Here is a 72,089-nt window from a genome sequence, read left to right on the forward strand (position 1 = left end):
ATACCTTTTTAAAATTTTTATGTGGTGCTGAGGATTGAACCCAGAGCCTCGCACATGCTAGGCGGAGCGCTGTACCACTGAGTTACAACCCAAACCCCTTAACTGGGTTTTTGTTAAGGTAAATTTCAATCATGCTCTTTTATCCATAGTATTTCCAAATGCTTCTAATAAGAAAAAATTTAAAGTATATCTATGTTTACACCAAAAATAATTAACATAAATTCTTTAATATTATCTAGTACCCCCGATGTATATTGCAATATCCTTAATTTTCTCAAAGCTTTTTAAAATTTTTCAATTGATTTGTTTCAGTTTAACTACAACAAAATCCACATTTTTCATTTGAATATGATTTCTAAAATCCTTTTTATTATTATTTTTTTGATAGTTCCTTTCTCCCTTGAACATTCTCTTATTGGGAGAAACAGTCATTTGCCTTATGGTTTTGGATGATTGCAATTTTATGTACCTTAATTTGCTCTTTTATCCCTCATATATTTCTTTCATACCTTCTATTTCTAAAAGTTAGATCTAGAATCTTGATGGTTTTTACTTTTTCAGGCACTAAAATTTAAGATATGTTTTTCAATCCCTATCACATCCCATCATTGCCTTATAATGTCTGATTTCCCCAATTTTATCTGGTATTGTTAAACTAAAAACTCTTCAACTTGTCTTTGATTATATTTTCTCAACATTTCTCATTTGTTTTTATTCACAGACTGCATATGTGAAGTCTTTCCTTCTCTACTCACCCGTTTACAGAGTTAGCAATTCTTTCCTCTTTTCCCATAATATCTTTAAACACAGCATTCAATCAAATGTTGTGAACTATTTTGAACCCCTCAGCTGACGCTAGTGCCCAACTTCTATATAGATGCTTCTGAAAAGACACACAAATCCTTTTAAAAAAAATAATTGGGGACCAAACTTCATCCTTAGTGAAGGATTTGTAATATAAAAGAAGAGGCCTCACACCAAAGAGTACTTCCTACTAATCTGAATTACATTTTTTTCTTTTCTTTTCTTTTCCTTTTTAACCAATTAACAATCCATTCTTTCTTATTCCTTCTATTATCTCTTTCTCCACATTTCTGTATTACACTCCAATTTGGATATTCTTTTCTATTGCTTCCTTTGGTTATTGCTCCCATTCCTCTAAATTTATTTCCAGTTGTTAAATATTCTCCCAGGTATTTATATCTTAACCTCAAAGCTGGTCTCTTTGGGCTCACCAATTGTGAAAATGTAGCCATGAATTTTCTTAGTAAAACAGTAATCACATAATTAAGTTTTACTTACAAATGATACTCCTTAGAAGATGAACAGAAAAACAAGTATTTGGGTTTTTTTTCATTATTGTTATTTCTACCACAGTCAATATTTGCACACTGTACTTGCTTATGCGATAATGAGCTATTTAAAACCAAATTCAACCTTTGTCTTAAAAAGCATCCACTACATCCAAAGCATCCACTTCAGAGCACATCATACATTCGTTTCTTGGGTAAATGACCACTTGAAAAGTGAGAGTTGCTTCCAAAAAATTGTTTCTCCTCTTCACATATTTTCTTATTATTCCTTCTAAAATATAAATATAGATACAGAATATATTAGTTGCATATTGTGTTTTGTCAGAAAGCTTATAAATTGTACTATTCTAATTCATAAAACTACATGTAGATCAACTTCCTTGGGCTCTTGTATTTGTATATAAACATTTTTTTTTTATCTTCAGAAATTCAAGCAATTCTGCTGACTCTTGGAACTAAAATACCTTTTATTTCTTTTGTGAATATTTGATTCAGGTTAAATCTGAGCCTAAATAAACTGTAGTAGCAGTTAATTTGCTAAGTTAAGCTAAGAAGACATCCATGAAATTTAGCATAGACATTGTCAAATGAGTACAATGAAAGACATTTTACTCCAAGTTTAGTTATGAAACAAAGTAGAGCCATACAGAAACAACACACAATTCAAAAAGTAATTGTTCAAGTCTGAGAAATAAAAAGCATTATTCCAGAATCAAGATATACAAAATCAAATTAAAATTGGATTGGAAACTAACAACATACCACTGAAAGGTTTTCTGAGATTTTTTTTCTAGTAATAAACATATAGTATATACTTATCTAGTATCTACAATGTATTCAACGTTGGATTAAAAAAAAATTACACATTCTTCCTGGTAGCTTTGGGATAGGTTTCTTACGTATGCATGTGTGCACATGTGCAGTTTTTGGGATTAGACCCAGGGATGTTCTACCACTAAGCTACTTTCCCTGTACTTTTTATATTTCATTTTGTGATAAGTTCTCACTAAGTTACCCAGTTGATCTTCAAATTGTAATCCTCCTCACTCAGCCTCCAAGGTCACTGGGATTATAAATATGTGCCATCACCTGGGCTTGGACAAGATTTTTGAAAGCATTTTTATGGGTAGAAATCAGATATTTTTTAGTGCCAAGCTCAGAGCCTGCAACCAAAACACATCAAGCTAAGTTTCAATAATAAATGACTCTTTAATATAGCTATTCTGAAATTATGACATTTTCACAGTAGTTTGACTCGGTAGAATATTTCATTTGAAAGCCTTTCAGATGAATCATGAATAAACATTACCATCACCAGACAATAATAAATAATTAATAGGATCTTCTCTATGGAGCTGCTTTCTGTGGAGGGCTGCAGAACCAAGTCATAAGTAAAGAAGATGGTTTCCTAATATTTGTGGAGGATTTTGTAGTTCAATAATGCTGTTTGTTGATTCATTTTATAGCCTTGAAAGATAAATTTACAATTTGATCCATGAGATCAGGTTTGCAGAAGATATGCAGATGATCATTTATTCATTATGGAATCTTCAGATTTAAACTATTATGGTTGAATATGATTCTAAAAATTCTAAAAATTCTCACTGAATCTCACACTTAAAAAATAAGGTCAGTTGTACATTTTTCAATAATAGACAATCTAAAGCTCAATCCCTCTAATCTGTAAAAATGAAGTTAAACTATGCATGTGAAAATGACTAGAAAACAATAGTATTACCTGTTATTATAACTGAATCAATTATCAAAGTATAAGCAGATATGCTAATATTCTAAAAGTCTTTACACTTAAAAATGGCCTTTAAAAAATACATGTTATTTTCCTGGTAATATGTAAAATCACCTACATAATCACAGGAACACCTCTTAATAAAAATTGGCAAAGAATAAACTCTGTTTATAGAAGAAAAGTGAAAAGCAGATTTTAAGATGAACAGAGACTCAATCTCACTAATTAGGAAGGAAGCAAAAAATACCAATGGAAGATGATTTTAAATTAAACTGGTAAAATTTTAAAAGATATGATTTTTAGAGATGATGAAGGCAATGAAAAATAGAATCCTTATTGAATATTGATAAATAGATTTAATGAAGTTAGAGGGCAATTGAACTCTGTTTAAAATTTTCTTTAATTCAATATGTAAGTTCAATAATATAGTGCTTCATAATACAAATGGGGAAAAGTCATAATATGCATATGTACCTATTTCACGAATGTACCTAATCATAGTTATTCTGCATAAAAGTGTTAATATTTGTCACTCTGCATTAATAAAAAATATTTTTACCTTACTATATAAACTTCATAATTACCATTATTGATGCTTATATTAGGAGAATTTATTATAGTAATATAACATAGTTAATTAACATTTTCCCTATTACTAGGTATTTTGATTATTTCTATTATACTAATTTAATTTCATGGTAAATATGTAGATTTCTACTTATGACTTTCTCCTTATTTGGATTATTTCTGAGTTTTTGCCCTCAAGATTTATAAATTTAAATATTTTCTAATTGTAATCAATAAAACATATTAGGGCATTAGTAATTTATGAATACAAATAAGTTTTGAAGAGTTGGGAAATTTAATAGGCAAATATGGAACTTATTTTTATCATTACTTAATATCAAGATTACTGTCATATAGTGATTTATTAACTGAGCTTCTCTTTTTACAATTTATGTCCTTTGTTCTTTTTGTTCATTTATTTGTGTGTTGATAATATTCTTTCCAATTGTCTTCTTCATATTATTCCATTTGCTACATTTTTAATAACTTATTTGTCTTTCATCCTACATTCTACAGTTTTAACTTTTACATACAAAATTTTTTATTGTTTTAATTTTTGCTTTTTTAAAATCTCATTTTATTTAAAATTAAATAAGTTGTCTTCTCTGGTTTGCTCAGGGTTATTTTTTAAACTAACACTAATACACATCATATTTATTTTTGTTTGTAGTTTCAGTTGTAGGTAAAAAATAGATTTTGTTTTCAAATTCCTAACTTCTTACCTCAATGGAACTTATTAAATAACTATTTTTTTCTATTATTATGTGGTACATGAATTATATATACTAAATGTCTCTATAAAATTTTATCTATTCTTTTCCTAGAGATCTCTTTTTCATCAGCAACACACTTTGAAAAAAAAATATTGATTTGAAAGTTTTTGTTAACTGGCATAAATTTTTTTTCTTTTATTCTTCCTTTACTGAATAGATTCTTTCACTATTTGGGTCCTCCAACTAGATGAAATTAAAAATGGATTCTCCTGTTTGCTATTTTTCTTCCATAATAGTCTATTTTATCTTATTACTTGTTTTTAAAATATAAATTAATGAACAATTTGTACATGATTGCAATATATTTTTTAAAGTTTATATTACTTATTTTTAAAAGTTTATACTAGGACAAATTCATTTCTTAGTAATTCTTCTTCAATAGTTTATGTAGTTTTTCTTATTGCAAATGGGATCTTTCAAATGACTATGGCATATCAAAACTAAATTTAAAAAACCTTGATCAATTTATTTTATTAACACTTTTAATAATTAAATAATTTCATAGTTTGCATTTTTAGGCACATTATTTTGCTTCTCAGTGTTTCTTTGATATCTTTCATTTCTGTTCTCATATTTTTTCCATATTGCCATTCACTCAAAAAATAGCAATATTTTGAGCATTTACTAATAAGCATGGAATACTATAATATTCTAGCAATGAGGAGGTAAAAATGTGTGGACTCACCTTCAAATTGATTATGTGTACATACATTTACATACCCGTGGTAACATCATGTTACAGAAAATTCTTAGGCACCAAAATATATGGTCAGATCAATGTGTACTTTTGTATAGAGAGAAGCTGAGTGGTACTGAGAAAACAGGTCTTCAAAAACAAAATGGATTGGTATAGATAGAAAATAGAGGGAGTTATTCTTGAGTATGGGGAAGGAATAACAAAGATGTGGATAAAGTATTGTTAAGGCATATTCTGAGAACAGGGAGTTGGAATGTTTCTAGAAAGAACGTTTTGCATTTGCCTTTCCCTGGCTTCTTAAACCAGCTTGACCTGCGTGTGAACCATGCCTCTGATGGCTTTTAGAATAGCCTGAGGCTGTGGGTGGTGGATCAGAGTTTATATTTTTTCACCATTGGAGCCCAACCTTTTTCCCTGGGTTCATTTATCAAGGTTATCATATCAAGGTTCATGTATCAAGGTTACATACTCTTAGCTTTGTACCCTGATTTATTTTTCAATGTAGTCTCTTTTAATTATCTTCCTGGTCTCTGGTCTTTGTCTGTTGAGCAGGGATTTGAGACTTTGCATTGGTTTTATTATTGGCTTCTGTTATCAATAACATTTTTAATAATTTATATTATGATTCATCTTTTAGGTCTTTTTGGCTTATCTGGTGTTTTTGACCCTCTCACTGTGAAGGAGGAGTTCTTACATACAATGCTGATGTTGGACAAGATAAAGTTATAGGTTTGAGTTCCAAAGAAAGGAGATGATTCTGCAATAGAAAGTCCTCAAATGGAGGATGTTAGAGTACTGAACTACATAATAACCATGAGCAAAGAAATATTTTATATAAAAATATGTTTTATGGTTCTTTTTTTAAAAAAATGAATTTATTTGAAATATGAGCCAGGACAGATTTTCATAATTAGCAAGACAAAATTCTGCAAGAATGTAAGAATATAGAGGTATTTGCCTCACTAAAAGAAATAATGGATTGCTGTACTTATTCAAAACTGAATTGCTTAAAACTTTAAAAAAAATCCTAATAATTCCCAGCTACCAAATCACACTGACTCCAGCTATTAGTACTTCAGATTTCTTTGTAGCAATCCTAAAATACAATCTTGTGGTAAAAATATATCATTTTTTTCCATTCCAGAGCAAAACCTCAAAATTAAATTCTTTAGACCTTCTGGGCCTGCAAGTTCATATATGTTTCTCATCAATGTAGGAACCTCAAATAAAAAAAGAATGACATTTTTACTGTGGTATTTTCATTCTTTCAAAATAGCATTTAATAAACCCAACTTGTTAACTTTGCAAATTCTCTGAGAGGCTTAATGTTCTGTTAGCTTTACATCTTTGTGACCAAAATTCTGACAAGAAAAACTTTCAGAAACAGTTTATTTGGAACTCATAGTTTCAGAAGTCTCAGTTCATAGATAACCAACTCTGTTGCTCTGGGCCCAAGTGAGGCAGCACATCATGGCCAAAGGGTGCAATAGAAGAAATCTTCCCCCCAGTGACCCACCTCCTCCAGCCACCCAAGATCTGCCTGTAGTCATACTTAGTTCATTCAAAACAAGATGGACTGATCATTTTACTTCTGAATATTGCTTCATTAACACAGGAGCTTTGGGGGGACACCTCATATCCAAACCATAATGCTTGTTTTAACCTAATTAATCAGCCACTTTGCAGGGCAACACTTGAGATCTCAGTCATTTTTCATAGGAGGTATTTGCATTGGGCCTCTCATTGACTCTAATGGGAGCCACTCATCATCAATTTGATGAAGTCCTTCATCCTAATTTCTGGCAAATATTTAGGCCTAGAATCATGCCAGTAAAATACACTAGGATTTTAATATTCCAAAATCCTATGAGTTATAAAAATTTGGAAGTAGGGTAAAGTCATGATAGAATTTCCATTGACTGTCTGGTGAAGTTCTACTGAATTAAGATAATCTTTTGATATAAGACTAGAAATCAGATCACTAGTCATTATTTTGTCACTATCATTTACCTCACTGATTAATTTGACAAAACTAGTAGGAAAAGGCAGTCAGGTAGAGCTACATTTTAAACTCCATTCTTATTTATATTGACTCTGTTTTTCCACCTATAATAAATCAATAAAAGTAAGTCATCGTATTTCTCTCATGTAATAGCTGTAAAAAGATATGAAAGAAAAAGCGACGCATTCTATCAATATTTTTCTATTTATTAGAACATAACTCCAAATGAAATGTGAGATAACAAATTAGCAATACTTTAGAAGGTCTTAATGTCAAAATGATTTTTTATGCACTTTGGCTGTTTTCTAGAAATGAAATGTGAGAAAACAGAATTTGAATTTAGTACCTTCTTACCATTCTAAAGACTTGCTATTCTAAAGCATATACTATAAAGGTGAAAAGCTGTTTTGCTTAAAAAAAAAAAACCCTCATATATATTAGCTGTATTATGGAGATCCCAAGGACAGAATAAAAACAATTGTGTTTAGTTTTTTTTAAATTAAATGCTGGCACTGTGTGTTAATAATCTTGAAATATAAGTTGCACTTTTAATGCCTTTTTCCTTTAAGAGTTTTACAACTGCCATAGGAAATAAGCATGTGAGTTCAGGAATGATTTATATAAACAGCTCAAAGTCAGTAAAAGGTTTTCCAGAAGTCTCTGACAGATTTCTGCTTACAGCTTGGTGGTCAAAATTTGTCTCATGGTCATGGCTAGCTATGAGGGCAACCCTGAGTAGGACTAACTTCTACTCCTCTGTCATAAGAGGAGTTGGTTGGAAATAATGATCAGATTAGTTATGCCACCATGTACATACTTAAGCTGTATGCACTATGATGAACCAGTCCTAATTTCTTCTTTTTTAATATATAAACAATTTTCACTTATTTATTTATTATAGGCATGTAGCAACATCATTTGCCATGCATTTCTGTGTGCCAAGAGATATTCTGAGCACTTTCAAATATTAATCAATTCCCCAACAATTCTATGAGGCAGGTTTCATTATGCCTATTTACAAATAAGAAAACAAAGATGCAAAGAAATAGTTACTTATTTCAAGTTCACCATCTAGTAATTGTCAGAATGGAGATACTCTAAAATCAAAGCCTTTATACTTTATAGCACTGATTAATTGTATGTTGTTGATGATGACTATGCCATTTCTCTACTCAAGTGTCTTTCTTTTTTTTATGTTGCATCATTTGAATTTCAAATGGAATTAATTATTTTTGCTTGTTGATTTTGCATTAAGACACCTTGAACCATTCACTATGCTGTAAGTGTGGATCAGTTTAGAAAGATTATTTGGTCACACTGTCTATCACATGGTATTAGTCGCCCCCAAATGTCTTATTCTCTTTATTTGCCAAAAGAGATTATTTTGCATGTTCTCTCAGTCTTTGCAGATTCAACATCAAAAGATTTCAAAATTCTTTAAAACCCCTGGTTTTTGAGGATCTGACATATTGTGCATAATCAACTCTGTATATATTTTATGATGGAAAGATATTGAGGTTGTTTGAGGGAGTCCTTGCTATAATTTTACCTAAAATCTTCAATTAAAATCTCAAAGAGAATGCTTTTAGGAAAAGGGCAAGTGAAAAGCTGGAATGTATCAGCTACAAAGGAGTTAGGGATCTTCTGACTCCTTTGTGCTAGGGAAAAAATGCAGAGTTGATAGTTATACGTGTGTTTGATTTATAGGTGGATTTGGCTTATGTAAAAATAATGATAGTAAATTGCTCTGAGAACAATCTAAAAACATTAAGAATGCATACAGTTCCCTATTGGTACAAGATCTCTTATTAGTAAAGAATGAAATAACACAGGCTCTGACAATTCTCCCTCCCAAATTAGATAAACAGGTCCTGCACATGATGTTAAGACTTGAAGGAATGCCAACTTTGGGCAATGTTTGGAATTTAACTAGCAGTCAAATACAGGTAGATGGGATTCCAGTACTGGCTCTGGTTTAACTCACCCAGGCCATGGCTTAAACATGCTACACAATGATAGGTAAGAATATTTGAGTGTTGGTTAGTATTTAATGGACACAATCAACTAAAAATTTAAACAATCATAACTGGAATTATATAGAAGTAGTATAAGATTTATACCCTACTTAATAAAATCCATGCTTGGAAATAGAATTTGTACCCTGCTGTGCTTTCCTCGGTTCATGGCCTCTTCTGGCCTCACAGCCAGCAGTATAGCATTTGTTATGGTTTAGATATGAGGTGTCTCCCACAAGTTCATGTGTGAGACAATGAGAGAAAGTTTTGAGGTGAAATAAAATGATTGGGTTATAAGATCCTTAATCTAGTCAGTGCATTCATTCATTTGAATGGAATAACTGGGTGGTAACTATGAGCAGGAGGAGGAGGTAGGTCACTCAGGTTGTGCCTTATATATAAATTATAAACAAAATATGAATATATATATTTTTATATTTGTGTGTGTGTGTGAGCAGAGCGCTTTCTGATTTCTGATTGTCATATCCTGAGTTGCTTTCCTTTGTCACATCCTTCTGCTTTGATGTTCTGCCTCACCTCGGGCCCAGAGCAATGGTATCAGCCATCTACGGATTGAGACCTCTGAAACTGTGAGTACCAAATAAACTATTCCTCCTTTAAATGGATCCTATCAGGTCTTCTGGAGACAGTGGCAGAAGAGCTAACTAGAACATTTTCAACACCTCTCTCTCCTTTTTTCTCTCTCTCTCTCTCTCTCTCTCTCTCTCTCTCTCTCTCTCTCTCTTTCCTCTCAGTTATAATCCTCATTCAGATAATCCAGGGTCTTTATTCCAAAGTCATTAATCACATCTTCAAAGTCCTTATTGCCATTCAGGGTAATATATTCACAGGGTCACTGATTAGGACATGGGCAGCTCCAGGGTGGAAGTGAGGAACATATTCTTTCTACCAGAGAAACCCACTGAACAAATGAACTCCTTGAAGATGGGATTTATATCTTCCTCACCTCTGCATCACCAAAACCTGGCACAGTCAAATGTGCCTAGAAGATACTCAGCAAATGTTCAAAAATTGCTACAGTTAAAAAATATTTATCTGGTACCTACTGGGTGACAGATGTTATTCTAGGCGATAGGACATGTGGAAGTGAGCAGAATTAACTTATTTTCATTGCATCCTAGTGTAGAAAAGCAAAGAGCACACACGCAATATACAATAATGACAGTAAGGGTTATGAGGAAAAGTAAACAATAGTAAAGAGCACAGGGAGTATCAGCTTATTATGGAAGAAGTCTTCTTAGGCAAGCTGCCATTTGATTGCAGATCGCAAAGGACTGTAAATCAAGGTTTACCAACAAAGAGCAGAAGAACATTTCAGAAAGAAGAAATGAGAAGTACAAGCATTCTGAGGTTGGAATAGGCATTTTGAGGAGGCTTTTTGTTTGTATTACTGGGGATTTTGCCTAGGGGCACTTGACCACTGAGTTATATCCCTAGGCTTTGATATTTATTTGCTGATTTTTTTTTTTTTTTTTTTTTTTTTGAGACTGGTCTTACTAAGTTTCCCAGGCTGCCCTCAGATTTGTGATCCTACTGCCTCAGCACCCTGACGTCACAAGCATGAACTGCCATACTGGACAGGATTTTGAGATTTTTAAGAAATAACAGGGATGCAAATGAGACTTCACAAAAAAGAGAGAGGGATGATACCAGATGAGACCAGATAGGCACAAGGATGACAGAGGGCCCAGGATTTCGTAGTCCACAGTAAAAAATTGGATTAGACTCCAAGAGAGATGGAAATCCATTACAGGCTTGAGATAAAGGCTGGCAAAATATGAGTTGTATCTTGTAAAATCACTCTATTGTGTTAAACACTGACAGTGACAAGATCAGGATGAAAGCAAAGAAACAAGATAGGGCTATTGCAGTAGTCCCAGGGAGATGTGTTAGAGTGACAGTAGAGGTTGTGGTGAGAATTTGTTGTAATCCCAATCTACATCTGAAGTGGAGAGAATAGTGTTGGATATTGTTTGAAGGAAAGAGAATAAGAGCGACTTTAAGGATTTGGGTTGTATTATGGTTTTGGTATGTGATGTCCCTCAAAAGCTCACGTGTGAGACAATGCAAGAACATTCAGAGATAAATTTTTTAGATCATTAAAATTGTAACCCAATAAGTGGATTAATCCACTGATATGGCTTAACGGGCTGGGTAACTGTAGATAGGTAAGGTGTGGCTGCAGGAAGACGGTCACTGGGGGGTATACCTTTGGGATTTATATTTTGTTCTTGGTGAGTGGAGCACTATCTCTCTCTCTCTCTCTCTCTCTCTCTCTCTCTCTCTCTCTCTCTCTCTCTCTCCTTCCTGATTGCCATGTCCTGAGCTGCTGCTGCTGCTTCTTCTTTTTTTTTTTTTTTTTAACCAGGCAATTCCACCATGATGTTCTGCCTCATCTTGGGCCCAGAGCTATGGAGTGAACTGAGCACAGACTGAGTCTCTGAAACCATGAGATAAAATAAACTTTTCCTTCTCTATGTTTTTCTTGTCTGGTATTTTGGTCACAGCAATGAAAGCTGAATAAAACAGGCTGAGAATTTGATGAGAGTAGTCATCACTTAACAAAACTGGATAAGATTGCTCACAGTTTTAGAAATGTTTAGAGTGAGGTGCTTATCAGATATCAAGTAGAGATGCTCTGAAGAAAGGTAGACATGGGAGACTGAAGTTAAGAAGGGAGACTGGACACAAGATAAACATTCAGAAATCTCAGCATATAGACATCATTTAGAACTCTGTAATTAGGTGAATTCCTTGGTTTTGGGGGAACAGTTTTGGAAGAGTATTTAGCTCTGGAACACTCTTGCTTTATGGAGGTCGGGAAAATGAAGAAGAGAAACAGAAAAGGAATCTGTGAGCAAGAAGGCAGTGGGCAATGAGGGAATCCAAGAGGAAATGATGTCACTGGAAGCCAAGTGAAGACATTCTTCCAAAAAGACACCATCCAATGTGCCAAATTGCTGCTGAAATGTTAGTAAGATGAGGATCTTGAAATAACCATTTGTTTTGGCATCATGGAAGTGGTTTGATTGTGTTTTGATGTGTTGGGAAAGCAAATGCCTAAAATTCTTCATGGTGACCCAAGTGGCTTTATCATGTATCCAACAGCCCTTGCTGACTCTTCATTGCATTTCTAAACTTGACTAATGCTTAAAAATTTGTACTTTGTAATTTGAGTGTGACTGGTAGGATAAACAGGAGGATTTCCTTGAAGTGAAGGCTTCTAAGGTGGTTGGTGATCTAGAGCTCCTTAATTTGCAAAATGCCAAAGAGAAATGTATTAGCTTTAAGTTGTCTGAATTCCTTACATTCAATTATTTTCTTTGCAATAGGAGACTAACAAGTCCATAAAATAGATTAATGTAACTCAGGCACATTCCATTTTCTCTGGAAAGACATAACTCATTGCAGGCAAAAGAGTTTGCACAACACCTTTGCTTTAACTTTTTATCTTGTTTCCTGATAGGGCTGACAGAGATGAAACATGAAGTGCTTCAGGTACAAGATTAGTTGTACGGATTCTTGAGTTTTTAAACTTCAGTTTCAATTTTAATTGAGGCACTTCTTTGCATTTATTGTCTTCAGACCAATTAATATGTTAGTAATTAATCTTGTTTATTACCATATTCTCCTCCTCTTAGTGAAATCAACTATGAAAACATTATTGGTATATACAATCAATATTTGCTATCTCTTGCAAAACAAGTTGGAATAAATATAAATAAAGCATATAAACGTTAAAACTCTTACTATTAATGGAGCCAAAAATTATTCTCAGATATTCTGCCAATGTCCATTGTAGTTTTCTTAAAATATAATTTCTAACTGAAAACTATTCTATACATTTCTTCTACATAATACTCATAATTTTTTAAAGTTTCTATCCCATACAAGGTCAATTTATAGATGGTATGGACAAATATCAGGGAAGCTGGTTGGAAAAGAAAAATATATTTTACAAAATCTTCATACTGAATCCACAGTCTGAATCTATGATATGAACAGAAATTGTCTTTTACATACATAGCTTCTTGTAGCCAAATGTTGAGCCTTAAAGAGGTTAGAATTCGCTCTTTATTCCTCTTGCATTGCTGTCTGCTCACTTTCCTCTTGTGAAGGATTTTTTTTTTTCTGTGCTGTAGACATATGGTTACATATTTCACTACCTTCTGTTTGAAATTCATTGGTCTTGGTTCTGAGGTTGTTTTTCTGTTGGGTCACAATGTGTGCTCTTGAATTTTAATATGATAAACAATCTGTGCTAAAAACTTCTTGGTTTGATTCCAGATTAAAATCAAACAAATAACCAGCCAACCACCCTTTACTGAGTTGAAAATAAAAGTACACAGAGAGAAAGGATTATATCAGAAACCATTGTTGTGTGGCTCCCTCCCTGAGTCATCACTAGGCATAACACCGATTTGGTACATGTGATTTCAAGAAAGAGCTTGGTAGATTCAGTATGGGAAAACATGGATACTACCAGAAAATAGTTTGCTACACTTTTTTATCATGGGTTTAAATTTGCTTTCTCACATTTATTATTTTAAGTCAATAAGCAAAGAGGTTATTGAGTATCAGTGATAGGAATACAACAGAGCCAAGTTCAAATTCTATTTTGGACATTTAGTGAAAGATTTAATGCAGTGACTCACATTCTCTGTGCCACAGTTTTCTTAAACTTATAATAGTGACAATCCTGACATTATGGGATTATAGTGATGAGGATTATACCTATGAATTTAAGGAAAAAACTAATGAAAAATATGTGCACTGATAGGTTTTAATTGTAAATTGAATAATATATGTCTTGGAAACAAATGATAAGTTTCCAGGTGTGCAATGAGTATAGAATAAAAGGAAACTTCTCATTTACAAGTGAGAAAACTTTATGATTCATATTGTAAATTGTAACAAAGAACAGCTTGAAATTTTAATTAAATTGTCTCACTAGGAATCATCTAGATACAAATTTGTAGAGGTCTAAAAATATCAAAATTAAAATTTTCACTCACTGCATAAGTTATAATATTTCCAGTATCATTTCAGAAAATTAAAAGACTATTTATCCTTCCTAGGATGAAAAAATAGCAAAAGTGGACTTCATAAGTGGATAAAGATGCTGATTTCCTATGATATCTGTTACCTGTGTGGCTGTCTATCTATCCATCTGTAGATACACATATATGTTTAGACATCTCAGTAGAATTGCAAAGTGCTTATAAGAAAACGCCAACAAAATCTCAAATTTAAATGTAGGGCATATTTGCCTTTAATCACCATCATACCTGATCTCAATATTCCTCAAAATTTGAAGTACTAATACATATTGTCAGACAGATATGTCTAATATATGAGTTAAAATGACTGATGACAAAATCCTAATGTGTAGTATCAACAAAAGGGTGAAATGATCAGGTTGCATACACTTGGGGGCTTTCCAATGATGGCATGTAAAAGAGTGCCATACTTGTCACCCTTGATTTTGTTCAAGGAGTTTGTGCAACCTGATCTACAAACAGTAATAGATCTCAGTATCTTTTGGAAGATAAAATCTTGAATCATTTAAGGACACAGCAACAAAATTAACAGTTTTCATACTTTGGTTTATTGTAAAATTTAGCAAAGTTTTCCTTGTAATCCCTGACCCCTTGCTCTGAAAATAAAAGCAAAAACATAATTATTGCTTATTCTTTTCCCCCTACTTTGTTTGTGCTACTCTAAAAGAAGGGAGGAAAATCATTTTAATAAATAAAAATAGAGATGTAACAGAGAAAAATAAATCAGTCTAGATGAGAAATATTAGGAGCAACAGAAATGTCATTAAGCAGTTTAAAAATAAGCTTCTTTTAAAAGGTTGTCTTATTTTACAAAATCACACCAAAAATATAGCAGCGGAGAAGAAGGATACATACAAGTTAATTGCACACGAGTCCCATGCAAAAAACTGGGTCATTAGCCAAAGCAGTAGTAGTCAGAATCCAATTTAGGAGGCTTGTGCAGGGCTTGTGAGTCCTCTATGATGGAGCCGTCACTGAACTGGTCAAAGTCTGAAGGGGTCTGATGGCCTGGGACATCATCAGCCAAAGTGTCCAGGTAGCTTCCCACAGAGATGCCATCTAGCCCATCACTGCCATCCTGCAGGCTGTTGTAGCTGCCGCGTAAGGAGGTGCTCTGGCTCTCCAGCAGGCTGCACAGACTGCCACTGAGACTGCTGCCTCGGCTAGTGATGGTGGCTTTCTCTTCCATCATCCACTTGATGGACTCGATGCTCTCATTGATGAGGAGCAACTGGCGCATAAGTCTGACATCTGTGGCTCTGAGGTTAACCTATGAGAAAGAGGGAGACAGGAAAGACATGCCAGTTATTCTACATACTTAACAAACTCCAAATTCATGTGGATACTGTCTGTTACAGTCTACGATTTTAAATCCACAGAATAAAATACAAGTATACTTGATCTCAGGATCTCTTTGGAAATTGCTGACCGTCGGCAGGAGTCATAATCAAAGAACTCGCTTTCTGCCAGATGCATCAGAAAAAGGGTCTATAAAATTCCCTCTGTATCCCTGACTCTAACCAAGCTACCAGAAAATAGTGTATTGAATGTCAAAATCTCTGCTGAGAGAGAGATTCTCTCTTGTTAATAGTTTATCCAAGTTTACATGGGAATGTATATCCACACTAAGGGGTAGGGAAAAGGAGAAGGTATAGAAATTAATACATCTCATCAGCATCATGGGACTTCTACTTATTGAGTTATACTGTGCTAAGCATCATTATAAAAAATTCAACGTTAATTAGCAAAAGCTAATAACACTGTACATCAGCCTTACTATTTTTATTCTTATTTTACAGATGAATAAATTGAAGTCTACAAAAAAGGGTTAAGAGTACAGGAAAGGCTACACTCCTCATGACTACATTGGCACAAGCAATAGGGACTATTACTTTTACTATTAACAAGAACCAAAATGACCTAGTATTCCCTGAATTGAAAAGGGTGCTGCTGCACAGGGTGACACAACTTACAAGATGAAGGCTACCAATATTATTGGAGATCTAAGTATTTGTTTTAGATATGTCAGGGACACTCTAATCAAAATTGGGATATAAAAATGTCCTGGGACTCCCCTAAGAGCCATCTAAGTGTGTAGTCCTTTTGCCAATTCTAAGATATTTCAGAGAAATCTGTTTCCACAGCCATAAAGCAGGATGTTTTCGTATGCCCCAGAATTTAATGAGAACCCTTTACAACATCAACTACATAGTAGCTTAGGGAAGAGAACTCTCATGATTGCCCCTGTTCCTGTTGAAACTGGATAGAAGTGGATCCTCTAAAGATCTGTGTGCCTGGTCTTGGTTGGCCACTAGAAGTTCCGCTCATATTCATTATGGTTTGAACATGGATTTTTTGTTATTTAACTTGCGGTATTAGCCCAAAAGGCTGGGCCAGGCCAATTCTCTCTTTACAATCCAAGACTAACTTAGATTTGTGGGTTTCTAGAATTATCAAAAGCACTCATTCTTGAATGACTCAAGCCAGAAGAGAAAAAGGAGTTCATTGTATTCCAAGATATGTATTCATATAAAAATATTTCCTGGTGAAGAGTTAATCCATAACTGAAGGTGAACTTTGGCTTCTATGAACATGACAAACAATCCTCAGTAGAGATATAATTTACACTCATGTCTTCAATAGATGTAAGGTTACAGGTTTTAGAGACACAAAAGTGCAAGTAGAAATTCAAGATGAAAAAAGTACACATTAAGAAAAAAATTTGCTGGGATATGAAATTGACTAATGAATTCTTCATCTTCTCTGAGAAAAGCATCAAGAATAAATTGACTAGATAGAATACAGGGAAATTTATTTCTCTCTGAAATGTTCATGAAGTGAAGGATGTGAACTTAGTAAATCTTGATGTTCCTCTGTTTTTGATGGTGTCTCAATGACCTTGCAATAACTTTATGTTGGAGAAGGAGGTTTTGGCAGTCTTTATGCTCAAATTCACTCTCATACTCCATGAGTCATTGTGACATCATTCAAGTTAGAAATATTACAAATATTTACAAATGACCAACAATGTGCCTGGGTACATTGAGAAGCGCAGAAAGATCAATATCAGTTAAACTCTTACAAAATCCTTTAGCAGACATCTGTACTTGATGCACCTTGCTGTGCCCATCATAGGCATGGTGCAATATCAATGTGACCATTTCCAAATAGCTCCCCAAATGGACCACAGCTGCATATACTCACATTTCCACCCTGTTCATGGAAGTGTTTCAGCCCAAGTTCTGCTTTGGGCATGTGCCCTGATCTTCCCCTCACTTAAAGTACCTCACTTCCATTCTTTCAAATTCTTCACGTTCTAGTTCTATTTCTTCTGTCAAGCACTCCTTGCTGACTCTAGCCTGTCCTGCTGGCCCATTTTATCTCTATAGTCTGTTTGGTTTATAACTTAAAATGAGCTTTATTTTATACAATCTTATAGTGGTAATAATTACTGTTCCTTTTAGACTTTCCCCAAAGAAAGAAGCCATGTCTTACATGAAACTCTGTATCATTATTATTATTATTAGTAGTAGTAGTAGTAGTACTGGAGATTGAACTCAGGGGTACTTTAGTACTGAACTACATCCCCGGCCCTTTTTATATTTTTCATTTTGAGACACCATCTCGCTAAGTTGCTAAGGATCTTGTTAAGTTGCTGAGGATGGCCTCAAACTTGTGATCCTATTCCTTAGCTCTAGAGTCACTGGGTTACAGGCGTGAGTCACCATGCCCAGCCTGAAACTATATCTTAAGGTCTCTTCTAAGCACTGATTGATTTTTGAGAAATAGTCAAAATTTTAGCATCTGTGAAAGTTCATCTCTTAATATAGTCACAAATATATGTTCCCAGAAACCATGTCACTGTTGGGGTTAATATGTACTTAGAATAAATTTTCTGTCAGCAATTTTTGTTTTACTTACACAGTGGCTGCATCAAATACTTTTTAAAACTTTTATCGAGCAATACGAATAAAAGGGGAGTAAGGCTATGAAGCAACAAAGCTTCCTTTGACCATGAAATGATCTATTTAAATAAGAAAATCTTTTGTATCTGAAGGCAAAACATTCACAGGCCGTTGAACTATTGTTGGGGAAAAATATGACGAAAGTAGGTCGGTTAGAACGAGTTGATCTGGCTGATAATGATTATGGATTTAACTGTGTCTAACCCTGTGTCCTCTGAGAAGAGTAAACAGCTTCCCTGTGTGGGAGCGCTGGGTGTGCTGGTTCACACGCCTGGCTGCTGGTCTGGTACTGGAGCTCCAGGCTCAGAGTGCCCTGGCTCACAGTCTGCATTCTCCAAGAACTAAGGTGTGGTTATGCTACTGATGAAAGCATGAGCAATCCACCAAAGAACTAAATCACAATGTTGCTTCTGTCTCCAGTAGCTGCCCCACCTTTCCTCAGTGTTACTCATTTCAGTCTTTAGGAAGTCTGGCCATCAATTAAGAACAGAGTAGCCTTGCCTTGGCAGCACAAATCCTGGTGATTCTTTCAGCTGGGGTCTCATGACTTTACTCTGAGAATATTGAGAGTTGGAACCCTCTTCAGGATCTGAGCTTAAATGCTACCTCCTTGGAGAACCTGTTCTCCTGATCAATCATGGTATCCAGTCCTCATGCGTATTTTTATATTTCTGTAGGTCTTTTGTTTCATTCATAATGTTTATGACTAATTAAAATCATCCTGCTTTTCATGTGTTTTTTCTCTGCCCACCCCCACAAACATGGAGGAGTTGTGGAATACTTGGTCCATCCTACTTGTAACTCTGAGCCAAGACTGAAAGAGTGCCTGACACATAGTAGGTACTCTATCAGGATCTGTCCAGGCACTAAACAACCAGCTTTGATCCAGACTGGAATAACTAATGGGAACCTGGAGTTTTGCTGTGGGTCAGTGATATGTGACTGAAGAGGAAGGAAAGTGGTAATTCAGAAAGAACATTTCAATATTGAAGTGTTCCCAGTATATGGTCTTATTTCTATTCATTTCAAATTTTAGGCATTGAGTAATTGCAGTAAGATTCCTCCTTGCTAAAATTTACAGAATACAAGATAATTTTTCTAAAAGGAAGTGGACTTCAAGGTGTGAGTCACACTCCAAACATTATTCTGTTTGCTTAGAGGTGATAACTGAGCACAGCACAGGTGTTCTGTAAACATCTGGTGAAATGAATGGAACAAAGGGAACATACAAACAGGGCACGTACTCCCCGCCAAAAAAGTATTTGGATTCCCCTCCCCATCTCTAGTCCTTACAGTTTCTGCAGAGTGGTTCTTCTTTATCCTAAGTTTCTCATGCTTTAAGATTGTGGAATAATAGCTGTTTGTATTTTAGGGAGAATGCTAAAACTTCATGTAATTTTTGGATAAGTGGTGAACTGAGTCTATGGTAGAATTTGAAATAAAAAAATCTTGAAAAATCAAATATTCCTATTAGTAAACTTTTCTAGATCTGTTTTCTTTCAAATTACCATTTTTAATACTGACAGAATGCAAAGGTTATGAATTGGCATAATGAAATCCAAGAAAGAATGTGGTCAAACTTTCAACTAATCAAGGAGCTGCTATTAAGTTCACTTCTTTTGTGGTATTGTATGAGAAATGTGGTACAAGACTCCAGTTCACCTCTGATGTGATCTACCTGTGACCTTTGGGCAAAATGACTCTGCGTAGAGAAGTTCAGTTTCCTAACACATGAGGAAAAATCATGGTTTTATTCTGAGCTCCAATGAGCCATAGGGTTCAATAAAAGGTGGATGGTAAGGCAGTTCTATGAGCAAAGACAAATTTTTCCCAATTAAGACTGAATTCAACTCAGGAGTTCTCTTATATTACTGTCTGCATTTCATACTGAGGTTGCATTTCAGCTGTCATTTGATAAAGAGGTTCTGCAGATGAGATAATCCCAGGATTTCTACCCGTTCTGACATTTGATTCTTGTTTTTTCCTGGGGCTGTTTAATTACTAAATTGTTTCAGCTACAAAAGTTATGTAGACTATAGAAGAGACAGAAAGATCAATTTTTGCTGGTCAATAGATTCAACAAAAGATGCTGCTGATAAAACACCAGAAGTTTGAGCTCTTTCTTGCATTTTATTGACCTTATCAGAAATATGTGGTAATTTTTATAATAGTATGTGCTCTTACCATTTAGGCTTCAGTAAAAGTCATGTTTGTGTTCCAAGACAAACATGCATATCATGTTTAATATGTCCATAAATTAACTGAAGTGTACACATGAGCTGTTGAGTGAATCTTCCATAGAGGGATGGTTTTCATTCTATCTTGCCATATGGGAAGCTTGGATAGCACTTTGTAATCACAACTCTCCTAAAGTCCTCCCCCACTATTTTTATCCTTTATTTATGAATGTCAACAGATAAAAGCAAGACATCTCCCAGTTATGCATTCCTACTGTAAAATTCACAATATCCACAATATAAATCTCCAATGTCCTGATAGTTATAATGTGAATTAGAAGGAAGAAAGGCTTTTTCTTTTTTTCAAGCCCATAATCAAGTTCATGAAGAAAAGAAAACAGATTAGACTTGCCTTTTAAATGTGACACTCTAACCCTAGATTCTAACTGGGAGAAACAAATCAGCATTTTTCTTTGATTTGTTTTGGGGAAAGAGTTTAATTCTGGAAATGCTTCTTTTCTAACTTGTCTAATCACTGTTACTTTATATATATTTAAAACTTAAAGCATCTGTACTGCTTGAAGAGCTCTTGTAAAAAGGAGCCTGGAATATTTTTCCAACAGCTTATCTCAGTTTATTTGCAAGTTCCCTTGCATAAACTCCTCCTATCCAAATCTGCTCCTTCTCCAAATTTACCACATTCTCAATTTGATGATCATAGAAGATTTTTGGCATACCCATTCTTAAAATTTCTGACAACTTTATTAATGGTAAAATATTAATTTATAAAGTACTCCTCTAGCTGTTTTCTCAGAGGACCCACAAGGATATTATTATCTTTTTGCAGTTCGAAAAGCCACTATAAAACATTCGTTTTTACCAAATGCTTTTTCATCTGGAATCTTCAGGAGAAAAACCTGCAGCCATATAGAAGTCAAGGCTGTTACTTCAGCATTTTCTTTCCCTTTCTCAGTTGGTTCAAAATTTACAGCAAAATTTCTTTCTAATTGGACCATGGAGGCTTCTGTTTTTATATGCATCAGCTTGTCTTCTTCCATTTGTGTTGTTTATGGGTGGAACTGAACAATAACTAAAGCAGTTCATTCATTTCCAGAAACCATATAGAAGAGTAATTTCCCGAAAGGCTGAATTGCACACATAAAAACAGTGTCATCAACACAGTTGACTGATGGATGTTGTTTTGATCACATAGAAAGCTCTATCTGATTTATTTGAAAAAGGGCATGTGATTCCTCTGAATCTTAAGCATAAATGCCTGCCAGAATGCCTGCTCATGAGACCTGTACAACTCCTCCTGGTAAGTCTTCCGGTTACTAAAGGAGCACACACAGATTTTCAGTCTTATTCCATCAGGGTCTAGATCAGTTTGATACCTACAGTCCTATGACGTTGATTCTTTTTTCCATATTGTAATAAAGGAAAAGTTATTTCCCTGAGTGCTTTTAAAATACATGTGCAAAGTTTAATTGTGACTAAGGCAACAGACTGCAAATCACCTGAACTGAGATTACTCAGAAGATTTAACAAAAACACGGACTCCCCAAGTTCACAGCAGAGAAGCTAATACACACGGAACCAGAGAAGTGTGTCTCTAGAAAATTATAATAAATATTCTGCATATTTATTTTTTCCAATTTAAAACTTAAAGTAGTATTTTTATATAGAAGACTAGGACATGGTAATGTGCTCCTCTGTGATCTGTAGCAGCCATGTTTACATTGTAAGGGAAGGATATAGAATGGTGTGCTGGTAATTAATTGTTCAATAACCAGCTCCCTAGGAAAAATATATACATGTATGCATACACACTTACATACTATCTTAGTCAGCTTTCTGTTACTGTGACAAAGTACCTGGTATAATCAACTTATACAGGGCAAAGATTTATTTTGGTTTGTGCTTTCAGAGGTTGTAATCCATGGTTGCTTGGCCTCAATCACTCTGGGCCTGTGGTAACGCAGTACCTAATAGCAGGAGAGTGTGGCAGAGAAACTGTGTTCATTTCCAGGCCACTGAGATGCAAAGAGGGAGAGGAGAGGAGTCAAGGTCTCAATATTCCCTTCAAGGGCCACCCCAATGACCTAACTTCCTATTGCTACTCTCACCTCTTAAGGGGTCCACCACACCTCAACAGAATCACAGGCTGGGGACCAAATTTTTAACACATGGTCCTCTGATGAACATTTAATTTCCGAACTAACCATATATATAAGTGTAATATAAATTGTGCCTATATAAAAGGTATATAGCATACTTTATAAAAATAATAAAACATAAAATAACTTTTTATTATAAATTTTACATAACCAATTAATTCTCAGGGTATGCTTTTGTTCATTCTTACTAAACTCTTCAGAGCATAACAACCTCTGATTGCAGTGCAAATAGGATTTCACAAATAGTGGTGGTCACAATTTAACTCTTTTTTCAATAATTTTTTAATCATTAAATCTGATATGTCATTTACTGTTAAGCTATTTCTCATGTAGTGCAAATTATATCCGTTAAACAGAAACCTGTTTTAGCCTCAGGATTCTGTCAGAACTTTATCAATTCATCAATGATATGAGAAACTTCTTTACTGAATTGGATAACAGTTTCTGACTTGCTGGAGAATATTTCATTCCCCTACAATTAGTAGATCAACAACTAGGGACATGCCACACTTTTTAAGTTTAATTTGCTTTAATATTAACATTTTCTCCATCACTTTCTTAAGCTTAGAATCAACACAATAAAACTCAAGTCCTTATTTATATCTTTTATAATTTCTGGGGTCTAAAAACTTCTATCATGGCCAATCTCAAGGTCCTGATGTGATGCTACGAAACATGGAATTGATAAGATGCTCACTAGTATTTTCACTCTTTAGATATAACAGGTACTTTACAAAACTTCAAGAAAATAATAAATAGTAAAAGTAAAATAATTAGGAACCTATTAATATTGAGTATGTACTGCTTTTGTTTTGAATGTAACATTTATTCATAGATGTGTAATAGTTCAGAAAACTCCTGAAAATGTAATAAACAGCTCACACATCTTGTGATATGTCAATTAGAGATGTTCAATTTATCCCTTAGTGTTTTTATTTTTCTGTATATAATTAGAATCAGAATATAATTTTATTTCTTCAAATGAATATAATTTGAGGTAAATGCAAAATACAGTGAAATTATTAATGTCTTTTATAAAAAATGTCAAGTACTGAATACAGATTAAATTATTTCTGCATCATTGAGACATGAAATATATTGGGAAAGTAAATAATCAAGTTACAAAATCTGAAAATCACTTAGATGAGCATTTACATTTTCATGTTGTGATAATTTTTGATGAATATATTTCTAAAATAATGGTGTACAATTCTTTATGTTTGTAAACAGAACCATGATCCAGATAGTATGGGGTACCATGGTCAATAATAAGCTTTATAATGCAGAGGTATTCAACAATGCACTTAAGGGAAATAAGGTCATAATACCCCATTTTAGATGGTGCATCTTCTCTTTCTGTAATTTTTTGATGCTGTCACTTGTTGTTTGGCATAGTTTTTAGGTCCCCTATTTCTTATTCTCCCAATTCTATTTTGAATCTGCTATTCATAGCCCAGTTGTGCTTCAGTATCCTTATATATTTTTTTCTGTTTCCTGAGTAGGGGAGAACTAAATTGCAAGGACAATAGATCTTTGCAATTATTAAAAAGTTACCAATAAGTAGGTAAAATTAAGTGAGGAAGCAAACTCTTCGACACAGCCCTGCTCTTAGAGCATGAATCTCCTCCAATCTTTGTTGTATAGACGGATCACCTAGAAATCTGGCTAAAATTTCTATTTAGTTCAATAGTTTCATCATTTTGTATTTCTAACAAGTTCCCAATAGATACTGATCAGATAAGCGGATTTTAAAAATCTCTCCACTATCCCCTCTCCTGGTCTTTGTATCCTCACACAGTTCCCTGCCATTGTGTGTAGACTGAGCCTACAGACTGTTTCCAAAGAACAGAATAGGGCAAAAGTCACAGGGTATTACTTATGAAACACATTACTAGATTGTGGCTTCTGTCTGGGGTACAACAGTGTCTGGCTTTTTCTGGCAGAAGCCATCCTCCATGCTGTGTACTGGCCCATGGTGAGATTCACATGGTAAGGAACTATGATCACTGGTCAACAACTAGCAAGGAAAAGGACCTGTCGTCTGCAACTGGGCACATAAGTGATCATGAAGTGGATCCTCTCTGAATTGGGCTTTCAGGCACCAACTAACACTTTGATGGCAGTTTTGTGAAAGAGCCTGAGCCAGGGACACAAGTTAATCTGTGCACAGACTTCAGACTCACACAGACTAGGGAATAATACATATGTGATTTTGGAGTTGCTAATTTTGAGGTTACTTATTACATATAGCATGAATAACTAATATACCAAAGCTGATATTATACAGGCCATAGTTTAAATTTTGTGAAGGCTTGGAGATTTTTCTACTGGTAGATAATTTGGAATGGTGGAACCACTGTGTCAATGGAGTTCTACTCTTCTGATACATTACTTTGCAGTTCGAAAAAAAAGTCATGAATAGAGTAAGTAGTTAAATATTTACGGACAGAAACAATGAGTGTTCAGGGAAGTCAAGGTTCATCAAAGCGGCCAGGGCATCTCCCATGGGACAACCTTTCTTCTCCCTTAGAGAAGCTGGTTACTTACACTGAAGGGAAAATGACAGATGATATGCTTGGTAATTGGTGCCACAGGTAATGCTCTCAATGGATTTCATTTACAAAACTCCTTATAATGTGAGGGTCATAAAATGTAGCAAATATACTGAGAAACTAAGTTATGCTTAGATAATAATATTCAGATACAACTTGAAGAGTTTAGAAGACACAAAGAGATGAACATACTGACAACTTTATCAAATTGTAATTTCAGAATTCCCCTTTTAATTTGAAACTGTATTCTAACTTGGCCCTCACTAGAGCCAAAATAAGAAGAGATTAGGATGGGGATAAGTGTTATATAAGTACTGAGCTGTCTCTTATGAGCCAGATATTTTTTCATATATTAATTCATTTTCTTTGGAAAGATTTATCTGTAGAATAGTTCTTTTACCTAGAAAAAACTGAAAATTTGCCATTTTATTGTACTTTTTACCCGATGACAATAATTTGTGAATATTTGAAATGCTTTACTTCATAAAGCTGAGGATCAATTTTCTCTTGTTTTTCATATGATCCCTAAACACTGACTAAATATTTTCATTTGGCAATCTTGGGTGGGACTCTTCAAATGGGAGAGTCTCTATAGCTGGGAGCAATGATCTAACTCTGACTAGCTGGGATCAGAGATCGGAAGGACAGCCAATAAAAAAATAAAAATAAACTTTTATATTTCAATTCTTAACAACACATTGACTTTCTAGTCTAATGATTTAGTCAGTCTCACCTTTTAAAAATGGCTTTGAGAATACTAATAAAAGTATCTGCCATTAGTCAAATGCTTCCTAGTAACCATGTACTTAACTTGATGCCTTAAATATTAATTTATGTAATAAATTTAATGTCATCATCACAAAAAACTATGATAAAGCTGATTATTATTTTCATTGTTATTCTAGTCTGACATGTAAAGAGCTTAGAAGTTGTTATTCCCATCTTCCCAAGGAGAAGAAAGCTGAACAAACTGGAAATTCAATAACTATTCTAAGGATAATCAGAGTATTGAGGTCACAGGACAAATCGTATGGCCCTAGAATACTAGTCAATACACAGAATCATAGTTTACTGGAAACAGAAGCCCAGAAGCAGAAGGTCAGCTAGAATCAATGTCAGTAGGAACTTTAAACTGCAATTGATGAATTGCTGGAGACTTTGTGTGGACATGAGAGTTAGAAACTCTAAGCAGGCAGTGTCAGGTAGAACTCCTCACTTGCATGAGTTTTACCTCCTGGAGCCATATCAAGTTCTTATTATCCACCCTGTTTCTGATAGAGGGAAGGAAGCTTTGAAATACACATTGACCACTCTCTTCTCTTTACCTAGGCCTGTCCTTAAGGGAAATCATTTTACCAGATCTTAACATAATGGGGGATGGTCACTAAAGCCTAGCCAACCTATGAGAAGGAAATACCCACCTAAGCTCACTGGAAGACTGGACTTACCCATGGATTATAGAGTATTTGTCCTTCCTCTATATTCTACTACCATATCAGCAAGGCTACAGGGGAGTTACAGCGAAAGAGCTTCAGGCCCCTGACCCTATTTAAAGCATATTCAAAAGAACCCAATAAAAATAGAGTAGACAGAAACAAGAATACCAGAGGAAAATTTACTCACTGACACCCACCTCCCAGCAATAGCAAACAATGAACAGAACCTAATGCCCCCACACATAAACACAAAACATCACACTAATAGCCTATCTCAGCCCCTTCTACATATTCTAAACACTATCTCAATTATATTCAAACTGTATAAAATCAAATAAGGGATGGGGGAAATCTTGAAAAAAGCCAGGAAGGAAACACCTTACAAGGAACAAGGATAAGCAATAAACTGGATGTTTCTTCAGAAACCAAGTGAGCAAGAACAGTGCAGAGTAAAATATTTAAGTCCTGAAGGAACAAAGAATCAATGAAAATTCTATATGCAAAATAATTATAACTCAAAGTAAAGGAGAAGATAAAAAAGATTCTGGTGATGGACATTGGTGGTAGCTGCACAGCAATAGGACTCTCCATAGTGCCACTGGACTGAATACTTAAAAGTGGTTAAAATAGATTTTGTTATATATATTTTTACATTATTAAAAATATTGAAGGAAAACTAAAGCTTTTCTCAGACAAACAAAAATTGAAGGAATTTGCTGCTAGCAGATCTGAAGTGCTTCAGAGAGAAGGAAAATGTATAGACCAATTTAGATTTACATAAAGAATGCAGGAGTACTAGGGGAGGAATAAATGAATATAAAATACATTATTTTTTATACTTAAATGATCAAACAGGTAACAGTTCAAGGTAACCACCACCACCACCTCCACAATTTATTTAGTGGTAGCTTATATATAAGTGAAATGGATGACAGTGATTTTATAAGGAACTCAAAGGAAGAATCAGGAATACTCTGGAAGATAGTACTGAACTACCATGAAGTGGCATGATATTTGAAAGTAGACAGATTGACTGAAAATGTATATTGAAAATTCCAGGGCAGCCACTAATTTTTTTTTTTGTATTTTAAAAAAGAAATACAATAGGTAGTCTATGCAAAGAGAAATGGAGGGGCTGGGATTGTGGCTCAGCGGTAGAGTGCTCACCTAGCATGGGCGGGACCTGGGTTCGATCCTCAGCACCACATAAAAATAAAGGCATTGTGTTGTGTCCATCTACACCTAAAAAAAATAAATATTTTTTTAAAAAAGAGAAAATGGAATCTCATAAAATGCCCATTTTAAACCACAGAATTGTAAGACAAGGAAAAAAGGGGGAAGGGGAGGAGAGGGAAAGAAAAATAAGAATGAACAAAGGAAACAATTAGAAAACAGTTACATATATGATATATATTAGTTCAACTATACCAAATGTTACATTAAATGTGAAGAGTCCAAAAACAGCAATTAACAGATGGAGACTGAAAAAACAAACAAAACCTGACTCTGTGTTGTCTACAAGAAACATACTATAGATATAAAGACACAGTGCTCTCCTTATGCAGCTGAAGGAAAAGGGCACTCAGCGAAGTAAGGTATCCTTGTTCAAGTTCTTGTAGCTTTAAAGTGGCAAAGGTAGAACTGCAGTGAAGTTAATTTAGCTACATATTCTTAGTCTCTCCACAGCCTAGAAATGGTCTTTATATTCCCAGGCTGAGAGAAACAGCCAGACTCTTCCAAACCTAACTGATAATCCCTCAGTTTAGCATAACCAGTTATCCTTTTCAATCTCGATTCTGGGCATTAGTTGTTCATAGAATCAGGAAAATATGGTTGTATAGTGGCCAAAGGACTAATTGAGGAACTGAGAAAGGCCATTAGTACTTATTGAGTACACTCAGGATATTTTTCTGGATGCTGCTAGAACACAGAGACAACATTAACTGTCGCTTCAACTCAAGAACTTTACAATATAGAAATGGAAATCATAGTACCTTATTTTTTTTTTCTTCTAGGCCTCCAACAAAAATTTAAAAAATAAATATTAGTACAATCCATTTATACCCCAAATTTCCTTGAGAATATCTATAGACTTCTAAAAGCCTAACAACATAAAATTGTTTTAAAAACATATCCCACATTTGGAAATGAAGTGAAGTTTGAATGTCTCCCCAGCAACACTGGAGCACACCCTAAGAGGCCCATCAAAGTCTTATTTGTCTGTGGGGATATGCTTTTGTGTGATCTGCTGTTTACTATTGACTTTCCTGAGACTTAGAAAGTTATAATTTGTAGATTTGTGTCTCGAAGAAAGATAAATGGCTTTGGTCTAGTGAAAACAGATTCTCAAAGTTAATTTTATTGTGTAATGACATTTGACACCTTTGTCCCTAAATTAAGAAACTGATTTCATATGTCTTTCCTGCAATAACATGTACCCTGTTCCTCTAATTCTCTTTTTAACCAGCTGTACCTCATTACTGGTTTTCTCATCAAATGAGCTCAATCAATCTTTTTTTTTCTTTTTTTTATTGTCAATTGGCCTTTATTATATTTATATATTTATATGTGGTGCTGAGAATTGAATCTAGTGCCTCACACTTGATAGGCAGGCGATCTACCACTGAGTTACAGCCCCAGCCCATGTTCTGTCTATATTTGTATAAGAGTCAGATTTGTGACTTTACACTTTGGCATATTTGCAGGTTGCTCTTAATAAGCACAGTGTGATCATATACTAGATCTGGCTCAATAGGTTCACCTAAGAAGTTTCTGGAATGAATCATGAACTGCAATAGAACTTTACCTTTCTGACTCTTTGTTTCTTTTTCTGGTTCAGTGTTCTGGTTTGTTTGTTTTGTTGTTTCAGATTACATCCTTATAGTTTCTTTTGTTTAACTCATTGGCTAGGAAATGTCCATTTTTACAACTAGATAGTAGATTGCTATGCTGGTCTCAATTATATAGTCAAAAGATTCCCCATGTATAAAACATTATGTGTAAAACAGTCAATTCCAGGGACTAGTGGGTACTGAGAATTGAGGCCAGTAAAGGTCACATAATCTTTAAATTATTTCTCATTTGGGGTGACTGTAATTAGCCATCTGGTTTCATGATGTGATTACTTGCTGATTCATATTGGATGATGGAAATCTATCCTCTGTTATGAGAGAAGTAACAAGCTTATTTTTCTGTTTCTCTATTGTTTGCCTGTGTGTTGATTTGTCTGCTCAAATCCATGAAGAAAATATTTTGTTTCCATTGAATAGGAGAATAACCCATTGAGACTGTTTTTTCTAGTGCCCTGTACCTTAGGTCACAGAATTGAAATTTTAAGTCCTGTGGTGATTGTGTGTTTAATAGAAAAAAACCTTTTACCACTCGTTAATAGGAACATGAAACATTTTTCAACTTCTAAAATATTAATTACAATATATCTTAAGTAAAAGTAAACTTTTCTTGTTATAGAGGCTAATAAAAACTTGCAAAAATTTAATATTCCCCGAATTATGAGAAAATAAACTGAACTCTTTCTGTGGAGAAATGTTCTGTCTTTCTATGGGGAAAAATTCTACCAAAATAATGATAACTCAGAAGCATTTTCATATAAGAATCAAAGTGACTATGTAGACACATATCAGTTTGATAATTTTAGTTTATACATAGTTAACTGTTATTTCCTTGTTTTGTTGATATGGAGAATAAATACATGAGATAATATTTTGAGATTTGGATTTATTTTTTAATGAGATACTAGTTAATCTTTAAAACATTTCTTAAACTGGTTTACTGATGAGATTAAACTAATCGTTCTTCCATTTAATTAAGTTAAATGTGAGTTAAGAAAATATGCAATTATATACTCTATTAAATTACAGTTCTGAATCTTTTTCATTCAACTGCAATTATGTTCTATACTATTATATATAATTATAAGATATTTATTAATTTTAGACCTTAAAGAGATAGTAAATCAAGTGAATAAATAAAAATTTATGAATACTGTATAATTCCTAAAGAAGAGAGAATATTGAAACATTCTTCACAAACTATGATAGAGATCTTTGCTTTTTATTTTAACAGATAATAGATAATAAAGTGGAAAGACTTTATTATCTATTAAAATAAAAGTTAAAGTCATTTTAGTGAACATATTCATTTTGTCATCCACAAAGTTATAAAAGCTACATTGTTGGCTCTGAGGATCTGAAGTGCTGGTGTGTGACCTGCAGTGATCACTCTCCCATTTATCTCTGAAAGATTAGTATATTTGATTGCAAATCATGGCTTATGTGAATGGTTGAGACTGGGCAGGACTAAACATTGCAAAGAATTATAACTAAAATGTAATTTTGCTAACCAAAGAGGAGAGTGTTTTTTTCTCAGTTAAAAATGTTTGTTGGTTCCAAAATGTGAGAGAAGATAATAACAAACAAGTTGAACTGATATGGAAAACTGAATAATACACAAAAACAACACAAGAACCCCTAAAAGCCAAATACCCTACTTTATTTGCTTTATATTGGAATATTTATAAGTAATGATTCTAAAAAGAAGTGCTTAATGTGTAAAATGTTGGTAAATTTTTTCAGTTTTGATGAATTAATTCAAGAGATAAATTTTAAAGGTACTTGTAAATATATTACTTTAAACATATTAATGCAAAATGAGAACTATTTTTCCCCGCTGTTCGAATGAAAAATTGTTATAATTTAATTTTGCTTTTAACAAGGAAAAGAAAGGTTATTATTCTATGTAATCTGGCCAGGTAGCAGAGATTTCTTATCTAACTCACTAAATAATTTTCTGAGCTTTGTGCTGACTTTGGCAGGTCCTTGGTTGTTTAGGGGGAGGGGGTGTAGCTATTATAACTTTTCATTGTTTTTAGGCAAATATGATAGCGTTATAGTCAAATACCTAAATGTACTCAGATAATATTTTTAACTTTGCCTTCCATAGGACTCTAAATTCATGGGAAAATTTTTTCTAATGTATTTTGCATACAAATTATCTTTGAGTTATCCTCTAAGGCCCCTGGGCAATTGCCTTAGATTAAGATTGCTAGATAGCAGCCATATAGCAATTAAGTCAATGAGTAGGTAAGCTTGTGTTCCAATAAAAATATTTACAAAACAAACAAGCTGGTTCTAGGTAGAGAGTTGTCCAGGTCCTAGCCTTGTTGGTATTAAACATGAAAAAATAAAACAGACACAACTCCCTGATGAATTGAACTCAGTGTACTTTCCCTAATGGGCTATTTATTTGACCTCTGCTGCTCTATTTCTTCCTTTAACCACCCTTTCCATTCTGATATCTATTGCAGTGAGTTAAATAAATCTTTAGCATAACCTTGTTTTATATTTGTATGTCATGCTTTTAACCTGTTTTTGTAAAACATACTTCCACAGAATCATAAAACAGAACTGCAGACAAATCTTAGAACTGACACAAATGGAGATGGGCTTAGTACAGTATAGACAAGGCAGCTGATACCAAGGACCTCAAAAATGTGACTCTGCTGTGATAAACATCTATCCCAAGGTCTTCAGCTCCTCGTTAACCTTCATTTATTCTTTCTTATATTTTATTCATTAAAAAAGTCACCCTGATTGCCTAAGACAAAGAAATACAGTGAATTTAACACTTTAAGGATGACTCAATAAGTTTTGTCTTTTCAGTGGGAACCACGGTGAATTCCATGAGGAAGGAATGAAATGACTCTTTATTTCTGATGATTTTGTGTCTCTGATTATCTGTATCTGAGAATACAAAGAAAACCAAACCAAAATGCTTCTCTTACTCAACAACCATGACAGAATACTTCTGTGACTGGATGTGTGGGATGGGACTTTCTCCATACACCAAGCAAGTACTCTGCAGTCAACATTGGCTCAGATGTCTAATTCAATTCAGTTCTGATATTATCTTCCTAAAGATAGCATCAGATCCTGCAGGTTAAAGGCTCAGTCACACAAGACTGTTCCTGGCTTCTTATGCCAATCTCCGGATTGTATTATTTGTACTTCTGAACAATAAGCTATAAATCAAGATTCTTCCTGCCCACTCTTGGATTTTGATCAATTTACTAGAGCACCTCAAAGAATTTAGGGAAACACTTCACTTATATTTACCAATTATTATAAAGAATATTGCAAAGGATACACTAAAAAGCACCTGGGAAGGGCAAGAACTTCCATACCCTCTCTGGGTGTGCCACCCTCCAGGAACCTCCACAGATCCAGCTGTTACAATACTCTTTCATCCCTATTCTTTGTGGTTTTCATGGAGGTCATTATTACATAAGGATGGCTGGCTACATCACTGACCAACTTTACCCTAACCCCTCAACCTTCCCCAAAGTTTCATACATAGATAAATTTATGTTAAAGGGAATTATTATGATTTGTTTTAAAGATAGGGTATGCGTGTAGAAAAAGAACATATAAAAACATACATATATATATATATATTTATATATTTATATGTATAAATTTTTATGTGAATTTTTTGTGAATTTTAAATGTATATCTCAAAATATATGACCATTTATGATTTATATGTAAAGAAGTTTCTATTTAGGGGTAGTAGTAGAGATTGGACTAAATTTAGAAATAGGTTTAGGGTTAGAGTTAGGGTTTGAACATATATATCCATATATGAATAAATATACAAATAAATATAAATTTATATAAATTAGCACATAAAAACTCATTAGCACATAAAAAAGCATTTACTACTTTGGAGATTCCAAGGATTTTAGGAGTCTTATGCCAATATGCCAGAAAAAGTATGTTATTTTACAACATCATACTGTGACTCAGAACACACTAGGTACTAAGTATCACGATGAGTCAGTGCCAATAATTTTCCTTAACTGTTTATATTTTATTTCTACAAATAGCTTAATGTATCTCTGGCACCTCAGAATATCATTGACTATATTTATATACCTCTATCTTGTCTTTTAGAAATTAAAGTGTTTAAACTTTCCTTTTGTATGTGGTTGTTCTGAACAATTATTATGTTTATTTTACATTAAGTTGCACTCATTGAAATAGCCATGATTACAATATTATATTCTTTTTTTCAACTTAATATTCTAGAATTTCACTCTAATGAATGCAGATAATTTTATCAGGCCATGTGAGAGATGACTCCCCTTTAAATTCAATGCAATTTGTCATGTTTATATCTATAATTGGCCATTTGCAGCAGAAATAATATGCAAATACATTTAAAACAGGAATGATAAATTTGTAATTTAATTACTACTGTGATACTTCATGACCCAACTACCCATTTATGGGATAGTTAAGTGGGAATGGTAAGGAAACCTAAACTTTGATGTTAGTTTTGTTTGTACCAGTAACTTAACCTGTGACTTTGATTAAGTTTCCTAATTTTCTCATGCTTCCATTTTTCTGTCATATGAGAATATTGGAGATAATCTTTAAAATTATTTTGAGCTCTACAATGCCTTTTGTTTCTAATTCAGCACATTAGAAGTGCATAAATAGTGTATAGTTTGCAAAAAAGAAAGTGCAGGTTCGTTCATGTGCCCCAAAGGTCATCGATGGAATGATCTCAGAATTTGATTCTGGAAGATAACTGGATTGGTAGAAAGGGTTTATACATGAGCAATGGTTTTTCTAGATAGGGAACTTTTCAAGATATAATAGACATATTGGTGACAACTGAACCCAAAACCAAGGAACAAAGAGGTGGTAAGCATGAAGTCCAAGCCAGTGACTCTATCCTACCAAATATTCCTAATTTCCAGTGTGGTACATGGGAGAGCAATACATGTATGCTGAATTAAGAAATGGATGAGAGAAGAGAAGAAACATATAGTGCACGGCAATGCAGTAGAGAGTAAGTATGGATGCATTTTGGGAAAAGAGCTCATGTGTCGTGAGATGGGTGCAGGGGGTCCATGCCAAGAAGTGTATTATAATTTCAGCTTCAAATTAAGAAAAAGAGCAAAGCCCCAGAGATGTCAAAGTTCATTTTGTGTTTATAAGTTTTCAAGTCAACCAAAGGGGCCATAGATTTAGTATGAGGTGAGAAGTGAAGGTGGAAAGGTAATTTGGAGGCATGTCATGAAAGAGCTGAATGTTGAGCAAGGACAACAACCCTGGCAAATGCTGTGACAGTTCTTTGCATGGGAAACTTCACCCCTTTATCCTAAACAGAAGCTTTTGATCAAAGCTTTAACTCATTGCTATGTTGCAGGTTACTGACAGAACTGCCCTCAAAAAAGTTCTGGGGTGTTTTATTAGCGTCATAGACTTTTTTGTGTAGTTAAAAATATACTACTACAAGAGCAAAGAATAATAGAGAAAAAATAATTTAGTCGTAGAGGGAAATTAGCTAAGGAGTAAAGCTTAGATTGACACAGACCACCTTTATTATCAAAGTCTCTTTCTGAAATGTTAAATTTTCTAGTAGGAAAAAAGAGGTGGTAAGTATGTTGTTAAATTTTCTAGTAGGGAGTTTGTTTAAATTGTATTATTTCATCTCTTTGAATGCAGAGTGAGAGATTCACACTTAGAAGAAATTGGGCTGGAAATTAAAGAAAAAAAATTTTTTTTAAAAAAAAGCTAATTTGTATATGTGAATCAAGGCTCTTTTCCATTTCTAATCAGAGGCAAAAATGAGGGCAAAATGCTTTTCAAGTATATGACACAGAAAGGCCCAGCGGGCCTGACTCCAAATTCTTATTCTGATCTCCCATTTCCTCCCCATAAACTCAGTCTTACTGTTCTTAAAATTCTCATGGTAAATATGTTCTTCCTTTTGGATTTTGAGCTTCTTTCCCTGTTTGGAGACATTCTGAAGTTTCTCTGAAGTCTGTTTATGTCCCCTCCTCCTTTTTTAAATGAACACAAAACAAGTTTGTCATCTGATTTTCAAATGCAATAGAACTCATTGATTCCAGTTTTAATTCCTAAACATACTTTATGTTTTAAATTATTTTAACATGTTCTTAAATTGAGATTTCCTCTTAAATCATAGCCTTATAGCAGTTTAATGAAATTGATCTAGGAAAAACTTTAAAAAAAATGATAGATTATTTTAGAAACATGATATCTGTTAGAAAAAAAATATAGACCAGAACTCCAATAAAAAAAATTGTGGTACAAATTCATAAGATATACCACCAGTAACTGCTAATTCACAAATCCCTATGAACAAGTTTCTTAATATACTTCACCACATTTGAAATAATATTCTGATGCTATGTTACTTCAGAGAGATGCAGCTAGACTCAATTAGTTAGAGCTCATGGAGTGTTTGTAAGTTTTTGAATGAAGGGGGCCATAGGAATTGCATTATCATTATTATAATTAAGAGACAATATTTTCTATTTATGTAACTCACAGGAAAAATACTTCTTTTTACAAAAGATGAGAATTTACATCTTTATCACTATGTAAAAATTCTAAATATTTTTAGTTGCTTTTACAACTTAGGAATCACAATTTATCTTTTGCCCAATAAAAATTAAAATAGGAGGTCAAAGTTTCTGTTTGAACTTGGCAAGAGAGACTACCATTCACATTTTGGAAATTACTAAAATGTCAAATATCCGGATGATGTTGACAGATTATTGCCCAAGTGTGGGTTATACCATTTACAGAAAGAATTTACCAAAACAATTTCTCTAAATTTAATTTAAATAAGGAGTAATTGATCACCACCTCCCCTTTTGAATCAGTACATTTGGTCTTTAAATGTGTACAGCATAATAAAATAGTATTCCAGACATCTTGGTATCCTATTTAAAAATGTTTTGATCTCTAAAAACCAAGGTTAAAATATTATTCTTCCACTAATTAGCTCTTTGATTTTTGTCAGTTGAATATGTTATTTAACATTTTCTTTACTAATATACAAAATGGTGCATATCATTTACTTGAGAGAATTGTATGAGATAATGTATGCATGTAGCATAGAAATGGGTCCTACAAGGCTGAATAAAATTTACCTATGTCTTTTACTTTTAAAATGCTATAACACAGGTTAAAGGGCACAAAGTTTAACATGAATAAGTCTAAAATCTAATGTGCTTTATGAGGACTATATATTTAAGGTTGCATGGTATGTCAAAAATTTATTAAGAAGAGATTTTGTGTACTTTTATCACACACATACAAAACTTTTTAAAGGAAATCATATGAGATGATAGATGTTAATTTCCAAGACTCTAGTAACCATTTCTTTATGTATATCAGAACATCATGGTTTTACAATTGAAATGTGTATGATAAAAAATAGAATAGCATACATTTTTAAAATGCTATATTCAAAGAGATTGGAATTTAATGCAATTAAGCAGGGCAGTTAAACTGACTGGCTTTTGTCTCCATTAAAAATCTGGTTGCTCTTTTGTTCAGAAATGTTATGTAGATATTCATGTTTTAGTGTAGAAAATTTGCCCAATACATGTTACTTAAGTAACTTTAATTTCAATTTTAAAAGAAAATGCTATTTAAATCTAAAACATCATCAATATTATATTGCTGTAAATAATTACATGTATACATAGAACATGAAGATTGATAAATTCAAAAGTGATTACTACTATTCCACACTGAAAATATAGCCTAAAGATAGAAATAAAAACTGCAGATTTCTCATGGTAAAAGCAGCCATAGTTAATGATGGAGTTAGACTACCACATTTTATGAAACATATGCACACCCAAGATTAATGACTTGCCAAAATTGTATCATCACTTACTGCTAGAAATTGGACAAATACCTCACTCAACCTTCTGGTTCTAACTCACCAATATTTCCATAATACTAAAACAATTGATGATGTTTTTATTATAGGATGATCAGTGTGGTACTAACTTTTAATATTCCTTCAACACTTGCAGTTGACAATTTAGTACTAGATAAAAATTAATATCTTTTCCAAGAAAGAAACAATGTACAATCATGACCAAGTGGTGACCTGCATGAACATTCATCCACGATTCTACCCTATTATATTTGATATCATATTCACTTTGATGTAAATTCAGCGAGTTTTATAAGCAAGGATCCCTCATGTTTTACTGATAAGAAATTGAAATCTTGAAGATGTCACAATTACCTAGAAATTATAAACTAATTCAAAAACGGTGACTGGGAATACAAATCGTTTTTGATTTCTGTTCTTATCCTCTAATATTACTTACATCTGAAAATTACTGCTGCCAAATTAAATGGTTTGCAAATAGTGGTTCTAGCACTACAAATTAGCATATATTCAATGTTAATTCATCACTTCTAGCTTTGAAGGACCACAAATGAGGATGATAAAAGCAGATGTCTGGCATATGGCAACAGATGGATCACCACATTTCTGAAAAGCTACTGGGAATAGCCTGGTCCACTTTTCTCAATTCTCATCAAGAAAGGTGCAAAGGATGGCAAAGAAAATAATGTAGGCAATGAAGATTTGATTGGGTTCTAATTTTCCCACAGTTTTTAACTGTCCTATTAAAATATGGGACTTCCAGTTTGGAAGTATGGTTCATGTCACAGTGTTTTCAATACCCAGGTAGAAAAATTCATAAACAAAAGCCAAAGCACTATAGGTAAAATTCCATAATATCACTGGCAAAATATAACTGCTGGTGGCAAGAATTATTGGAGCAGATGGTACATGATGAATTCATTAGGACATGTCTAGACACCAGGTTTCTAATACCAAGTTTTACTATTCTTGCTCATATGATGCCTTATCTGAATGCTGCATTGAAAATTTCACCTATGGAACATTTACAATTTTATATTATAATTACACATGCCTTTGATTATGAATTAGAAATAAGAATGATGCTTATGTTAAAACTTTGTCTCAATATATAAAAAACACTTCAAAGATATCTTCAGATACTATGTTGAATCACAGAACTAGAATCTAAATTCATGCTCATTTTTAAGGAATATTCCATAATCATTTGGAGGTTATATCATAAATATAATGCATAAGCTCATAAGACAAAAATGAAATCAAGAAGTATATTCATGTGTCTATCAAACAAATAGCTAAATACTATTGGATATAACTGTCATATAATTAGCAACTCATTCCTTGTTTATGTATGTTCTAAATAAGCCTCTGTTTGGTTAATTTGATTTCTCTCTTGTAAGGCAAATATACAACTTACACAAATAAAACAATTAAAGAATTTGCTGAATTCAAATAAAACCCAAAACCTTTTCATAAATTATAATTAAAAAAGTCAAAGTCAACAAAAAAAATCTCAAACTTTGGCATAAACATTCAATAGAATTTTAGACAATGTTATACTAATCAAAATCCTCCTGGATGAAGTTAAAATACTATAATCTGTATTGTACCTAGACTCCTTGGAAAATAGTAAAACAGCCTATTTTTTTCTTCCCTAGTGTATATCCTTAATTCAGGAATACAGTTTTTGCAAGCAACTAAAACTTGACATGAATATCTCCTAACATTTTGTATGTCCTGCTTTTATAAAGTGGCCAGAATGTGATTCCCATTGCTACTCATTACTAATAGCAGTAGCATCTTTCTAGGCTGACTTTGCAATTATCAGAGTTCAATTTTCAGGGAGTAGGGTAAGGAGCAGCAGGAGGTATTACACTGAATTCTGGAAAACAAGTATTGTTCTCCTAAGTAAAGCCTTCCATGGGAAGAGTTCTGGTAGTCATGCATTTCAGAGGTAGTGGAGGTTTTTGTTGTTGAGTAGTGGACTATTTTGAATTTCTTCTTATTGTTTTTGTCTTATAATCCCACATGGAAAGTTTTAACTAAAGTTGACTTTAATAGTGACAGTAAAGAACCCTAATAATAATATAGCAATAGAATAATAAATAATAAATAACCTTTAATAAAACTTTAGTGCAAGACATTAGAACAAATATCTTACTTACTTTCACCTAATCTTAATAAAACCCTTAAATCATTCTCTTCAGATGACCACTCAGAGAGAGCTGCACTTCTTGGAAGGGATGGAACTGGAATTTAGGCCTCAATGTACCCAACTCTGAAGCCTGCATGCTCAACCTGCTTGCTTGCCCCCTACAAAAACTCAGAATTCATGCACTTAAAAAACAAAAAACAAAACAAAACAAAACAAAAAAAATGAGAATAGTAGGTCTGACAAAAGAAATGTAAATCACAAATTGGAAAATAATATGGTAAAATTAGAAAAAAATTGCATTTATTCCTTAATCTAGGAATTATAATGAAAATAACCTGAAACATAGATATTCATCACAGCACAATAAAAGAAACAAGTTAAGCTTCCAATATTAAGAACATGCAGATAGTATAGAATACTTTTCAGATAACACAAATTGAATTTAGGAAAGTCACATAGGAAAAGTTTTATAATGCCATGTCAAACAGAGAAGCAGGCTGTACACAGAATAATATCTGAATTACAAATTGTAACTTCAACAATGCAAAAGAAAATTTTATAGAAAAAAAACTTGAATAAAGTAAATGTTGATGATAATGACCTCTGGGCATTACAATCATGCTCCCTCCTTTAATATTTTATGAACTTTCCCAAATATTTTAATCAGAAAAGATCTTTAATTCCAAAATAAATCAAACTATCATAAACATAGAGAATTATATAAATGTGACATTATGGATAAATGTCATTTTTTCATTTAGAATACTTCAATGGTAATAAAACTATGATTTATCAATATCATAATATGAAATCATAAAACCTGTTTAATGTGGAAATTATATCCGATAGGAAAAAAACAGACATTTTTTGAAATATTTATATCTTATACAAGATGAATGTTTTGACTCTTTCTATTCTTGTTCCAAAAATATTTTTGTCATTTTTTGTTTTACTGCATATTTTCATTCCTCAGTAATCAACAGTGTGTTTTCTTGTTTATTACTAGTTCAAAAGTGAAACATCCTTTAAGGATCCTATAATATAAAACACATGGAAATTTTTTGGTTCTCAAGAACAAAGTTATAAGGAAAAAAAATGAATAAGCATGCTATAGTAAGTAAACCAACTTTAATAAACTCCCTAAAATAAGGATGCAATTGGTCCTTATTGACTACTAAATCATCATATTTGAACTTCTTAGCTTGGCATTTAGTATTCTCTACTAACTAATTATTTTGACTTTTTAATTTTTTTTTTCATTAATTCCAACACAACTACCCTATGTATCTCAGTCATTCTTAAGGTTTCCTAGACAATCCATGCCTATGTCTATCACTACCCCAGAATTTGCTAAAACTATCTAAGTAGCTTACCCTTCTCTTTAATCACTTCTGCTGTTAATCTTATCTCTTATCACTTTCTCAAAGGGCTAACCTAGAAAATTAATGAGTCCGTTTACTATTAATGTATTCCTCCAGTACTGAGCTCTATACTGTGTTAAATCCTAGAGATAAAATAAACTGGGTATGGTTCCAGCTACCGAGGGATATAAAAAAGTAAAAACAAAATAAACAAATACATAACCAAAGTTAAATGAAAGGAAATCAGGGGTTTGATCTGAAGGATAATAAGGATATATAAAGTGTGGGAGACAGTGGGATGGGAAAGGAAGAAAAATCTAGGCAAAAGGAATAGTAGCTACAAATGATGAGAGACAGAAGTACAAAGGGCAAGTCTGAGCTGAGGCTCAGGTCGGCATGCAAAAGACTAGCTTTCTGGCATGGAGTTACTTAAATGATTAAGGATGAATTTATTGTTTACAAAATTACATTTTATGACAGATGATGGGATTGTGAGACTGGAATTTTCAATACCATGGAGGTTAAATTGCTTTAGCAGTAACCTCATGTCTTAATCTACCTGATTGATTTACAAGTACACTAAAATCCGTGTCTTCAACTTTATTTGTATTCCTTCTAGGGCTTATCAAAGGAGTGGGATATTGTTGATACTTAAAAAATATGTCTTATAATCATTTGATGCCTATTATGGAAACATTTCTAGAAGCAGAGATGGTGAACCATGTCCAGGGTAGATATTTATACAGTTAAATGGTGTGCAGCTGAGAATTTCCATCTGTCCCTGAAGCCCAACAAGAAGTGAGGATTAAGAAATATGTATATTTGCTATAGATTTGCATCATCAGTGTTTAATTGGAATGAACAAGATATTTGGCTGGGGTAAAGTTAATTTCACATGGAAGGTCATGGAGATGGCAAATAGATTCCTGTTAGACTCATTCCCAAGTGTATGAACCAAACTGACATTCTCGGCATTAAATCGCTTTGTTTGTTCTCAGAAGAGTCAGTGCACTTGAGTAGCTCCAAATTCTGTTTACAAAAGAGCACTGGGGAATTTTCATGTAGAGGATAAGTTTTTTAAGTTATTTGATCTATTGACACAAAATCAGCTCAATGATGTTTAAAAAAAATAAAAGTAATAGTACATACCTCCTTAAGAATTGGGTGAAATCCAAATAAAATCAATTTGACTGAATGCAAACAAAAATGAATCAACACTTATTGTTATGAAACAACTGAGCACACCTAGTAATGATGCCTGAACTTTTGGAATTAAAGCATAAATGGAAATCATTTCCTCTATTTATATTGGCTGCTCCATGACACCTGGAACAACCAGTTTGGGAAGTGGGAAAGCTGGCCTCATCTTTATCAACTGTGAGATCACTCGATCTCTGTGTCTCCATTTCCAGTTCAGCAACGTGAGCATTTGATTATCGCTCCTAAGAGACTTAATTAATGCTTAGTGGTTTTTAATAAAAGAGTGTTACAGACCTTAATCGTTTCAACGACTTGCTTATTAATACCAATGAAGTAAGACGGTTGAGCTATAATTATTTAAGAACAGCTAATACAGAAAGCTGCAACCATTTGTGGGTTCAGTCTTACTCTTGATTTATTGACTATCATGGCCATATTCTGAACTCATTTTATTAATTAAATAAATAAAAATGGTTTGTTTGGTCACCACCCTTCAAAGCACATTCATTTTCCATGTCTGGTTCTAGGTAAAGCTGTTATTCACTGAAGAGATTTCTTTGTACTATAACTACAAAGAATACCCTTGCCAGTAGGTTTCTCATTTTAATAGAGTACACAATAGTCATTAAATCTTCTCATATTTTTTGATCTCAGCATGTCTGAATCCACATAAAATTTTAACTTCAGTAAAGGGGAAATAGCCAATTGCTTCATTGAACAAATTTCCCAACTTTCATGAAACTATTCTCTTATAATTCTACTTATAAATGTACATTATAGCATTGTTGGAAAGGAGAACAATGAAAAAACCATGGCCACTGAGTAAACAAACAAGTCCAAAATGCCTAGTAGGAAATACAGGATATACATCCAACTCTACAACCAAAAGATATACTGTTCAGAATCAATTTGACTAATGATAAACTACATTGTACTGATATCAACAGTTAAGAGTCCTTTTTTATAGTAAGCACAGTGGTGAATAATCAAGATGTTATTTCCCTGTGGTGCATATTGGTAGATATAGCAATAATTTTATAATATCCCAGGCTGCTGAAGGATGATAATTGAAGGAAGGGGAATAAAACAGTGGAGGAAATTTCAAGATCCACTTCTAAGTTCTTAAGTTTGATCCCTATTAAGAAAACATGTAGTAGTTCTTAAGTTTGATCCCTATTAAGAAAACATGTAATTTAAGTATAAATTTAGTATCTGCAAAAAATATTCCTGATCATTTTCTAATTCATTTTGTCCCATTGGCAAAAGCACACAAAAAAGGATCATAAATCTCTTACTTATTCTGACTTTCCTTTTGCATATTTATTCCATAATTTTCAAACTAATTTTTAGAAGTGTCCAAATAAGGAATAATTGGAACAAGCACTGCATTGCAAAGCAAACACAAAGGCAAGTTCTAAAAATGAAATGGTAAACTCAAAGTTAAGAAGCAGAAATATAAAAGTTAAAAATTTTATTTCATTTCTTGTGGTTGTCAGGATCACAGTTCATGGCAAACATGAATTGTAACCAGATTAGAGAAAAATTAAGTGAGTAGTTTTTAAAAACTCTTAAAACTTCTTTAAAATCCAATATATAGATTTTATTGTTAAATATAATCACCAAGTAATTTGTTTGAATTTAAAAAATAAATTTGATATAACTATGGCAATAGTGTATAGCTTGATTCATTCATTCCCTGACCAACCGACTACTATACAGAATATTATATCAGGCAAAAGTCTGCTATTAAGCCACCTATATGGGGCTAACACTTGATTTTATCAAATATATGCTGTAAACATTGTAGTGAAATGAATGCTGTATTCACTGCATGATTATTGTAATCTATGACTTCAGAACAGAGAAAAGAAGATATAAATCCAAGTGCTTATACAATGCAAAATAATGAGTCACAGGAGAAATCTTTTTGAGATAAAAATGTCAACAAATTCTTACTTTTTTCTGTGTTGTTCTCTTTCTTTCGTCTTCATCTAATAAAGTAGATTCTCAGAATATTTGCTCTGCTTAAATATTACAAAGCAATAGTGATTCATCTAGTATTTGAATTATTTTTGCTGAATACCATGTATCAAACAAAATCGTTTAGTTATTATTTCTTACTTTCATATAAATCAGAAGCTCCAAATGAGAAGTTGACTTGATGAGGACATAATTTCTGACATTAAGCCAGGAAGAAGGTGCGAAATTGAGGACATGTGTTTCTCATTACCCCTACTATGCTTCAGGTGGACTTGTGTTATCTAACTGAATACTGGCCACAGGTGGCTGCCAAATGACCACTGGCAGTGCTCTGTTGAAAAACATTCTCAGACTAGGTCTGAACTCAGTAGGAAAAAGTGACGTAAGTCATTAGTTGTGATATTGTGTAATAATGTACGTAAAAGGGAAGAAAGACAGCATTTTTGTGTGACCCATAATTATTCTTTTGGGGGAGGCAGGGAAATGGTTACTGAGGTATCTAGAGGCAAAGTGATATCATGTCTTCAATTTTTAAGAAAGTTGAAAAATGTTTAAGAAAGCGTGTGTGTGTGTGTGTGTGTGTGTGTGTAGAAAGATAGAGGGAGAACACAAGAAAGATAAATGTAAAACCTAGAGAAATCTGGGTAAGGGTCATTTAATGATTTGGGGTCCAATTTTTGCAACATTTTGGAAAGAGTGAAATTCTTTCAACCCAAACTATTTTTAAAGTCTCTGTCACAGATTTGAAATTTCTCCAGTGCATGATGCAATTAAGAAAGACTGAGATTAAAAGCAGGAAAATCTCATGTAGAGGAGTTTCTTGGAAGGTGGTAAGACTGGTACCTTTGGGAAAGTGAGTATTTAAAAAGTTCGTGTAGAGACACACACACACACACACACAAATATATATATATAATCTCCAGAAGTAAACACATACAGATACAGCCATTAGTTAGTTTAGTTGCAACACTAGAATATTTGATAGACATTTTTAATCTTTGTAATCTGGTCCCAAATTCAAACACACACACACACACACACACACTCACACACACTCATACACACTCACACATACATACACAAAAATGGATTAATTAAATAAACTCCTACCAATTTTAGAATCTATAATGAATGAAAACTCAAGAAATAGTCTTCCTCATTTTACTCTTTCAGTTTATCCATCTGGACATTGCTTATGTGATGTTTACCAAAAGTTTGCTGACTGCTTCAAATACCTCAGATACAACTGGTCCACCTCGCACTACACTTGTAAATTCCCAACCTTAACTGAGGGCTATGAGAGGGACAGAGAATTCACACCCTCATGCTACCCAGCTACTAACTTAGACTGTAAAATTTAATGATTATTTTCAGGTAAAATCATATAGACTATGCCATGTATCAATATTTACAGTACTAGAAATCTGGTTCTTTTAAAAATTCTTTCTTTTTGCCCTGAAACCTCAAAAATCTCATCCCAGAGTAGGAAAAGAAGGTGGCAAAACTTAATGTGCACATAATTTTTGTGCACTTATGGGTGAAGGAAAACAACTACCTTTCACTTCCACACTCTGCAACACTGCTAGGAACAATGGTCCCTGAGATTGGCACTATCTGATTATAGAGTAGATCCTGTAACCAAGAGGAAATTCTCCTGCACCATTTCAAAGTAGACAGAACTGTTATTTTGTTTTTAAATTCAATCATCACAATAACAGACAGCAGAAAGATGTATGCATCTTTCTTTCATCAAGAAACTAAGTTCCAAGTGACTGGGCTTGGCTGGTGGGAGGCAAAGGAAGCTTTGGGTTCTTTGTTCTGCTCCAAAAAAGGAAATATTACTAGTGCACTCCAAACCAAAAATGGGAAGCAGAATTAAGATGGACTTTAATTCATACATTATACAAGTATTTAATTCCTAACTAGATGTCCAGGTGTTAAGCAAGTACAAGGGTTGGTTAGTCACAGCTTCTGCCCTTGAGGTGATTATACTATGGGAAGAAAAGATAGCAATATTAATAATCGAGTTGGAATACATAATCAAAAACTTGACACAAGAAGAAAGGGACAAATGAAGCCATACTTTTAGAATTCTCTCAGACTGTCACCCTGTAGAAATCTTTAGCCCCAGAGACTTATAAAAATCTGAAAAAAAAAATAATAATGTGCTTTAACAGCAAAAGGATTTTTGTCAGTGCATAGTATTTATTCAGTCACCAACTCATTAAGTTTAATGGTGTGGTTAAAATCACCAATCTATGTAATATAATTGAGCTATACTAGGTGGATCCTTGTGCATTATTTCTTAGTAATATGATTTTATCATTACATTTTAAAATGGTAAAACACCACAGTGTGGTTTCAGATTCTTGTCCATGATTTCTGTAAAATCCTCCAAAGGGGCTTTTTCTGAGGTATCATTGATTTCTAGTCATTTATTGATCTTGGTTAAGTTCTAATTTTCTCTCTAAAACCCTATTTGAACATTTATTTAATATTTTCTATTTAATTATTTCTGACACGAAACATAAGGCATTCATAAATTCCTATGAAGAGACTGTAGAATGGTTTGTAAATATCTGAGCTGACTTTTCAACTTCTTTCTTTGCCTTCAAATGGTGGACCTTCCATTACTTGTTTTAACCAGTATGCCAGAATAACTAAAATCCAGAACTATTGATTGATTTTTAAACAATTTACAGAAAGAATGGAGGTGCTACTTCTGTGGAGGGATGTTCTATACCAAATTTATTAACTCAGGTATAGTATATGCTGCAAAATAATATATACATATCAATAATCTATTCAGAGTCATAGCATTCTAAGTTGTGATTTGAAGCAAAGTGTATTCTATGTAATAAAAATAAAAGATAGCAAGTATCTGTTGAACATAGAAAAATAGTTGAATCAAGAGTTTCTAACAGTCTCAATTTACAAACTCTATATAAGTACATATTTATAATTCTATGGTTGTAATTATAACTGAAGGTCCAAACTATCATTGCATGTGTTTATAAGAATTCATAAAGAATTATTTAGTAGTCATCTGTAGGGAACAGAAATTGAAAAAGGGGATGTAGGAAGCTCACTTTCCACTTAAGATCCTTCTATACTGTTTATGTTTTAGCAAAAGTGTGTATCATTTTAATAATAATTTAAAAATTTTATGAAGTTAAGAAAAAAAACCTAGAAACACAGTTAACTTTGCACTTATAAAAAGCTAATATCAGCTATTTACGTTTAAATTCTCAGCCAGGGAATTCCAGGTGGTTCTCTCAATTGAGCAACTTTGAAAACTCAACTTTATTACCTGGAGGGGCCAACTTCCCCTCAGTTTTGTTCTTAAGTTTGCTTTGGTTGGCAAAGAACAAGTTGACATAGACAAGTTTAGGTATATATCTTTTGCCCAAAACATCACAAAAAAAGTTAACATAATAGTTTTCCCTGGTAATCCCTAAGTCATACCAGATGTATCTCAACTGTTTTGTTGGATATTGGTGTGAAAACTTTGTTCATGAGTTTACTGAGGTGGGCATTAATACAGCAACAATTTCATTCTGCTCACCAATTATATGGAAAATGAGAAGACTTAATTCTATCTCACTTCAGTTGTCCTAACTTACAATACCCAAAGAAAAAAAATATAGAATTTTAAGTACAATGACATATTAATCACTATTAATTCATATAAAAGCAAGCTATATTATCCAGTGTTTATTTCAAATGTATATGTCAAGTATTTCTTGAAAACTAAAAATTAAAAGCAATGTGCAGTTGACAGTAAAGGGTATATGCTAATGAGTGTAATGTTTCCCTAGATCTGAAAAATGACAGAATCGATTATCCTCTGAAAATCTAAAATCAATTCATCAACGATCAAGAATGAAATCACCCTTTAAAGATGGTTCAATATGACCAAGTCCTGATTGATGGAATTAACCTTTTGAAGGAAAAACATGTAGAATATTATTTGTTTCTCCAGTTGTAGAATCAACTTTCTGATGATTTCTGACATCTAGGAATATAATTTGTCTTATTATCATGTGCCTCCCAAAGTCTGAACAAGCTAAAATCCTGTTGAACCATGAAGACTAAAGGGACACTATATTCCTGGGTGACCATTCTGTCCTCTTAATGTGATAGATATTACCTTGTGCCATGTTAGCATTTGTTTCAATTTTTAGAGTTTTTATAAGTACTCTTTTTATCAGTAGAAAACCTAATAAGATTATATTAAAATACTACATGATTGAAAAAATGTACATTCCAATTTGAAAGTTATTTTCCCCCTCTGTGGATGAAAGAATGAAGTATTCTGTTTAAGATTTTTATGACTTCTATGGAAAACAATCTACTTTATAATATAAACATTAAATGTTTGGATAATCTCTTATTATAAAAGTGAAATAATTACATTTTCAGGTTTTATAAGAGACATGACAGAATATGATAAAAACTGAATAGCCAAACACTTCTTAAGCTCTACCAAGAATCATTTTATGATACTTCACACCACTAGTGCTTATTTCATAAATAGGCAAGAAATGATAATGAAATGACATAATACATGCAAATTATTTAGAATACAACTCTCCTACTGTAGTCATCAAAAATATAAATAGTATAATAATATCAAGTAAGGAAGATAAAATAGAAACACACCGACATCATTTAAGTGCATTTGTTGGGGGGGGATACAAAAAAAAATCTGAGAGGATTCACATCAAACTGTCAGCAGCAGTTTCCTTTGGAATACAGAGTAAGATGGGAAGCATAATATCAGGTGAATGGGGGCTTGTTCTGCTTTTTAACCATACAGTCTGTATTTCTGTAAGTTTTACCATGAGAAATCACATATTTTTAAAGAAGGAAATAAACTTTTTTAAAATAATGCCAAGAGATCTGGTGTTGTAACTAGGTATGGAATGAAATTATTGTAAAAATGTTCCTTCAGAATAGATGGATACACTACATGGTATGTGAATATAGTGTAATTTGGAAACAATTTGGATCCAGTATGTAACCAGACCCATGATAGTCTTTGTTTGAATGAAGGCTGAGAGTCAGTCATGGATCCTTCATTTATGCTGATTTATCAAGTTACTTAACCTGTTTGAATCATAGTGTCCTTATGGGTAAAATGAATATTAGAAATTGCTATAAAAATAAACATCCCAGCACAGTTTAGCCCCCTTTTTAAAAGAAAAAAAAAAAATCCTTAGGTTCTATTTTGACGTCTAAGACTGGGACTTTTGAAATGCATGTCTGAAAATATAATCTTCTTTTTCCTTGTGAATTCTATAAATGGAGTTTACTTTGAGCACAGTTTGAATCAATGTGTTTCACCCATACATCTAGAAAGGCACAACAGAGTGCTGGTCAACGAGTATCATCTCTACCAGTGGAAAGCTCCTGGAACTCCTAAGTCATGAGCACTATTGAGCTCCAATTTTGAGCTCTGAGCATGGGATTGATCAGGGCAGGAAATTCTTCATTAGTGGCTCTTGTGAAATATTTATGGAAATTTTAGTGATAGTGGTAAAAGGGAAAGGGAATGATTGCTGGGAACCAACTAGCTTTTGTCATCTAAATCCTGAGAGTTCACAGTCAGGGACTTTATTTATACTCGTCCCTCCTGGGAGGGCTTATACTAAGTGACATACATTATAACATGTTAATTGTTTTGCAACTCTAGAAAAACAGCAGATACATACATTTGATTCTGAGTGTCAATGTGAGTGCCAAGATATTCTAAAACAGATAGAAAGCTGAAAAGTGATAAGACAGTATGCGCTTGGTTAAAAGCTCAGATCTCAACCACAACCTGGCTCATTCACTTACTATCTTAAGCATTGATTTCGATAAAGTTCAAGGTTCATCTATTAAATTGTTGTGAACATTACATCTAGTTAAAAGAGTATTACAAGAGTTCAAAAGGATAATACATACACATTGGTAAGCTAACACGAGTTTTAAGGTTTCAACACGATGATACCTATAAAGTGTTTAGCTAATAGAATGTCACAAACACTCTAGTCCTGTCCCTCTTGAACAGAGTAGTATGGTGTGCACTGTGCCACCTGAAGAGAAAATAGGGTTTTTTTCTGTCAGAAAATGTTTTTCACGTGTGCATCAATCATTCCAACATACATTCCTAGGTACAGGACAGAACTGTGGCTTTTTCAAAGTTCAATGTTTCTGAGTTATATATAAGTCCTCTAAAATATGACTGGGTTTCTATAAAATGACATTACTGCATTTGTTTGCTCTGCTATTAATCTGATCCACTGACTAAGGAAGTATGTTTAAACAAGATGTATTTATTCCATTAAGTAAGTATATTAACATTCTGTGAGCAAAATGGCAGAAGAAGCCACTGTCAGGAATCAGCTTCCTCATTTCCGTGATGTCTTTATCATTAATATGAAGCCCTTACTTTGCATAGTTACTATTGCTTTTAATTCTTGCACAAGATACTTTTCCTGTAAAATATCTCCTCAGTTATATTTGTTTTTCTTAACACTTATATCTGATGTCTACTTTGGCTTCAGGCACCTGCTGACATGTTGGTTTGTAACTTTTCTCTGGTTAAATTATATTCCCATGTTATCATTTTGGTATCTTGGGAACTCGTCAAGGAAGATAACTTCCACTTTCCAGCTTCTACCTCAGGGTATCTAAAGGATAAAAATCTTCTAGACTACCTTGAAGTGTGCCCAAAGCAATGTGAAGTTAATTTAATAAACAAAAATTCAGGGAATTTAAAAAGTATTTTCATTTTTCTTTTTTATTATAAAAATGACCAAGATATTTAAAACAAGAGGGAAAACATCAATAAGAGAAAGTATCAATAAAACCAAAGTATAAATATACAGTTTTCAAGAATTTTAACATTTATATTTATGCTTTTAGAATTTGTGTACTTTTCTGTATATATGTGTGTTTTTATATTGTTCTGAGTATTGCTTAGGGAACTGTACTAAAACAGGTGAATTATCAGGTGAAGAATTTGACTACTTTAATAGTAAGAAAGGATATGTAACTAGTTTGAGATTTGTTATTCATCTCTGTTATTCAACTACTGTGCAAATATTGCCCAAAATAAGGAGATCAGGATACAGTACCTTCTAACCAGTTTTCATAATGACACTAAGATTGGTAAACCATCTGTACATAATACAGGACTGACTAGAATCCAGAATGTGGCATCAATAGGTAGATTTTCTGAATAGTCATTGTCTAGGAAGACAAACTTGGCAGAGTACATTAAACCCTTCTGATTTTAATTTTCTATATTTTAGTGATTGCCTTCATAATTGTATTCATTTCAAACTTCCTCTAGAGTAAATTGATGGAAATAATTTTCACTATCAAACTAGAAGTATGATATAGGCATATTGAAATAGCACTGAAACCTTTTGAATATGTTGTAAAAGAAGATATAATATAAAATTTATTATAACACACTGAAAGAGATTTTAATAGTGAGTATTTACATTTATTGGAAAAAGATTTGGGGTATTGTGAGATTTTAAAAACAGAGTAATATTTAATAAGCAATATTAAATTCCATTCTTAAAAGATTTTTCAAAATAAGTATTTGCATATTCAATGGAATGAAAACTCCAAATGTAGGACTTTACCAGTTTGTTCTACATCCCCAGGTCAGAGGCAGTCTTGACACACAGTAGGAGCTTAATAACTACTATTGCCTATTGAATGAATCCAAACATAAAACAAATCCTGCCACACATTCTGAGGGCTTGTTTTGGTGAGTCCTTTTGCACTTCATTGGATTTTGAGATATTACAGATTTATAAGGCCCATATTTTATTTTGAAGAGAAATAACTGGAATATATACTGGCATGGGGAAAAATTATAGTATGAAGTCAGATGATATGAGTTCAAGTTCTGGTTCTGTTCTCTTATTAGCTATGTGACTTTGGTCTGCTTTCACAACCATTCTCTAGAACACAGTGATCTCCTTCAAAAAATGTGGTTGAAAATATCTCCTCTTTCCCATTTCCTTATGCTCAAATGATACGACAGATAAAAAAAGTGAACTGAACAGTAGTGAACAAATATTGGTCAGACTTTGTGTAAGAGGCCCAAACCTACTTTCAATTTCATAATAAATTTCCTATGTATATTTCTGCCTTTGTTTACTGTATTGTCAAAATCCCTTATCTCTAAATTAACTAAAAACACTTTGCATTGGGAATATTTGTTCCCTCCCAAAAGCATCCTGGAAGTTACCTTGAATTAGCCTACTGGATCATATACATGGCTGCAAATTTCTTTTCCATTGTTTTTCATCCAACACCTTCTATTACTTATCACACTCTTTGTGTTGTCAATAAGTGGTTCAGCATTAAGAAGTTTGGCCATTAAGAATAGTTTCTCATCCCTCTTCAAACTCTTTGTAAACTCGTTTGCTTTATAATTCATCTCATAGATCTTTAACAATAGTGACTGTAACATTTTACACAAGAATTAGAGAAATTATCCATAAAAACATAAAAGGAGGTGAGAGAGATAATGATGAAATCATGTGTATATAAAGAACCTTAAGTGTTGTGACTAACTACCTGCAAGTGTATGTTGTACTATGTCATTGGTATGCACATCCATTCTTATAGGCAAAGAAGAAAGTCTTCATTCCTGGGCATCTCTGGGAAGGTTTGCACATAGCTAAGGTGTTTTTTGTTTTTTTGTTTTGTTTTGTTTTGTTTTGTTTTTGGAAAGAGTTCCAAGGGCAGGCCCAAAGCCTAATAATTCCACACCATCCAGAAGAAAAATGTGTCAACAAGTCAATAGAATGAGAATAAGATATGAAGTCACACATAATACTGAGGAAGTTAACATAGTGTCCACGGAATAGCAGAGAAAAGAACATAGACATGATTAAGAGTTTGTTAGCCCAACTCTAGATCTTTAACTTCTCTACTGGGGGATGCTAGGAGGAGACAGGAAGAATTGCAGAACTGCATCTGTTCAGCATCTGTAACAACACTTCCAACTTTTTGTAAAAATTGATGTTTTACAATTGTGCTAAAGCTGAGATATTTAGATATTTAGCATCCACCGGTGCTAAATGGATGGAATGGTCTCTTTGGCAAGGAAATATAACTTTTGAAATCACCTCTTTCTAAATTCACATAGTCTGGGAAATTTGCTAAATGAAGAACTATTAAGAATATTATCACAAAAGCATCTGCTTTGGCAAGAATACTTTTAAGTCTATAGAAAATGAAGCTTCACATACAAAATATAATGAATGGTAAACTAAGCAATCTGTTACTGTGTCTATTTGCTTTTAAAAAAATATTAATATACCATATTATACATGCCAGATCTGGTTTGAGGAAATAGATTTTTATCTACTTTGAAATTTTCATTAAGAAAAATATTTCTAGAAGATATCCTTAGTCAAAAATAATAATATTTTTGCCTTTATCCTATGTAATTCTTCAACATACTTGCTTTGGCATACTACAAATAATAAATAACAAATGAGAGTCCTTAATAGACATGCTCCTTGATATTTTCATTTTGCATTTTCAGCATGCAGTTAATTATCAGGATATAGTAAATGTTTAATAAATACTGAATGACCAAAATGTATAACTTGTGTATGTGTGTGTATTTAGGCAATGAACCATAAATATCGTAATAAATTCCCTTGCAGTGCATGGTATACAGCTATATAGTACATATATTCACATGCAAATGTAAGTATAAATAAATGTACATATATTCACATGGATATTCATTTTCAACATGTTGAAGATTCCAAGTAGGAAGATAATGGATGATTGAGACCTTAAAAACTAAAGTTTTTAAGTTGGCCAGCCTTAAAGATCTAGTGAGAGGTTTTTAGAGAGACATTTTACTGCTCTAGTAGGTCATGACCTTTGAAGACTGACTTTTTGCACTAACATATTTGCCAAGATTACTTTATGCTTGGAATTTAATCCTTCCTGGGGTTTTCTACTACAGAAAGAGAAGCTAGGAAACTTTTTAAATGCAAATCGCCCAAAGACCAGGTCATTTTTGTCGGAAATCCTTCTCACCATCCCCTGGATGACAGAGGCCCACTGTTGAAACCTTTGTCCTCTGCAAGCTGGTAGAAAATGCTGTTGATTCTTGGTCATTTCCTTCAGAGGATTTAGCAAGAGAATTTCCTTCAATCAGTTCATCACTGTGAAAATAAACTGAGGTATAGAGACTCGCCCAAGAACTCAAAGCAAGTAAATAAATGTTTTAGTTTAAGTGCATCCGGCATAACAAGCATTCTTAGACCTTGTACTTGTCCCATTGTCCTATTCTTAGGCCAATGTTTGCAAACAGCAGAGAAAACAATTGCAGATTGAGGGTTGAGGGAGAAGGGTTGGAGATGGTCATTAGCAAATCCCTGGGCCTGGTGATCACCTGCTTTCCTGGATCAAAACAGTGAAACAATCTATTCATAAGCACATCAAGGACGAGTGGGCCACTGTTTAAAGAGCCAGCTGTGCAGAATATGCTCCACAGTGGCCTTGAAACAGCTGCAGCTGCATTAAGGAGGGAGGGGGTGGGGGTAGAGGCGGAGCCTTAGTGGTGGAAGAGTAAGCTATAAGGAAGGTTGCAAGGACCCCGCCACGCCACCCCTTGGCAAGCTGGGAAGCATTTTTGCAGTAAGTGCATTGGACTGAGCCACCTTTTGAACCTATCCGAAAGTGTAAAAGCACATTGTAGGCCCCAGATGGATGCAGTGACTGCAAACCTTCTGTTGTCTGGTGCTCGGGAAGCTGGGCTGGCAGCTACATAGTCAGAGCTGGGCGTATTGAATTGGCGCTATCAGAAAGTACACAGAGTAGAGCAGACTCTGCTGTTGTAGCAAAGCATGACCGAGCAAAGTCCATGGTAAACAAGCTTCCCAGTAGCTGCCTCCGGACGCACGCCCCCTGCGTGCTTCTAAACCCCGCACTTCCCACGCTCATGGTACTGTGCTCCGCAGCCCTTGATGGCCTCTCTCTGGCCCCATTCTCTGATCACCCTATCTTTCCACCCGGCCCGCACCTCGGCGGCTGGAGCATCGCACTCACCATCTCTTGCCTGAGGAGGTGAAGCTTGGTTTCCAGCCTTTCCAGGGCGCTGGAGTGGCTACGTCGTGGGGAGCCAGAGGTTGGGGAGGACGAAGAGGAGGATGTTAAGGAGGGAGGGAAGCTGCAGCTGCTGCTGCTGCTACTGCAGCAACCGCCGCCGCCGCTGCAGCTCCCCCCGCAGGGGTCTCTGTCCCTTTCCCCGGGAACCGGCTCCTCCCCGCGGAGCGAGCGCACTAAGCTCTCGGGTACTTTGCGTCCCAGCTTTAGCTCGATGTCTCTGAGGTCTGGCAGCGGGCCCTCTTCCATGACTTCTCGAGAACGGTGATAATGGTGCTAAAAGACAGCGGATGAGAGCCAGCCACGGCCTCAAAGCCTGCCGCAAGATCAGTGAACTCCTCTCGGCGCCCGGGTCTCTATTCTCCGCGGACCGAGGGCACGGTCCCCTCCATGACCGACCGCCAAGGCAGTGCTAACCCTGAAATCCGCACTGGACGCGGCGGGTCGCAGCCGCAGTTCCCGGGTTTGCGACTCCTCCGACACTTCCTAAGGTTATGGAGATCGCCTCATTCTCTTCCCTTCTGGCCACTCTGCTGCAGTTAATTGATATTGCAGAGAGGGAGGAAAAGCAGGTACTAGAGACCAAAAGAAATGAGAAGGAAACGAAATCTGTTTTAGCGTTATGGGGAAAAAATTTCACATTATGAAACTGTCCGTTCGCATCCCTGCGTCGTTCACCGAGGGCCCATCTGGCCCCACGCGACACAAAATAATGATGTGGCCACGCTCCTGGATCGTTTCATTTTCCAGCCATATGTCTCCTAGCTTTCGGGATATCCTGGATTGTCAGAAATAATCTGTGGTCATTGAAAGAGGAAGTCGATAGGTCGTTTCTTTCCGCAGCATGAACGCTTTAAAAAGGAGATAGTTGGTTTAGCAGGACTTTGACGACTCCCGGGATGCTGCAGAAATGCCCTCTTCTCATTTAGGGTGTTTGATCCAAGTCATTGTGTTCCTCTGAGCCTCGAAACTTTAAACTCCACTGGCAGGTGGACCAAACTAGGGCCAACCCTTGTACCGTATATCGCAGACTAGAAGAGCAACACATTTTCTCAACCTCCCTGGTAGGAGCAGAGCTTCAACATTTTGTGCTGTACTTGGGAGAACCCATATTAGAGAATTAGGTATTCAGTTTTCCCAGCCAAATCTTCTGATAGCTACAACTTTTAAAATAATTTTTGAATATTAGAAGCAGAAGAATAACTTTGGTGTTACTTTCCATTCCCAACTTCCTAAAATCAAACATTATTTAACTTTAGAAGCCTTTCCTAATCATTTTACACTAATCAGAAAAATGAAGAGATTTAACCAAAAGTTCAAAGAAGAATGTACAATCCAAAATAATTTTCTTACTGCAATTACCGGATATCACCACAACTGAAGTGAAAAATTAAATATCCAGAATAATTCCATGATAGCAGTGAAATTTTGTAAGGGGGAGCTGTTGCTGAGGTACTTTTACTATAATTATGGAAGAAAAACATATTGAGCTTAGCTAGCGAAAAAAAGTTGTCTTCTGTAATTTTTCAACCACTTGGGGGAAACTCCAATGCACCAAATTTAAAGATACTTCTATTAAGTAAACTATTATAAACAAAATAGGATTGACTCCACATTGGGTTTGTGACAATGATCTTCAAGTAGAAGATATTATTTTCAATCTATTAAAATGCAAATTTGGTTTCTTTTTTATTGAAATATTCCAAAGTTTAGGCCCCTCTATTTCTGGGACAAGTGTTTGTGTTCTTGGTTCCTCTAGCCTTCCATTTCTAGAGATGTTACACTGGTAAGAACATTGGAAGATGCAACCCTGGGTTTGGTTTTAATCACAGTCTTCATTTAGGAAACCTTCTAAAGAGAGAAAACAGGGCTCCTGAATGATAAGGTTATGGCAGGGGGAGAGTTGCTGAATTCTCTTGTCAATACACCAGAAATTTGTATGTTATTTTTTTTCTCTTAAAAAGAAATGAAGGAAATAGTTGTAAGATAGGTGGTCCATTTCAAAGTTAGAACCACCATTTATGGAATCAAAGGAGAAAAAGACTAAATATCAACTCACTGATAAAACTACATGTTTTGTCCTATATTTGGAAAACCACAAGTTCATAGCATAAGAATTGCAGTGTGACATGTAATTATGGAGGGCTTACATTTCAGTCAAGAACAGTTTTTTTTCCTTAATTATGAACCCTTATGAAATTTGACATAAGGAATATTACAGATATAATATTTAGCTTAAATTTAGTCAATAAAACTTTTTTTTGTTAAATCATCATTGATATAAAATAATGACTACTTCTTTTGCTATGAGTCATAGACACTACAATGAGTATTTGATGATAAAGATTACTCAAAAATGGAAGATTTTTTTCTTCCTTTTCAAGTAAGTGAACAGAAAAAACTCCAAATAGTAAAAGTGTGGTATATATGTAAAGTAACATTTTGTTCTAATGGAATATAGAAGCAGCATAAACTTAAAATCTTAGTTATGTTAAGCATTTAAAAGTTTCTGTTGAATGCTTTATTATATTTTAATTCAAAATAGAGATATTTTGAATGCTAGTGTAGCTAATTTTTAGAATATATTAGAATCACAGAACTTTCACTAGGTCTGTAATTCATTTGAGTTAACTCTGTCATATAGTTTAATCTGAGGACATTTCTTACCCAAAATATTTGAAAACAAGGTCTTTTTACCTTTTGGTCTTGAACAGATTTTTTTGTTGTTGTTAGTTTGTTTTCTGGATTCATCCATGAGAAAATGTGTGACAGTTTATACCAGTGGTAGCTGACCTGCTATGTTAATTACACATCTTGGTTTGAAAAACTAGTTGGCAATATCCTGTAGCAATGGGTCCAGGATGTGGACTCGGCTAGAAATGAGGTTAGCAACAAGTGAAAAAGGGAACATAGGAAGAACAGGTAAAGGTAGAGAGGAAAACCTCTTGAGACCTCTTAGCAGGACTCCCTGGCTATTCCTACCTGTCATACACCACATCTATTGCTATTTATCCATATCTATCTGCAACACACCAAACCCAGGGTGTTTCCCTAGGCCTAATATATTGAAAAGCAAAATGATAAAAGTAGCCATTGTACATTGTATTTGTGATACATTTAATATTTTATTGTATGTTACCTTTTAAGACTGCCTTAAGTATGAGCTAGATTTGCCTATTTTCTTATTTAAAATGCAATAGCTATGTAAAAATGAATGGTAAACTATGGAGAACTTTAGGAGACTGTTTATTATCCAATTGGATTGTATTCACAGAGAAGGAAAGGGAACCTCTTCCTTATTTTGTATGTATATATATAAAACCCAATGGTTAATTAAATAGTGATATTGTTGGACTCAGATGACACGTTTTGAAAGAATGCCTCAGTCACAACAGACTGAGGTGATGTATGCTTCGCACATTCCACACTTGGAACACTTCCGGGTATGAGACACAGGACTTAGCAAAAGTAGACTCAGTGAGACTTGGTGTAGGGTGGGTAACACCACTCCTTAATCTGCTGCTGGCATTGTGGTTAAAAGAAGAAAGGCCTTCCCCTTCTCTTTGGCACTGGTTGAAAGTCTGAAGCATTCCCAACTATTGCTGGCACAGAGTTTGAGGACAAAGGCAGTCTCTAACCTGAGATTCCACTCCTCACAGTCAAGAAGAATATTAAGCAGCCAACTGCCTCAAATTACTCTTAAGAATCTTAGGAAGTAACCATTTAATGGATATTCCATTCTTAAATCTTTAACGGGGCAGAACTGCTGTTCCTATAAATATTATTGTTCAGCTTATAGTTGTCACAAGGAAAATGTCATAGCAAAGGGTAAGAATGTTGACTTTACCCTTATATGGTGGAATTGCATATCAGCCAGCACTACTGTGGTTTTATCTGCCATGTTTATGAAGTCATATGATTCACCTATGATTTTGTAGCTGCTTGGGTCTATTTTACTTAGTGATATCATCTAGTTTATCACCAGTTTGAACAAGTTGTATATATTTACACCACATCTATTGCTATCTACCCATATCTATCTATCTATCTTTTGTACATCCAAAATATCTCTGTTTAAGAAGCACAGAGCCTTTACATAGTGCTTTAATTGAAATCTAATTAATATTTATAATCAGAGCTAACTACTTCCCTGAGAGATTTAGTAGACAATACTAAAAGTAGGTCACCAGCATCTAAGTCTCTCTTATCCCCTTTTCACAATCCCTGTCAAATCTCTTGGCCATCATTATTTGTAATAGAGTGCATTATTTGCTTTGTCTTATTTTCCAGAGCTCTGAATTCCTACTGAAAAGTTCAACGTAAAGCCCAGAAAGAGATCTCTTCAGTTATCTTGGCCGGGTCCTTTGTAGCCAACCCAGCTTGGTAATAGAATGGACTTTATTGTTTATTTCAGTGCCATCTGGGTAAATGTTTGCAATTAGCTTCCTGAAAATACAAAAACAATTGATTTGTAGCTTTGACAATTTTTATCATGTAAATATTTATACCATGACTGACGTGGAGCTGCCAATGTGAACTGGGAAAAGATGGGCAGTAGTATAGCATTACATAGTGCTTTCACCACACAGATAAAATGGATGTAAATAAACTAATACAAATAAATTATTGATGTAAATAAATATGCTCAAGAATATAGAGTAGTGAAATATAGTCAAATAATTAGAAAGAAGTGATGAATTTTGATGATTTATTACCTTTTAGTTTATCTAATTTAAAGCTTGTACAATGTAATTTTAAAAATCATGGTTCTGAGTAGCATGTAACAGTTATTTCCTGCAAACTAATTTGGACTGGATCACACACACCTCTGTTCCATAAAGTCATTGGAGGATGGTTATTCATTATGACTAAGAAAATAAATAAAAGCTGAAAGCCAGAAAAAGTAGTGCAGTTTTAAATCCGGGGGTCGAGCAAATCCAAACTTGGGGAAAGGAGTCCTAAATTCAGAAGGCGGGAAGATTAGGAGACTCATGAAATTGTGTGTGTTAGTTTCCTATGGTTGCCAAAGCAAAGTACCACAAACTGAATAGCTTAAACCAATAGTAATTTATTGTGTTATAGTTCCAAAGGACAGAAATCAAAAATCAAGGTGTTGACAGTCCCATTTCACTTTCAAAGCCTCTAGAGGAGGTTCCTTCCTTGCATCTTCAAGCTTCTGATAAGCCAAGGCATTCCCTGTCTTGTGAGAGAGTAACTCCAATCACTGCCTTTGTCTTCACAAGGCTCTATTCCCTCTGCACCTACATTCAAATTTGTGTCTTCTTATTAGGATGCCATATTGAATTATGGGCCCACGCTACTCCAGTAGGTTTTAACATAGCAAGTTTTAATTACAGTGCATCATCCCCAAATCATATAACATTCTGAGGTACCATAAGGTTAGGACTTCAAATCTTTATGAGGGACACATTTCAACCCATTACATTATGAAATAATACTGGGTCTTGGAGGTATGCTTTGCACACAAGGCTGTAAATAATGCAGAAGAACTGGAATCTTCCCTTTCCCTGAACCTTTTCCTTATGGGAGACATACAGAGATAAACTAGAAAGTTTAAAACTACAGGGTAGAATGGATGACAAACTTTTTTTCTAATCAGGAAAATGTATTAAAAATGACAAACTAGGGCTGAGGTATAGCTTAGCATGTGTGAGATCTTGGGTTCAATCCCCAGTACCACAAAAACAAGAGAATAAAAATGACAGACTAGTTTACCTTATTATTTACAATCATTATATTAGCTTTATTTGTTTTTTAAAGTATACTTTTTAAGCTAGAAAACTAATTACAGATATACCCTTATTTTGCAATCCAGTACCATCGTTGCAGACATAATTTATATAATCCATTTTTGATGTCCTTCACCAAATACATTGGTGATGTCTAAAATTGAATTTGAGTTGAGCTTCTGCAATACATAGTATAACCATTCAAATAAGCATAAAATACCAAAGAAATATTGTATTTTATGTCCTTAGAGCCTATCCTATGCATTTAATTTCCAAAAGACTTGACAGATTTTTAGTACAGTATTGATATTTTAAAATACAATATGGAAGCTGAGTGATTGGAATTGCAACCCCATTGAGGGCAGAGAAGAGCAATGTTGAACACTCCCAAGAGGATGGTGTCTAAAAAATCTAGAGAGAACTATATTTCACTACACATTTGGTCTATGAATGTGGCACATGTCATAGAGTTTACTGCCCAATGTCCAGTCTTCATGATCAATGCCCATTTCCAGCAATGTCTTATGAATATCTCATTCCTGGCTATGGTTTTACACTTCTGGCTTCTCTTTATCTCAGTGATGTAGGATTAAAAAGACAGGTAACCGATTTTCCGAAGTCCTAGGAGGAGGAAAATGAGGAATGAAAGTTTTTATGCAGTTTTCAATTTTAAGTGAACACAGTGATTCAATGTAAAGACTCATGTGAATTAACTGATAATATTTTGGAGTTAAAATTTGAGAACTCTCTGTATTAGAATTGCAGGTTCTAGCATTATCACTGAAGAGCATATTCTAAAGTTGAAAAGTAGCCTTCTAGAGCTATTAGCTAGCCTTGCTGTGTGTTGAGTGCATGTGTGAGTATACTTCTGATATTCTTTCAGAAGGAGGTGTGATTCAATTAGAATACTTTTATGACAATAATGGAACATATTGCATATATGTATCTAATATAAATGAAAAATACTATAGGTATATACTCAAAATATCCAGACAGATAGTTACTGATCATTATATCCATTTGATGAAACAGCAATTTTTTTTTTTTTTTTTTGGTACTGGGGATTGAATCCAGGGATGCTTAACCACTAAGCTGCTCCACAGCCCTTTTGATTTTTTATTTTGAGACGGGTCTCACTAAGTTTCTCTGGGCCTTGCTAAGCTGCTGAGGCTGGCTTTGAACTTGTGATCCTTCTGCCTTAGCCTCCCAAGCTGCTGGGATTATAGGAGTGCATCACTATGCCCAGCTCAAGAACATTTTTGAAGTAGGAAAACACTTTAAGATAAGCAAAAATCACTGATTAAAAAAACACGGGAGGAACTGAAACAGTGCTACAAAGGAATTACTATGTACTGAGCACTATTTTATTACAGATTCCTACATGTTTCTGTATCTTTTAATCTTCATAACAACCCAGAAAAACAAGTATTATTAGCCCTCCTCTGATAAATTTGAAGCTCCAAGAGGTAAAATCACTCACCCAGCATTACACTGGCATCAAGTAAGGAAGGTAGGATTTGTCCCAAATTATTTTACTTCCAAATGCATGTTGCTTTTATTACATAAAGAGGGTAATAAAACAGATTCTACTGTTGAAAATTATATGAATATTTCTCTCTCTCTCTCTTTTTCCTCTCTCTCTGTCTTTCATGGTGTTGAGGATTAAAACCAGGGCTTGTGCATACTAGGCAAGCACTCTACCACTGAATTACACTTTCAACCCTGAAGATAGGTTTTTTGAGAAGTCAAAATCATGTTATTATTTTTTATCATTTTACAGAATTCATTTGCCAAGCAAGGTAGTGCTCCAAAATATAATAGATGGGGGGAAAAGAAAAAGCAAGAAGGTGGTGAAAGCATTCATGGAAGACCCATTTTAAGTAAATCATGAAGGGATTTTAGAATGTTCTACAAAGCTATTCCCATTCTCCACCTTTGATTTCATGAGCTAAGAGACCCTCATCTAGTACTGGGCCCATATTTCAGACTGAGTCATCCGCTTGGTAGTGCTCAGATCTGAAAAGAAGTGGAAATTAATTATTTGTTTCACAAGGTGCTGGTTCTAAAGGAAATGTGTAGGTGGGGGAGCAAAGCATTCATGAAAGGGTGCTGTATGAAAGTTTGTGCAATAATTAGGGCAGGGTAGAAGAATTTGTGACCTTTTGGCCAGGAAGAATGTTCCTCGCCAGTTTGATGTGGCAAATGCCAAGGGCATGGCAAATTCATAGAGGGATCCAAGGCACTCTGCCATTCCTGAAGATGAAAGGCTGCTGCAAGTGCAGTCCTCCCTCCCTCAGTCTCTGTATAACCTTCTTGTACCCAAATCATGTCCTATAGTGTCCTATAGCAGATTTTGTAGACTGAGCCCCAGTTTTGTAATAACCTTTGGCTTTGGTAATTCAGACACTTCAAAGTTTAAGAACGTGCTAATAGCTATTTAAATTTCCTCAGGCCCTATCAGAAAGCACTTCATTTTGGTTTGGGCTTGTAAGTCAATAGTGGTATTTAAGGGGTCAATTCAGAAGATAATGATCAGAATGATTTGAGGTGCTATTATAGCACTGGTATGGTCTTAATAAACAAAAAAATAAAAAGAGGGAGAGAAGGAAGATGTGAGCATCTTTAGTGGAATGATTTTGGTTCTTCTGTGGGAACTGTAGTAGTAAACTATTGTAGTTACAGCCCAGAGTTTATTCATTTCTTTAGTATGCTATCAACTTATAAACTCCAGACAGATTCAACAAGCATTTGGGTCAGAGACTCATTAAAAGAATAGTTTAGTTGATATATAACCTGGCATTACATCATTCTGAATTGTGTATGAATAGGGATTAAAAAAAAAAAGATTTGCTAGTTTGCTGGAATGTAGCCTCTATTTTATAGAACTTAAAGTTTCCTGGTGTAATATAAAACCCTTGCTTTGTATTATAGCACCATTCCTAATTATGTAAGGGAACTTTGGATAAAATAGTATATAAAGGCCAAACCATATTTGACTAACAAAGTTTGCATCACATATTATTTAAACATTTATTTTTTAAATAGTGATAGATATATGAAAACAGAAGATGCAGAAAGGAATCAGATGAAGTCATCTTTCACACTTTCATTTAATTCCCACAAGTCCAATACCAAAGATCCATCCTGCCTTTTCCTCCTGTTTCCAATGAATTTTCCATTAAAAATTGTTTCCAGTTTCATTCACAGTTGCATTTTATTTTATTCTGCTCCTGTTATGAGAATGAAGAAATAATATATAAAAACTTCAAGCTGTAAGTACTAATATGTTAGGAATCTGTCCCCTGTTCTCTTTGGCTGTGGATCTTTTAGACTTTTTCTTTATTTAATTACTTCAACCAGAAATGAGTGGTGTCTTCATAGTGATTACAGTAGATTTAACATTGTTTTCTTTTAAAAACATTAGCTGGTATTTATTATTTACTCTGTACCTCATCATATTTTCACAACAACCATAGAAGGTAGGTCCCCTTATTGTTCCCATGTTACAAGTAGTGGCTTAGCTAACTTCAACAAAGATAAACATTCCTCTGCATGAATACAGAGTTCATGTGCTTTTTTATTATTGAACACTTTCTCTCCTTACTTAGTCAACATCCCCAGGGATCTAGTGCCTTCCTTTTACCTGGTTCCAGGACTTTGTGGATCTACTGTAACTTAGACTGCCATAGATTTTTGTCACTCAGCACTACTTCCTCTACCTTATACCTACTCAGGTCTGTGTTCTATATACTGTTGCTGAACTCTGTAGAACAAATTTGTGAACTGGGTAGAAAATGCCTTAGTCTTCTTTTAAGACAGAAGGTTTTTGGTTGTCAGAAGAAACCTCAACCAGTCCTAGGAAATAAGTTCTGTGCTCTCCACAGTTTTCCTATCTTTTTTTTTTCCTCATGGTGCTAGAGATCAAATCTGGGACCCATAACTCTACCACTGAATTATACCTCCAACTATGTTGCATTTCTTTGAAAGTGAATCTGAGATTTCTGCTTTATAACTTACATAAGATTTGACAGTTTCCAAAAATTCTGATAATCATTTTGTTTTATACTTATAATGTGGTATGATAGCAGGAATTGATGTTCCTTTTTAATGCTTTAAGAAACATGAACATGAGATGTTCAAAACATGAACCAGAGATGTTAGGTGATTTAATGACAATAATAATTTACTATAGTAAGTACCCCGTGCTCTGCAATAAACTGGCCATCTTGTTGATTTTGTCTATGATGGGAAGTCCTTTCTACTACCTCATGCTACATCTCGTTTTCTGGCTCTTTAATCTTTCTATTCCTTTAATGTTAAAAATTCATAGTATGGCTCCCTTCAAATTACCAATGACTATGTAAAATCATGTCCAAAATTAAATTTTTCATTTTCCTCAAAACAACATACTTCCTTAATTTATGGCACCAGCATTTCTGAGCTCAACCTCCCTCGCCATTTAGAGTTCTGAGAATATTTGTTGTCTCTTTCACTTACCTTTGTATTTAATAAATCACCAAATCTTGATGATTTTTGTCTTCATAAAACAATTTCTATTTTATTGACCCTATTTTGTAGGTTAAGTTCATCATCCCAGGATTACATTTGAATCTTAGTTGATTTTTTTTCTTAAAAGTTTTCTTTCTCATCTATCTTACAAGATGCCATTCCAAAGTCGTTTTCCTAAAAATACTTTTCATTGTCTTCAGAATCTGTAATAGTTCCACTGCCTCTAGCCTCAAGTCTAAAAGATTCCTTCTGACTTTCACAGTCCTTCAAAGCATGAATATAATGCCCTATGGCATCTTAAAGTCAGTTTCTCATTACACTTAGAATGGTCTACACAGTGTCACAGTCACACGCTGCCAATATCAAAAACTCTTTCTTGCTCATAATGTCCCTCTTGCCTAGAATTTCTGCTTTTTCTCATATTCCAGTTCATTCCTCAAACCCAGATTCAGCTGGGTGCAGTGGTGCATGCCTGTAATCCCCATAACTCAGGAGACTGAGAAAGATCTAAAGTTTAAGGCCAGCCCCATCAACGCATGGAGGCCCTAAGCAGTTTAGTGAGACTCTGTCTCAAAATAAAAAAATACAATAAAAATAAAAGGGCTGGGGATATAGCTCAGTGGTAAAATGCCTCTAGGTTAAACTTCCGGTACCAAAGAAGTAAAAAAAAATATAATCAAAACCCAGATGCATTCTTCCCTCTCTACTGTCCTTCCTCTGCTTAACATTGCCCTATCTGCTATGTATCATGTATCTTGCCAGAACAAAAAAACAAGAGATAAAAACATGAAAAAAAGACATAATTATTTTGCTTTAGGAATGCATAAATGAATTTAGGGTACCTGCAACACACAACGTCATAAGGATGTGGTCTTTGAGGTTGCTTCATTCTGTGAGTTCACACTTCACTTTTATGATAATTGAAGGAAAATGTAAGTAGGACATCCACTCTGCAAAACAAAGCATCTGGCTTTGAAGATCTAAGAAGGAATAATATATGGTTACTGATCAAGAGACTTATGATCTTGTTGAGAAAGTAGGCTATATATTTAAAAATTAAAAAATTCAAAGATATATATGCTAATTGAGCAAGATGTGGCTCAGATAGAAAGTGATCAAGGGAGGAAGCTGTAAGCTAGAAAAATCCAGAGATGACTTCTCAGAGTAAATGCAGTTAGTTATCCATTGGGAAAGATATAGCTACCAATAATAGTAGGTGGGGGGAAAATGTTTCATATAATTGAATTCTATATTGTCTTCTAGTGCATTTTATTTCTTTATGTCTGTAAATTTTGTCTTACTAACTTCCTGGTATTCTCCTCCATTGTGACTCACAGGTCATATGCTTGTTTTTTTTTTTTCTCTCTTCTTTTTTTTAATCACTTACAGCATCTAGAACTGACCTTGCCAGTAAAGGTCTGTCAGTTGGTTGTGTGTTTGCACTAAACTTACAGGCAATAATATTTTGAACTTAAGTGTAACCCTATTGAGTTACTTATGTTTTTTAAACTCACCCAAGTTGTACAATATTAATTTTACAGTTGGGAAAACCAGTATATAAGTAGATTAAATAATCTTTCACGGACTTTTAGTAAATTTAGATTTCTCCTGTTTTATGATACTTACACCTTCCCACCTTCCATTAAGATTCCTTGAAGATGTCTCTGAGAGATTAGTATTTGCTTTTTAAATGCAATTATCCACCTTCAAAAGCATTCACTGACTTCTTCTTTACCTTCAAATATTAGATTTAGTGGAGGCTGCTGGCAATAGCACTATTCTAAGTGATACTAATTGTCCTCATTAAATATTTCTTAGGCAAAGTTGTTCATGAAACATCATTTTCTGAATCCTGAATGTAGGAAGGCTTAGAGAGACTCGAAGGGGAAGAACCAAATTGGATTTCAAAGCAGCTGTGCTCTAATCTAGGCTCTCCTTTGACTTTGGAACAAGTTGTTAAAGCTTTCTGAATCCAATTCTTACCATCTATACTACAAAGATAATTATACCTGTGTTAGAAGTTTGCTTGGAGGGTTAAATTAATTTTGCCCACATCTTTGTATATGATAAGTAATCTGTTTTTTCATATTAACTTTTTTTTCTATGAATGGAAAGATGATAGCACATACAACTTGACCGTTCCCATATGAAATGTGAAATTCTGTAGCAATTAATTTTTAAAAGATGACCAGCACAGACTTACTATTTCTGTTTTTCCATAGCCCAGAGCACAAGTGTGAAGGCCTTCTAGGTTCTTTCTGCCTGAGGTTTGTGAAGTGGCTCAGCCCTGCATATTATTCATTTGCTGTGAACTTATTTTCAAATGAGTAGAACTTCTTTAAGTGGCCAAGGCACACATTTTGAGGCCCTCAGCACTACTAACATGAATAAGGTAGCAAAGCAAACACTTTAAATTAAGGACAGCTGCCAAAGGTTCCCAGAAACCAAGGCATGGACTCTGTTGTCATAGTAATCCAGTTATTGTTTGTATTTTGTATGATTTCAGTCACAAAAAGCACCATTACTATGCTATGGATTTCCATTTGTCTCCCCTCTCTTTCTGAGAGAGAGGGGGGGGGGGAGGGAATGCATGTGTAAAATAGAGAGAATGGATGTATAAGATAGAATGGGATGACACTATGTTAAGTATTATATTTCTGCCATTTGGGACACATGGCATCCTAGAGATTCTATCCCATCTTGCTTGCACAAGACAGGGAAGGTGAACAGGAAGGTTTTCCACTATCACATTTTATTCACATTGGTATTGTTTCAGATCAAATAGAGGATATGAGGGAGAACAAAAAGACTAACTTGTGCCTGGGAAAACAGGTGTATATGTATTATTATTGTTTTTGTCTCTGTCTCTCGTTGCTATAGATTTCAGCTCTTCATACTAACAGTAATTATACTTAATATTCATTTATTTACTATAATAATACACCTTGAGTGACCTAAATAGGAATAAATAGAAGGATGACATCCAGGTATCTTTCCAATAAAAAGATTGTTAATTTCTGAAGAAATAGAAGATATGAAGAGGTATGTAAAATAAGTCTCCTATTTACCTATACTCTAAAGAAAAAGCTGGCTTGAAGAATTTATTCTCCATTTGCTTCCAAAATTTGGGTTAGATAATATCATCTATTTAGGGCTGGAAAAAGTATCACAATAGATGTTTATAGAATCTTTAATGTGACATAAATCTGAACTTGTTGATAAGATCAAACATGCTTTTAGCTTTGATGTCTAGAATGTTGAACACACTTGAAGATTTCAATGACACATTTTAATGACATTTTAGCCATGAACCTGTTGCCTATATGATTATTCCTGATTTTTGATTACTAGGTGCAAGTAACTTTGCATATCTAACTTCAGTTAGTCATTGAACTATTATAATCCCATTCAGTAGATGTGGACAGCATATACCATAGAGAAAGTAGCTTGCCTGAGGTCACCTAGAATCTACCCAGTTCTGCTTAAAGAAAATCTTTCAAGTATGACACCCATATTTCCCACAATTCCTGGTTCATTGGTAGGTCATTATAGGTTAAAGATTAGGACTGATTATACAGACTTACTTATATATTTCTCCTGCTTATGTACATGTAGTATCTCCAGAGATAAGACTATGATCTACTCAGAGAGGAAAAATCAAAACCACCAACACTTTGTGTGTGTGTGTGTGTGTGTGTGTGTGTGTGTGTAAGACAGAGAGAGAGAGAGAGAGAGAAAGAGAGAGAGAAATGGTGTTGTGGGGGATGGGGGGGGATCTATCCTCTGCTAAACTTTGTAATAGGAACAAAGGAAAAGTAAAGCAGTTAAAAAAATACAGTGTTTTTAACCAAAGAAGTTTAGAGTAAATGAAGAATTTAGTGCCTAATTCAACGAAGATGGTTGGGATTTATGAGGTGAATGAATCTATCATGTACTCCTCACAGGAACAGAGAAAACAATTCAGCAAGGTATTTAGGGCCTGTTCCAATAAGGATCAAAATTTGTTTATTTTATGAAAAAAAATTATATGCTACACTTATATTCCTGAATTTGGGGATTTATAAAAGCCTCAGAATATATCCTTCCCAATAGACAAGAGTTCACCAAAATGTTTTCCAAAATATGCTATGGGGGATACAGGTTCACAATGTTAACACAACATTCAGGGAAAAGGAGTGTTCAGTAGTCCAGTCAATTTGGGCAAAGTTTTGCCAAAAAAAAGTTAAATTTCTTTACTGTAGTGTAACTCAAAGCTTTTTATATGGTCAAGTCATTTTGAGTCTCCAAGAGGGGATGGTTTATAGATTTTTCTACATTCAGTTGGCCATGGAATTCTTTTTTTTTTAGAAGCTTTTATGAGATTATTTTTCTACATAAAACACTTTGTGAAATTCTTTTGTATTTTATGCATTTGATTGTAGTAACTATTTGTGGGTAAAAATGTATATTTTTATATCTCTGTATTTGTTGGACTACCATTGTGGCTGCTGAGTAGAAAATGTTTTAGGAATCATTATAAATTACCATTATATTATCACTGAGCAAGTTTTTGATGAGTTTAATATGCTCACTTTCCTAGCTAACTCAGAGATGCATTTTTTTTTTTTTTTTTGGTATGAGGGATTGAACCCAGGGCTGATCAATCACTGAACCACATCCCTAACCCGTTTTATTTTTTGAGACAGGATCTCGATAAGTTGTTTATGGACTCTCTAGGTTGATGAGGCTGACTTTGAACTTGCACTCCTCCTGCCTCAGTCTCCCAAGCCTCTAGGATTACGGATGTGTGCCATCATGCCTGGCAATAAGAGATGCAGTTTAAGAAAATAATTTTCTGTCACTCGTTTCTTTGTTTGATTTTACAAGTATTTTTAAGCTAAGAAAATCAATGGTTGTGCAACTGAAGTGATTCTGCAATCTGTATATGGGGTAAAAATGGGAGTTCATATCCCACTTGAATCAAAGTGTGAAATATGATATATCAAGAACTATGTAATGTTTTGAACAACCTACAATAAAAATTAATAAAAAAAAAAAAGAAAAAAAAAAAAAGCTAAGAATATTATGGACAGTGAGCTATATAAATTATCTTTCTCAAACAACTTGAAATCCCCCCACCCCAAATCAAAGAAAAATAAATAATTCTCACCTTGGATCCTTTGCATTAGCAGAAGAGGTATATTATCTATGTTCAGGGTGCCTCTGCTTCATAATAGCCCCTCTTCTCATGTATTGGCCTGTTAGAAAATTCAAAATCAGGACTCATTCTTTAAGATAAGGCAGTAACCTGGCAAGTTTATTGTAAAATACAAATGTTACCTGATGAGTACGAAAGTTTAGGCAAGTTTTCTAAGAATTTCAGAGCAGAATTGAAATCAAAGTAAAGAACATGATGGTTACTGTGGTGTTTTGCTAGTTTGGTTGGTTTAAAGAAAACAATGAGCAGGGAAGTTGGCAGCATTGGCAAAAATGAGTTTGAAAGGCCAGGTTAGGGATGCCACCATGGCAAGAGAACACTGAAAAGGGGTCAAGTTCCAGGACCACATGATCTGAAGACTTTAGGACTTCCAGAAAAGAAAGCAAAGGCCTAGGAAAGGAGTCTTTCAAAAGCGACCTGGACAGTTGGAGCAGGAAAATACACATACAGTCCCTGTAGCTCTGCTCATGCTTCCTTAGTATGTTGTCTCTGGGCAGGAAGTCCTGGGTACTCTGCAGATCTCTGGTGACACAGAATTTATTCTAGGGACCATGCATTTAAAAAAAGGTAAATAAATAAAAATTTAATGGGCATATATATGAACTTTCTTTTTTTTTTTTTTTTAATGAAACCTTGTCTAAAATATCAAAATATTCTTCACTTTTGAAGCTTATCAGTGACCACTGCAGTTGTTCAAGGATCCAGGTTCAAAAACCAGTTTGAAGGGTGAAAATGAACCAGTTCATTAATTTCAACTTTGAATGTAGAAGACTGCTTCACCAGTAATCTTCTAGACACAAAAGGAAGACTGTAATGCATTTAACTTTTTAATAAAAAGCATTTAATTAAAAGTTTCCAGAAAATTTTCGAAAATTGAATTCCTAAAATTCTGCTATAGGGTTTGTTGACTATTTTCTTCTGTTAGCTGATTTTCCTAAATTCACTGATTATGTTTTAGCTCATGTAAAGTAGTTGTTACATGGAAAAAATGGCTCTCTAGATATATAATTCTTGTGGTACCTCATGGTGGACTAAGAGCCACTGGTTACCCACAATCCTTTATTTTTTTTCATTTTTTTATTTTTTTTGCTACCAGAGATTGAACTTAGGTATCCTTAACCACTGAGCCACATCTCCAGCACGTTTTATTTTTTATTTTGAGACAGACTCTTGCTAAACTGCTAAGAGCCTAGCTAAATTGCTGAGGCTGGCTTTGAACTTGTGACCTTCCTGCCTCAGCCTCCTGAGTTGCTGGGATTATAGGCATGTACTACCACACCCAGTTTAGTTACTCCCAATCCTAAACCATCAAAGTTTACTATATTGTAATAACCCAGCTGAGTAAATGCATTCATCCTAATTCATATTATATACATGACTTGACTCTGCCATCAAAAATTTGGTTTGTGTGATTGATTTTTCAGAAGTAAAAAAAATATAGTCTGTAAAATATGTAAAGTAATCTTAATCTTGATAATGAGCCCAGTCTTCCTATCTCCCCTCCAAAACATGTACACATGTGGAATGCAAATCAGTAAACA

General features: G+C 34.2%; 1 protein-coding gene across 1 annotated transcript; it reads right to left on the reverse strand.

The window, feature by feature from the left end:
* Positions 1–14,776: 14,776 nt before the first annotated feature.
* Lurap1l (leucine rich adaptor protein 1 like) lies at positions 14,777–56,016 on the reverse strand. Its single transcript, XM_076843425.2, has 2 exons — positions 55,036–56,016; positions 14,777–15,465 (listed from the first exon to the last, which is right to left on the reverse strand). The coding sequence occupies exons 1-2, from the start codon at positions 55,339–55,341 to the stop codon at positions 15,091–15,093; spliced, it is 681 nt and encodes a 226-aa protein (XP_076699540.1). The 5' UTR covers positions 55,342–56,016; the 3' UTR covers positions 14,777–15,090.
* Between the last annotated feature and the right edge of the window lie 16,073 nt (positions 56,017–72,089).

The sequence above is a fragment of the Callospermophilus lateralis genome, chromosome 2, assembly GCF_048772815.1.
Source record: "Callospermophilus lateralis isolate mCalLat2 chromosome 2, mCalLat2.hap1, whole genome shotgun sequence".
Lineage (NCBI taxonomy): Eukaryota > Metazoa > Chordata > Mammalia > Rodentia > Sciuridae > Callospermophilus > Callospermophilus lateralis.

Bases quoted from the DNA above. Each gene is read 5' to 3' on its own strand.
- Lurap1l (XM_076843425.2), bottom strand. From the start codon at position 55,341: ATGGAAGAGGGCCCGCTGCCAGACCTCAGAGACATCGAGCTAAAGCTG. The intron at 15,466-55,035 runs GTGAGTGCGATG...TCTTTCTCATAG, and splicing joins ACCTCCTCAGGCAAGAGATG to GTTAACCTCAGAGCCACAGA.